The sequence below is a fragment of the Cervus elaphus genome, chromosome 11, assembly GCF_910594005.1.
Source record: "Cervus elaphus chromosome 11, mCerEla1.1, whole genome shotgun sequence".
In the NCBI taxonomy this organism is placed as follows: Eukaryota; Metazoa; Chordata; class Mammalia; order Artiodactyla; family Cervidae; genus Cervus; species Cervus elaphus.
In genome coordinates, this window is record NC_057825.1 from 27,431,829 (window position 1) to 27,503,917 (window position 72,089).

Genomic DNA, 72,089 nt, shown 5'->3' on the forward strand with positions numbered 1-72,089 from the left:
GACCCCCTACTCGATACCTGTGCTCCAGGGAGAGAGGGGGTCAAATGGGCTTTGAATCAGTGGGGAGGAGGGCTGTTATGCTCCTCTGTTACACGCCTGCTACTGTCCTTTCTAAATCAGCCCAGCCCAGCCCCTGTGTAGCCCAGTATGACCAGAGCTTTGGGGACAGTCTCATGTTCTTCATCTCATTTCCCTTGTGGCCAGTCTCAGCTCATCACTGGAGCCCCTTAAATGGCATATCCACCACCAAGACACTAGCCCCCAGAGTAAGTCTTACTCAGGATTTCAAAGTGAAGAGATGTTATCCCGCACTCAGAAATGTCTGCTATAAATCTATTCTTCCCTAAACTCTTCTCCCCAGAGCAGTTCCTCTTCCTTCTCTCTGCCTCCCAAATCTCCTTCTTTTGCCTCTCCGACCAATCAGCTCCAGCGAGCTCTCTCCCCAATTCCTCCCTCTTCTAAACTGGGGGCTGTCTGTGTACTTTACTTGGCCAATCCAAAGCCCAGCCAAACAGTCCATCTCTCATTTTGCCAAACATATTCCTGGGTCGGGGGTGGGGCACCAGCCCTTCTGGCTGTGTAGCTTCTGCAGGATTTGCAACACTAGGACTCACCTAGGGGACTCCTGTTCTTACCGGACTTCCTTGTGGGGCCACACTCTCCGCATCCGTTCTTGCGTTCAGTTCTTATTGCACATGAAGGGACTGAGGTGAGAGCTGAAGGCAGTTGCTGAGGGTTGCCCAGCAATAAGCAGTGGAGCCTGGATTTCAGCCAGCGCCCCCTGACCTGAGGCCAGGTGTTTCTTTTGCTTACGAATCTCAGCAAAGGACATTCCTGTGATGTGGGCTCGTGTTCCAACCATTGAAAATCCTGGGGGAAATTCCCTGGTAGTCCAGTGGTTAGAACTCCATACTTTCACTGTAGGAGGCATGGGTTCCACCCCTGGTCAGGGAACTGAAATCTCTCAAGCCTCCTGGCATGGCCAAAAATAGAAAGAAAGAAAGGAAAGAAAGAAAAAAGAAAGAAAGTAAAGTTCTACAGTGTTTCTGGTTCCCACTGGTCTTCAGGAAAGGCAAATGAAATGGTCTGGATGAATTTCTCAGCCTTGATCCTGAGCAAATTAAATCTGAGGCATGTTTTGTAACACACACTCAGTGAACATCTAGAAAATGTGGACTTCCCTGATCCAAGTGCTGATTGAGAGGATGGGGATCAGCAGGTAAGTCAGTGACTAACACAGTGTGATCTGTCCCTAGACACCATGGGGTCACAATCTATAATTGATTCTGCCAAGGAAGGGAGACCTCACAGAGAAAATGGCATTTGAGAATGGAGCCGGGTTTAGAACAGTTCAGTCGGATGGAAAGTGAGCAAACCCTCAGCTTCCAGTTTGCAGGAGCCCAAGGTTTAAAATCCCCTTGGTAGTTTACCCCAGCCTCTGCTGCATGTGATGCAAATTAAACCATCCATGCTATGCTGGTCATGTTTTTGAAGTGATGGCGATGATGATGATGGTCAAGGTGGTGTCATAACTACCCAGGGTCTTGGGATACATCTGATGGTCTTGTCTCCTGGAAAGATTATGATGATTTTGCCAAAACATCTAATGACTAGAAAGGTCTTAGAATTAGAGGGACAGTGACCACTGTGTGCAGACAGGCCCAAGCAGAAAGAGCAGCTTCCAAAACTTCTCAGATTATCAGACACCAGAGTTCCGGGGGAAAGGGAAATCTGAGAAATGCAATAGATAGCATCAACACTGCCCAACAGCTGAGACCCAGTCTTTAGCTCAGGGCTTTTCCTGAACCATTGTGGAGGCCCTGAGGTGTCCAGTGTGTTAGGAGAGCAGTGAGGCCTCTCTGAGGCAGCCTTCCTGGCTGGAATTCACAAAGGTTTAACAGAAAAGAATTAAAGGACTGGTCAGCGGTGTGAATGGAATCAAGGGAGCCAAAGGGATGTCAAGGCACCTAGAACCATACAAACTACTATATATAAAACAGATAAGCAACAGGACCTCCTGGATAGCACAGGGAACTCTACTCGATATTCTATAATAACCTAAATGGGAAAAGAATCTGAAAAAGAATAGATACTTGTATATGTATAACTGATTCACTTCATTGTACACCTGAAACTAACACAACATTGCAAATCAACCATACTCTAATGAAAAGAAAAATTTTTTAAGCCCATAGAACTAACATCAGAGGAAGTATGAGTAGTTCTAGGCTGAAGGGACCAGGGGAGGGAACTGTGTCACTTGCAAAAGAGGGTGTGTGTGGATGTGTGTGTAAAGATGGGGGTGAATACCTAGTCCTTTCTCTCCTCCTGCCTTGCTATCTTCTATGAGTGCCATCCCAAAGCAAGTAGAAGCCAGGAAGCAGGGACACATGAGTGGCGCAGTCAGTATCTGTCAGCCCCTGGGGCAGATCAGGGTAAAGAAGGGGTGGCAACTGAATATGTAAAAAAAATTAATAAATAGACATTTCAATTAATAGAGTTTGGAGACCAGAAGGGAGAGCTCTCTGGCCGTGCAACCATAGCAGAGCAGAATAGAAAGAAGAAAGACTGCTCTTCTTTCCTGGTGAGGACTCAGCCAATCCATGGACTCCTTGCTTACTAGAGCCCTCCCACCTTCCTTTTCCTTCTAGAAAAACACTCTCCCTCCCCTGATATGTGGGGGCTTGCACATGGCTGTTCTGGTTGCAGACCTCTAACTTTTTCTCTGACGGCAGTCTTTATTTCATGTCAACAAATAAAACCAGCACCCTCTAAGGCAAGAGAATAGGGGAGGGAGGAGCAGCTACTGCTGAGTGAGAGCCCCCAGATTTCAGGGGAAAGAAAGACTTTATGATCCCCAGCTGCCTTCCCAAAACAAACCTAGAAGGCTGTGGGAGCGACCTCGCCATCCTATGAGACACGAAACATGTCACTAGAAAGTCCCACCAGACACCTGAATGAGTCCAGGATGACACACTCCAGGGAGAGGGTTGGATGTGGGGGCTGTTTCAGCTGTGGTCAGGGGGACCCCCTCCAGCCCTCCAGCAGGGCTACAACCACACACAGCTGCCCTCAGAGCTATGGCCACCTGAAGGACCATACTGAGCACAGGTCCTCCGGGCCCTAACATGTGGCCACAGAAAGACAACTTGTTGCTAAAACGACCAAACAAAGAGAACTCAGAATATCTCTATGTCATGGCTCAAGTCCACTTAACAACAGATGTGAAAGTATGCTGCCCTGGACGCCAGCCTCAGAAGTGTCCTCAAAACACCCTTGGCTCCCTCAGAGGCCTGTATGAATCCAGAATTCTTTTTTTTTTTCTGGCTTTTTTTTCCCCCAGCATCTACCTTTGCTATATTAATATTACCATAACTTATAAACTGTTTTAACAATAAATTGATGCCATTGTAAATTGGATATGATTATTACAGTCTTAATAATAAGGGGAGTCTCTTTTGTTCTTACCAAGGGAATGGTCTGGCTGCTCAACTCTAGAGGCACTATCAAGATTGAGTGGTGGGTGGCCCCTCCAGCTTGAAGACACACTCAAACTTCACTTTCTCCAATGCCCGTAATTGTTGACTTTATTGAAGCACTTTCTCCATTTGCCGCAAGATCTGAGTTGATCCACAGCACAATTCAGCTTTTTAAATTTCGTAGAGGATAGATCCAATCTTCCCAATAAGCTACCATCTGCAGAATATCAATAGAAAGAAAAGCAAAACACCTTTCATCCATCCCAGAAACTTGCTCTGATGCATTAGTTTACGTTGTTCCTCTAGATCATGTCACCTGGGCAGCTTATCTGGGATCCGGATGGGGATGTGTCTCTGGCTGGTGACCAAGTGGCAGAGGGATGGACCCTCTCATCTTCAAGGTGTTTCTGATCCTCCCTGGTTTACACCACTTTGCCAGTGTCCTGGCCTGACCTGGCTTCATTGAATTCAGTGAGATGTGGGCATGGGGAGCCCTGGAGGTCTGAGGCCAGGGGGTTCTGGCCTTCTGTGGCCAGGTGTTGCTGACTGTGTTTATTTTGCCAAGCCCAGAAGGGGCCTGTGCTGGGTGGCCAGGGATGGAGCCCACACCCAGCCTGACGTCAAACCAGGAGTCAGCTGGCCCAGCAGTAGAACCAGGGGCTTCAGGAGCACCACGGTCACCTGGGAGGAGGGGTGTCTGAGCCTGTACCTCTGGGCTCCCTGAATGGGTGCTCCTTCACCTCTACCCTTTTTATAACCCAGCTTAAAACTCCTGGGCTTCTGGCCCGGGGCATCCTAGAACTGGTGAGTGGTCTGCGACCAGCCACGATCGGGAGGGTTCTGCCAAGTTGCGGCCCTGGAGGAGCAGTCCTGGCTCTCCGAGGGGCAGAAGGTGCCAGAGGGCGGCGGGCGGGCCTGACTGCTGACTGGCAGGAGGTGTTCTGCCCCTAATGCCCTGTCCCAGCTGCGTCTCCCAGCACTGGGTTGTGTAATACATAGATAAAGCTTACACTTAATGCATCAGCCAAGCTTGATCACACCCATACAAAAGATAGGCGCAGGGGATCCTGACAGCTGGAAAAGATCATCCAAAGGGTGGTGCTAACTCTCTCATTCTTCACCCTTAGGGTTCAGGACTGATAAAGGTCTGGATTTGGCCCCTCTCCCTCCCAGAGCTTAACTCAGGGAAAGAACACTCTTGCTGATTCTGCGATCTTTGAACGCAGCCCAACACCCGCCACTCCTTTGATGTTTCTGAGCCCTGCCCTCTGTGGGGCCCTGGGCAGATACAATTTCAGGCCTCGAGGATTCATGGTCTCACAGGGGGAGACAGGCATACACTATGAAACACTTACAAATAAATCCTATTTTTTAAATACCTTCAATGTGCCAAAATTTTTACATACATATTCTTCCCAGTGACTCTGGGGCTGAGAATATCTCCAAGTTACTGATGGGGAGATAAACTCAGAGCAGTTAAGGCTACCTAGCCAGGAGGTGGGCAGAGCTGAGATTCAAGTCTAGGGATTCAGGGATGCTCCACTGTCCGGAGCTGCCTCTAGCCATGATGCTTTGGGGATCAAAAGGGTCTCCTCCCAGACATCCAGGCCTGTGGGGGAGGCTGAGTCTGTTCAGCTGTCCTTCTCAGGCACAGGCTAAATGAGCCGGGCCCCATGCAAGTAACCTAGCACCTTGACTGACATGAGGCTCCCTTGGGGCCTCCAGGCATCATGTATTACCAGAAGCAGCAGCAGCAGCAGGAGGTAGTGTATGCTGACTGACCTAGGCTGGGGGCAAAGCCTCGCTGTCTGTAACCGGCAGGGCCTGCTGCTGCTGCAACGCCCAGAACCTCAGGAAAGCCAGTGGATATGTGTACGGGTCAGTCTGCGTGTGTGTACGCCTGCATGCTCTGTCTCTCCATCGTGTCCGACTCTTTGTGACCCCATGGACAGCAGCCCACCAGGCTCCTCTGTCCATGGGGCTCTCCAGGCAAGAATACTGAAGTGGGTTGCCGTTTCCTCATCCAGGGGATCTTCCTGACCGACAGATTGAATCCACTTCTCCTGTGTCTCCTGCATTGAAGGCAGATTCTTTACCCCTGTGCCAATGGCAGGAAATGGAAGATACCCATCAAAGGGTTTCCCTGCAAAGGTTTAATGGAAGGTCCAATACAGCCTGTGGGCAAGATTTAAGAGGATTCCATAGGGTTGCCAGATTTAGCACATAAAAATAAAGGATGTCTAGTTAAATTTGAATTTCATCTAAACAGTAAATGATTTTTTAAGGATAAATACTTATAGCTATAATATTGGAGCTTTCCATGTCTGGCAATGCAGGAGATGTGGGTTCGATCCCTCGGTGGGGAAGATCCCCTGGAGGAGGAAATGGCAACCCACTCCAGTATTCTAGCTTGGAGAATCCCGTGAACAGCAGAGCCTGGCAGGCTACAGTCCACGAGACTGAAAAGAGTCGGACACGACTGGGCAACTAAGCACACACACACAAAGCCTGTCCTTGAACACATCTCAGTAAGAAAACAAAGTGTTAGCCACTCATTCATGTCCACCTCCTTGTGACCCCATGGACTGTAGCCCACCAGGCTCTTCTGTCCATGGAATTCTCTAGGCAAGAATACCTAGTGGTATTTCCCACCTAGTGGAGTGGGTTGCCAGGCCCTTCTCCAAGAGGTCTTCTCCACCTAGGAACTGAACCTGGGTCTCCCACATTGCAGGCAGATTCTTTACCATCTGAGCCTCCAGGGGAAGAGAACAAAATGATAAATTTATTAGGTGAGAGAAGTAACAGTAGCAAAAATAACAAATCATTTGTAAGGACTTAGTTCTGTTTCAATGGTGAAAACTAGCCTAAAGGACTGTCTTGAGCTGTTTTGAAGAATTTCAATCCCCACTTGGTCACTCAACCACCAGATCAACAGCAACCTAAAGGACGATGATGTTGGCGTTTCTGACCCTCAGGCCCTCAGGACCTCAATCAAATAAGCTTGGACTCGGCCTACTGCCCAAACTCCTTCATGAATAAACATGTACCCTTAGCTTAAAACTTCCCCAATCTTACTGTTCAGGGAACCATTGCTTTGGGAAAGATATCCACGTTTTTCCTTGCTTGCTGCAAGTAATAATAAATCTTTCCTTCTCCTGATCTTTGACTTGGTTGTCTTTTGACTCGATGCCCACCAAGAGGCAAATGACAGTTTCCAGGTAATAGTTCTCTAAAGTTCAAATCTAATGGGGAATCATGTTTTGCCTTGTTTTCCTGGCAATAAAAGTTAAGGACATCCGAAGACTAGCTGCAGCAGGCAACTGGACCTGGAGGGCAATAGGAGAGACAGTAGGAGGGGAAACCTCGGGAACCTGGTGGAGCTGGAGGTCCCCAGGGTCAGATGAACATGACCAGCTCAGCACCAGAGCTCAGCAAGGCAGAAAGGAATGGGCAGAAGGAGCGGTGAGAGGAGGAGTAATTAAACGTATGACTATCCCCCTCCTCTAGGACCTACACTGGCTCCCACTGCCCAGAGCACCAAGTTCAGTTGCTTTAGCATTTCAGGAGTCTTTCCTCTAATCTCCTGAGACATACCCACTGCTCTGAGCTGGCAGGACTCCTGGGTAAGCCATCAGTTCATTGTGGATCAATCCAGTCTCAGGGCCTCTGCTTCCACTGCTCCTCTGGGCAGTCTTGGAATTTTTTAATTTTTATGGAAGTATAGGCTTCTCTGGTGGCTCAGACAGTAAAAAATCTGCTTGCCATGTAGGAGACCCAAGTTCGATCCTTGGGATGGGAAGACCCCCTGAAGATGGGAATGGCTACTCGCTCCAGTATTCTTGCCTGTTGAATTCCATGGACAGAGCAGCCTGGTGAGCTACAGTCCATGGGGTCGCAAAGAGACACAACTGAGCAACTAACACACACATAGTTGATTTACAATGCTCTGTTAGTTTCAGGTACACACCAAAGTGAATCAGTTATACACATAACCACTTATTTTTGCTTCTTTTCCCATATAGGCCATAACAGAGTACTGAGTAAAGTTCCCTGTGTTACACGTAGGCCCTTATTAGTTATCTATTTTATGTATAGTAGTGTGTATATGTCAATCCCAATCTCCCGGTTTATCCTTCCCCTGACTTAAGTTTACCCCAATCATAAGTTTGTTTTCTATACTTGTGATTATTTCTGTTTTGTAAATAAAAATTCTTTTGTACCATTTTTTTATTCTGCATATAAGTGATACCATATGATATTTATCTTTCTCTGACTTACTTCACTCAATATGATAATCTCTAGGTCCAACCATGTTGCTGCAAGTAGCATTATTTGGTCCATTTTCATAGTTGAGTAATATTCCATTGTACATATGTACCACATCTTCTTTATCCATTCTTCTGTTGATCAGTCTTAGAGTTTAGAGCTGGAATGGCCCTCAGAGGAATCCGTTCGCACCCCTTTATGTGTCAGACAGGAAGCCTCAGGCTTGGCAAAGAGAAAGGACACACTTAAGGCCACTTCTTTTCCAGCCGACAAACCCTCCTTGGCCTTTAAGCTCCTATCATGGGCTCTGCCAGGAAGCCACCAAGGGTTGCCAGGTCTGCACACTTGGACATGTAGCTACAGCTCTGTCCCTTTCATCACAGACGGCTCTGTCCTACTCGCTGCCTGTCTCTGTGCCCCTTTTCCACGACCAGAATATGGTTTTTTTTTTCCTCCTAAGCCTTCCCTTCAGCACAGTTCTGAGAATGTGAATGCAATGATTTTGTTTTTAAATTATACCCCTTGATTATAGTTCAACAATTTAATTATAGTTATTAAACAACTAAAAGATCTGCCTAATTTGGTACTTGTGGTAAACTGAAAAAAAAAAAATAAAAGCAGGCTTTGGGAATCAGATAACCTGGGTTTGTTTACTTTTTTTCCCCCATAACTCTTTGCTGATTTACTTTGGTAAAAAAAAATTCTGATTGTAGTTGGCAGTGTCACACAACACAGGATTGGGGATCCAGTCTCTTGTCCTGGTAGAATGAGAACCTTTCTTTTTTTTTAAATGTCATTTCTTTCTTTTTTAATATTCATTCATTTGGCTGCATTGGGTCTTAGTTGTGGCACATGGGCTCTAGAGATAGCAGGCGCTACAAAGTCGAGTAGGCCACGGCATATGGGATCTTAGCTTCCTGATCAGGGATCAAACTTGAGTCCCCTGCATTGGAAGGAGGAGTCTTAACCCTGGACCACCAGGGCAGTCCTGAGAACCTTTCTGATGGATGTTTAAACTCCTGTTTTCTTCACCACTTCTCCTAGGACATGATAGCATTTGAACAAGATTAACTTTTCAACATAACCAAGTTTAATTTTTTAATTAAAACCAAAATTACCAAACATCATTTTCATTTTTTTTTCTATTAAGGACTTGTTGATGTGAATGATTTATGATGCTGTTTTCCATGGAAGAAAGACTTCTCTCTAGCTTTTGTTTTTCTTAACATGGGGTCCCTGGATGAGTTTCAAGAAGCCTATGAATTCTTTTACATTTTTAAATAGTGTAGCAAACGTTGTGCTCTGGTGCTCAGAGCAGCCCCCTCAGCCTCTTCTGTTCACTCATCCTGCCTTCCCCGCCCCCAAGAGCCCTCTCCACATGGTATTGCCAGCTGTCACCACATACATGCAGAGCACCAGCCTGGGCAGGAGTCAAATGGACACAGTGTATTGACCATATCAACTTACACATATCAGCTATTCATTTATAATTAATTTATGCTCTCTGATAGAGCAGCTTGAATAATATTTGTGTTTTTCCAGAATCAGTCTTGTAGCTCAAAGCAAAGTTGTGCAATTATCTGTTAGCAAGGGTATGGTTTTGTATGTATATTGAATTTTCATCTTCCTGAAAAAAAAAAGCTTTTCTAAAAAAATAATCACAGAAGTTCTGGTGCAATATTTCCTGTTTCAGCAATCACGCTTTTCCTCAAGAACAAGCGACAATTAAGGTACAGTGTTGTCATCTATGCTACAAGCTTCCAGGCTTTTGTCTCCCCTTCTTTCTGGGCCCATTCCCCCTCTACACACACATCACCAGAACTTTGGTGATACAGTTCAGCGCATCCATACGTAGTCCTTTACTAGTTAATAACTTTACCGTTTTCCCCAAGAACAATAGCCATATTATATTTGTGGGATTCGAGGGCCCCTTCTGGCGATGAAGGAAAGAAAGAAAGGAGAGAAAAAGGAGGGAGGGAGGAAGGGAAGCAAGGAAGAAAGGGATGAGGGAGGAAGGAAGGACCCTTCTAAAGGTGAGTAGAAGCTGTCACCTCTGGTGTCAGGAGCTTCTTGCAGCCACTCCCCAACCATGGAACGGTTAACCTTCTTGGGGACCAGTCTCAGGTACAATCCCGTCCACAGGTGGGACGAGCAGCTGTGTGATCTTTGCGTGCAGGTGAGGCTGGCAGTCTTGAACCTCTGCTCAGGGCTCCCTCAGCCTGTCCCCAGAGTCCCTCTCCACTGCTCAGGCTGAAACATCCTCCTTCTGCCATTTCCACCTCTTGAGAACCTCACAGTCCTTCAAACCCTCCTCCTTGTGTGTTATTTTTCCTTCCTCTATTGTGATCACTTTCTGACATCAGCTAGGACCTTTAAGATAATGGCAGGGCCATTAAAAATGTCTTGAGCCCGTCTTCCTTATGGCAGAAAGTGAAGAAGAACCAAAGAGTCTCTTGATGAAAGTGAAAGAGGAGAGTGAAAAAGTTGGCTTAAAGCTCAACATTCAGAAAACTAAGATCATGGCATCTGGTCCTATCACTTCATGGCAAATAGACAAACAGTGAAAACAATGGCTGACTTTCTTTTTGGGGGGCTTCAAAATCACTGCAGATGGTGATTGCAGCCATGAAATTAAAAGACGCTTACTCTTTAGAAGAAAAGTTATGACCAACCTAGACAGCATATTAATAAGCAGAGACATTTCTTTGCCAATAAACGTCCATCTAGTCAAAGCTATGGTTTTTCCATTAGTCACGTATGGATGTGAGAGTTGGACTATAAAGAAAGCTGAGCACCGAAGAATTGATGCTTTTGAACTGTGGTGTTGGAGAAGACTCTTGAGAGTCCCTTGGCCTGCAAGGAGATTCAATCAGTCCATCCTAAAGGAAATCAGTCCTGGGTGTTCATTGGAAAGACTGACGTTGAAGCTGAAACTCCAATACTTTGGCCACCTGATGCAAAGAACTAACTCATTTGAAAAGACCTTGATGCTGGGAAAGACTGAAGGCTGGAGGAGAAGGGGTCGACAGAGGATGAGATGGTTGGATGGCATCATCGACTCAATGGACATGAGTTTGGGTAAACTCCGGGAGTTTGTGATAGACAGGGAGGCCAGGCATGCTGCGGTCCACGGGGGCGTAAAGTGTCGGACATGACTGAGTGATTGATCTGATCTGATCTGAGTCAGTCTTGAGCTCAAAGTCTTGAGCCAGTAAAAAGGATGTTGAAAAAGGTAGGCTACTGGGAAGGGGTATCATGGGACCTATATTGGGAACAACTGTCAGGGAGAAATAACATGTAGCCGCTCTCAGCGGAGCTGTAGAAGCAGCTCATGAGGATGCTGCCAAAGGCAGGCAGGTCTCTGAGCAGAGGGCTGATGGAGGGATTAGGGCAGCAGCCACATGGACAGAGGGGCAGAGACAAATGTCCACATCTACACACTGTGACTTTTCTTCCTCAGGGGTAAGAATGAAGCAGAGAAGATGTCCAAGAAATATTTCTTCTTTTTTCTTTTGAACTTTTTACTTTGTAATGCGATATAGCTGATTAACAAAGTTTCAGGTGAACAGTGGAGTGACTCAGCCATACATACACAAGTATATACAAGTATATACATTATCTTAAATGAGAATGAGTCGATGAATGGTTTTCCAGAGGCTCGGGGAGTTCAGGGGCTCTGAGTCACAAGAAAAAATGGAATTCCTGTGTCCAGGCTGCAGAGGAAGCAGTAATCTTGTTACTCATGGTAGGGGCCTTGCTGGTTAAGGGAGCAGCTGCATCCCATGTCCAGCAAAGGCCATGTTTGAAAGTGAGATCAACGTCATCATCCAAAGGAAGGATGTTAAAGGACCCTCTGAAGAAAGCGAAAGTGTTAGTCACTCAGTTGTGTCCAACTCTTGTGACCCCACAGACTCTAGCCTGTCAGGCTCCACTGTCCATGGAATTCCTCAGGCAAGAATACTGGAGTGGGTAGCCATTTCCTTCTCCAGGGGATCTTCCCAACCTAGGGATCAAGCCCAGGTCTCCTGCACTGCAGGCAGATTATTTACCATCTGAGCCACCAGGAAGCCCAAAGGACCCTTTGGACCTGACTTCTCTCTGCATCAAATTTTCTAAGGCTTCAACGTCAAATCCTGAGAATATGATCTCAATTTTCTTCTTCATACTTCCTTAGATTTTAAAAACACCTTGCTCTGATCAGGTTGCTTTGCCATGACAATTCCATTCTCTTCTCTGCACTTCTGGCTCTCCTACAGTGTTTCGCTCACGTCCAGGGTCATTGTTCAAAAGTACCTGGCCATGGAGCAAGGCTGAAGTTCAGCCTGGGTCCCATCTGTCAAGCCCTGCTCCAGAGCAGGGGAGGGATGCCTTTTCACGATTCATCTGCCCAGACAGGGCACCTATTTCTGATTCTCTCAAAGATACTGTGTGTGCTGGTCAAGGCCAGGCTGACATTCCCCAGGGAGCGAGTCTGGACAACGATACCCACCACTGTGTGCTGTCAGACCCCAGGGGACTCGGCCGCCTTTCCAGGTGCCCTCCTGCCATACCTGGAGGTATAGCCGTCAACCAGGACACCGCCATGATGGTAAGCGATACACCATCAGAAGATAATTCCTTTAGGAGATACACCATGGTACTCTGAGACCCTCACAACCACATCATGCAGGGAAAACTGCTACAACATTGTCACGTGGCTTCAAAGCCCGTCACACAGAGATGTATTGAAAGAAAGAAAAAGTGAAACAGTTAGTCACTTGGTCGTATCTGACTTTTGGGGACCCCATGGACTGTAGCCCACCAGGCTCCTCTGTCCATGGAATTCTATAGGCAAGAATACCGGAGTGGGTTGCCATGCCCTTCTCCAGGAGATCTTCCCAAACCAAGGGATCAAACCTGGGTCTCCCATGTTGCAGGCTGATTCTTTACCATCCAAGCTACCAGGGGAAGCTGTATTGAAGCCACGCGTTAACTTTACTATGTGATTAACTCCGCTGTTGGAGATGAGGATGTGTGGAAACTTCTGGGAGCTTCTGGCACTGTTGACTGCTAGGAGCCCTGCTCGCTCAGGCATTGAGCCTTCAGGTCAGCGGGGAGCTGTTCCCAGCGCAGGAGTATCTGGCAGGGCAGAAAGGCCCAGGCTCCAGAGTCCAGGAGGCTCAGGTGCCATGCGGCCGGCCTTGTTTTCACAGGCCTGGCTGGGATCTCCTTCAGCCTGGGGGAAGAACCTCTCTTCAGTCCTACTCTCCAAGGCGCCCCCTGCGGGACCCCAGCAAAGCTCTTCCTTGACCTTGAAAGTGAAAGTGTTAGTCACACAGCAGTGTTCAAGTATTTGTAAACCACCAGGTTCCTCTGTCCGTGGGATTCTCCAGGCAAGAATTTTGGAGTGGGTTGCCATTCCCTTCTGCAGGGGATCTTCCCAATCCAGGGATCAAACCCGGGTTTCCTGCATTGCAGGCGGATTTTTTACCATCCTTGACTTTGGACTTTCATTAAAGGCATTTCAGGCCTGCTTTGTAAAATTCCCTCAGGCTTATGATGGGAGGAGAAAACACTGAGAGAACATGTAGTAATAGCTCAATGAATCGTCCCCCACGTTTTCCTGGGAAATCTGCCTCCTCCTGTACCAACTTGCCTTAGAAGTTTACAGAAGTGGAGGGATGATTCAAGCTCACAAGCTCGAATGCAGCGATTGGCCAATGAGTAGGGGGCATCTTGCTGGGAGCTCATTGGCCAGTCCAGCAGGGGAAGGAGGGCCAGGAGGAAATCACAGCCAGCTAGCCTTGAAGGCCAAGTTTCTGGAGCTACTGGTGAAGGGGAATCTGAGTTCTTGTTCACAGCCAAAGAATGGAATCCATGAACACACAAACACTCAAGTGAATAGGATTTATTCAGTTCAGTTCAGCTCAATCACTCAGTCGTGTCCGACTCTTTGCGGCCCCATGAATCGCAGCACGCCAGGCCTAGGGAGTTTACTGAAACTCATGTCCATAGAGTTGGTGATGCCATCCAACCATCTCATCCTCTGTCATCCCCTTTTCCTCCTGCCCCCAATCCCTCCCAGCATCAGGGTCTTTTCCAATGAATCAACTCTTTGCATCAGGTGGCCAAAGTATTGGAGTTTCAGTTTCAGCATCAGTCCTTCCAATGAACACTCAGGACTGATCTCCTTTAGGATGGACTGGTTGGATCTCCTTGCAGTCCAAGGGACTCTCAAGAGTCTTCTGCAACACCACAGTTGAAAAGCATCAATTTTTCAGTGCTCAGCATTCTTCACAGTCCAACTCTCACATCCATACATGACCACTGGAAAAACTATAGCCTTGACCAGATGGACCTTTGTTGGCAAAGTAATGTCTCTGCTTTTTAATATGCTATCTAGGTTGGTCATCACTTTCCTTCTGAGAATTAAGCGTCTTTTAATTTCATGGCTGCAATCACCATCTGCAGTGATTTTGGAGCCCCCAAAAATAAAGTCTGACATTGTTTCCACTGTCTCCCCATCTATTTCCCATGAAGTGATGGGACCAGATGCCATGATCTTAGTTTTCTGAATGTTGAGCTTTAAGCCAACTTTTTCACTCTCCTCTTTCACTTTCATCAAGAGGCTTTTTAGTTCCTCTTCACTTTCTGCCATAAGGGTGGTGTCATCTGCATATCTGAGGTTATTGATATTTCTCCTGGCAATCTTGATTCCAGCTTGTGTTTCTTCCAGCCCAGCGTTTCTCATGATGTACTCTGCATATAAGTTAAATAAGCAGGGTGACAATATACAGCCTTGACGTACTCCTTTTCCTATTTGGAACCAGTCTGTCGTTCCATGTCCAGTTCTAACTGTTGCTTTCTGACCTGCATACAGGTTTCTCAAGAGGCAGGTCAGGTGGTCTGGTATTCCCATCTCTTTCAGAATTTTCCATATTTTATTGTGATCCACACAGTCGAAGGCTTTGGCGTAGTCAATAAAGCAGAAATAGATGTTTTTCTGGAACTCTCTTGCTTTTTCGATGATCCAGCGGATATTGGAAATTTGATCTCTGGTTCCTCTGCCTTTTCTAAAACTAGCTTGAATATCTGGAAGTCCTTGGTTCACATATTTCTGAAGCCTGGCTTGGAGAATTTTGAACGTTACTTTACTAGCATGTGAGATGAGTGCAATTGTGTGGTAGTTTGAGCATTCTTTGGGATTGCCTTTCTTAGGGATTAGAATGAAAACGGACCTTTTCCAGTCCTGTGGCCACTGCTGAGTTTTCCAAATTTGCTGGCATATTGCGTGCAGCATTTTCACAGCATCATCTTTCAGGATTTGAAATAGCTCAACTGGAATTCCATCACATCCACTAGCTTTGTTCATAGTGATTCTTTCTAAGGCCCACTTGACTTCACATTCCAGGATGTCTGGCTCTAGGTGAGTGATCACACCATTGTGATTATCTGGGTCGTGAAGATCTTTTTACCCTGCTATTTACCTGGGGCCAAACTATGGTAGAGGTAATGAAGACAATGGTGACCTTCCTCAAAAGATCCCATGCATGTACTGCTACAGTCCATGCCCCCAATCCTGCAACAGGCCACCACCGACCCATGCCTTTGCCAGAGACTCCCGGACACCCATAGGCAAGCCTCCTGTTCCTTCCTCCTGGGTCCTGGTGCACAAGGTCCTGTTGTGCCCTCCAAGAGTCTATTTCCCAGTCCTATGTAACTTCTGGCAGCTCTGTGGTGGGCTTAATGGCGACCTGATGTTCAAGATATTCTAGATGTTCAAGCTGGTTTTAGAAAAGGCAGAGGAACCAGAGATCAAATTGCCAACATCTGCTGGATCATCAGAAAAGCAAGAGAGTTCCAGAAAAAATCTGTTTCTGCTTTATTGACTATACCAAAGCCTTTGACTGTGTGAATCACAATAAAATGTGGAAAATTCTGAAAGAGATGGGAATACCAGACCACCTGACCTGCCTCTTGAGAAATCTGTATACAGGTCAGAAAGCAACAGTTAGAACTGGACATGGAACGACAGACTGGTTCCAAATCAGGAAAGGAGTACGTCAAGGCTGTATATTGTCACCCTGCTTATTTAACTTATATGCAGAGTACATCATGAGAAATGCTGGGCTGGAAGAAGCACAAGTGGGAATCAAGATTGCCGGGAGAAATATCAATAACCTTAGATATGCAGATGACACTACCTTATGGCAGAAAGTGAAGAGGAACTAAAAAGCCTCTTGATGAAAGTGAAAGAGGAGAGTGAAAAAGTTGGCTTAAAGCTCAACATTCAGAAAACTAAGATCATGGCATCTGGTCCCATCACTTCATGGGAAATAGATGGGGAGACAGTGGAAACAATGTCAGACTTTATTTTTGGGGGCTCCAAAATCACTGCAGATGGTGATTGCAGCCATGAAATTAAAAGACGCTTAATCCTCAGAAGGAAAGTGATGACCAACCTAGATAGCACATTAAAAAGCAGAGACATTACTTTGCCAACAAAGGTCTGTCTGGTCAAGGCTATAGTTTTTCCAGTGGTCATGTATGGATGTGAGAGTTGGACTGTGAAGAAAGCTGAGCGCTGAAAAATTGATGCTTTTCAACTGTGGTGTTGGAGAAGACTCTTGAGAGTCCCTTGGACTGCAAGGAGATTCAACCAGTCCATCCTGAAGGAGTTAAGTCCTGGGTGTTCATTGGAAGGACTGATGCTGAAGCTGAAACTCCAATACTTTGGCCACCTGATGAGAAGAGCTGACTCATTGGAAAAGACCCTGATGCTGGGAAAGATGTAAGGCAGGAGGAGGGGACGACAGAGGATGAGATGGTTGGATGGCATCACCGACTCAATGTACATGAGTTTGAGTAAACTCTGGGAGTTGGTGATGGACATGGAAGCCTGGTGTGCTACAGTCCATGAGGTTGCACAGAGACGGACACGACTGAACGACTGAACTGAACTGAAAAGACACATTTCAGGAATTCAGGACAATGGGGCAGGATGTTACTGAAAACAAGACCTAGGTCTCAGAGTTCTACACTGACTGCCTAGTAATTTCTACCTCACTGGGATCACCCCATGTATATGTGCGTCTGAAGACACAGGTTCGATCCCTGGATAGGGAAGATATCCTGGAGGAGGAAATGACAACCCACTCCAGTATTCTTGCCTGGAGAATCCCACGGACAGAGGAGCCTGGTGGGCTGCAGTCCATAGAGTTGCAGAGTTGGGCATGACTGAGTGACTGAGCACACACTGATGCAAAGAGCGGATATTCAACAAGTCCAGTGGGGACCAGACACCGTGTGTGGGCCCTGCAGGAGAGACTATAGGATCTGGATCTCTCAGGATCCCACAGCCTCGTGGGCAGGCAAACTTAAGCATCCACACACATTGTAGAGAGAGGCAGATCTCAGTGCATGTGACAAGTTGATTCCTGTCTGGGTGATGCGGGCAGGGTCTTAGAATGATGGATGAGGTTGGGTTTAAAGCGACTTCTGTTAAGTGGATGGGAGTCAGGCAGGATATGGAGGGAGAATGCCTTTTAAACAGAGGTGACAGCTTCCGGATGGAATATACAATCCAGACCGAAGAATCATAGGTATGTGGGGAGAGGGAGGCTGGTGGAAGTAAGCTTATGGCAGATCACAAAGAGAACTGAATGGGGAGGAGGGGGCCCTGTGGTATGGGGGAGTGTGTTTAACTCAGTTCAAATTTTTATTAGTTATACATGCTCATGGTCCAAATGCCCTTGTCCCTGGGCCCAGTTCTCACCTTTTCTTCCTCTCCAGGTGTTCACCTGGTTCTTTCAGTATTTACCACCATAGCTGTAAATAATAAACATGTATTTACTCATTCGATTTTCCAGTTTTAAATGTCATTCATTGTATCTTCACTAGAAAAGGTGATTTCACTCTTTCCCGTTATACAGAAACATATTTCCTATCTCTTCAAATTTAGTTACACTGTTTTATTTTAATTTGACTTGACTGTCTATTGTCTTTGAGAGGTGGGACTGTACTGGGTCTTAGTTGCAGGATCTTTAGTTGCAGCATGTGGGATCTAGATCCCTTTGGGCCCCAAGCATGGGGAGCTCAGTCTTAGCCCCAAGACCACCAGGGAAGTTCCCAGTTACATGATCATTTTAGTTAGATCAATATTTTGTGCTTACATTATTACTGTATCAGTGATATTCACACTGAATTATACAGTGTGATTTTTACGCAGTAATTTTTTCTTTCTTGCTTATTTTTGTGCTTTTCCTGAAATTCATCATTGTCCTTGTTTTGTGTAGGTTTCTAAGAACTCAGCCCTAATGAAGCTCTAGACTTTGTGTCAAGTGTATAAATCTCCATTCAAGATGTTCAGAAGCCTGTGGTGACCTACTAATTTCGTCTTTCTGGGAAGTCCCTGCTCCCAGCTGGACGATCCCCTGGAGGCCTTTGCACAGCCATCACTGCAAGATTCCTGACACGCGTCTCCTTGGTTAGTGTCCTGTTGTCTTCCTTTTTCTTGTTTCATCCTATGGTTTGGTGGAGCACAGCCCCTATGCCCCAGTAGCTTCCCGATAAAAGATGCTTTACAGGTAAATGTTCTAACACTTGAATACTTGGAAAACTCTTCATTCTATCCTTGCACTTTGTTGTTTGGCTGGGTGAGGAATTCTTAAGATTCATTACTGCTCTCAGGCTTTCTCCAATTGTGGTGAGCTGTAGCTACTCTCTAGTTGCGATGCATGGGCTTCTCATTGCAAAGCATGGGCTCTAGGCGTGTGGGCTCAGTAGTTGCAGCACATGGGCTTAGTTGCTCTGAGACACGTAGGATCTTCCCGGACCAGGGATCGAACCAGTGTCCCTTGTATTGCAAGGCAGATTCTTAACCACTGTATCACCAAGGAAACCCTGGATAAGAAACTCTAGGTTGAAAACTGTTTTCCTTCAGAATTTTGAAAATATTGCTCCATTGCCTTAAAAAAAAAAAAAAAAGTTGCTATTGAGAAACAGGAAACCATTCTGATCTCTATTTTCCTTGTCTGAAAACAGCATTTTCCCTTTAAATCTTTTCTTTCTGTCCCCAGTGTTCTGAAATTTCACAATGATCTGCCTTGATGTGGGTAATTTTTCATCCGCTTTGTTGAAATGGTCCTGTTCAATGTAGAAAGTTTCCCGTCAGATCTGGGAAAGTTTCTTGAAATATTTCATTGATGATTTCCTCTTGACAACAGTTTCTGGTTTTTTTTCTTTTCTAACACCCTCTGAATATAGGTGGAAACAACATTTCTCTCAGAATATAAAACCAGATCTTCTGGTCCTAGAATAAAATCAGGGAAGCAGTGCTGGGAAAAAAATGAACAAAGACATCCCATTAAGTCTGTCTGGAGTAGGAACGAAGGCATCTCTGACTTTGAAAAGGGAGCTCCGTGCTGCCCTTTTCAGTCCCTTCCGAGGTCCTTCATGTCAGCCCAGTGCCTGGAAGCTTAGGAATCTCACCCTGTCAGACTGTCTCTGGGCAATTCATCTAAGATAACATCTCTGACCCTGGCAGGAGGAGCCCTTTGAAAGGTGAAAACCTGTGACCCAGGGCCCTCAAGAAGGCATATCTGGAAGCCAGATCCTTGACCCCAGCCAGTCCTCTTCCTGGTGCTGCCTCCCTTGAAAGACTGGATCTAGTTAGATTCAATCGGTCTTAGGTATGGACAACCACAAGGATGGGTCAGAGACAAAACCCAAGAAAAATAGTCTGTGACATCACACATCACTCCAAAATCACTGCAGATGGTGACTGCAGCCATGAACTTAAAAGATGCTTGCTTCTTGGAAGAAAAGTTATGACCAACCTAGACAGCATATTAAAAAGCAGAGACATTACTTTGCCAACAAGGATCCGTCTAGTCAAAGCTATGGCTTTTCCAGTAGTCATGTATGGATTGAGAGTTGGACTATAAAGAAAGCTGAGCACAGAAGAACTGATGCTTTTGAACTGTGGTGTTGGAGAAGACTCTTGAGAGTCCCTTGGACTGCCAGAACACCCACCCATTCCATCCTAAAGGAAATCAGTCCTGAATATTCATTTGAAGGACTGATGCTGAAGCTGAAACTCCAATACTGTGGCCACCTGATGCGAAGAGCTGACTCATTTGAAAAGACCCTGATGCTGGGAAAGATTGAAGGCAGGAGGAAAAGGGGCCAACAGAGGATGAGATGGTTGGATGGCATCACCGACTCGATGGACATGAGTTTAAGTAAGCTCCAGGAGTTGGTGATGGACAGGGAGGCCTGGCGTGCTGCAGTCCGTGGGATCGCAAAGAATCAGACACGGCTGAGCGACTGAACTGAACTGAACTGACATCACAGAGCAAAAGTGTTGGATGTCACCCTGACTGGGGTGGCCCGCTCCGGCACTGGGGCTTCTAGGGGACTCCATGCAGTAGAAGTGTCCTTCCATCCTCACCAGGACTCACGGCGAGACTGGAGTTCCAGCAGCTAGTTCAGGAGGCACAGAGTCAGATGCCTGATGTTGTGCCTTCCCGACTAGTAATCCCAGTACCCAGCACAACATGAAATCTACTGACTGGTAAGGGCGCCCTCATGTGTTACTATGGGGTAATGTCAACTTGGTCTTCACAGCAGAGACAATTCCTCTGGGCCTTTCTCTCCTTCCTGCATTTCTCTTCTCCCTGCATCTGTCTGCTTCTCACTTACCTGTTAGACCACGTATGTGCTCAGAGAAGAAACACAGGCAGGGCTTCTGAGTATGACTTCTCTAGCCAGACTGACCATTTCTTCCCTTCACATTCTACACCTATTTACACACTTAAAAATGATTGAGGATCCCAGTATGTGTATGTGGGTTGTACTTATCGATTTATACTACATGACAAGCTGAAACTGAGAATTTTAAAATGTTTATCTATTAATTAATTTGGCCACCCGATGCAAAGAGCTGATTCGTTGAGAAAGATCTGGGTGCTGGGAAAGATTGGAGGAAAAAGGAGAAGGGGGAAGCAGAGGACCAACTCAATGGACATGAGTTTGAGCAAACTCCGGGAAATAGTGGAAGACAGAGGAGCCCGGCATGCTACAGTCCCTGGGGTTGCAGAGAGTCAGATACAACTTAGCAACTGAACAACAACAATTTATTAATTCACTTAGAATAGCCACAACAAACCCGTATTAACACAACACTTGAATGAAAACTAACCAGGCTTTTAAAAACAAACAAAAAAATAGTGAAAAGCATGGTATGGTTTTAAACTTTTGCAAATCTCTTTAATGTCTGGCTTAGTAGAAAACAGCTAGAAAACAGCTATATTTGCTTCTGCATTTGCTCTCTATCCATGTCCCATGTCAGGTAACCTCTGGAAAACTCCACTGTACTCTCATGAGAGAATGAGTGAAAAGGGCAATTAACATCTTAATATTACTATGAAAACACTTTTGACCTCAATATCCCCCTGACAGAGACTTGGGAACCGCTAAAAGATCTTAGACCATTTTGAGAACTGCCAAATAAGAATATAGTCACAGGGTTACATATTTATGTCATATCTTTAATATTACTCATAAATGTGTGTGCATGGTTAGTTGCTCAGTTGTATCCGATTCTTTGTGACCCCATGACTATAGCCCATCAGGCTCCTCTGTCTATGGAGTTCTCCAGGCAAGAATACTGGAGAGGGTAGCCATTCCCTTCTCCAGGGGATCCTCCTGATCCAGGGATCAAACCTGGGTCTCCTGCACTGCAGGCAGATTTTTTACCATCAGAGCTACCAGGAAAGCCCTTATAAATATGCATCAACTATTTAATAATTAGTGGTTTCTTTGCTTCCTAGTGGCTCAGATGGTAAAGAAACTGCTTGAAATGCAGGAGGCCTGGGTTCGATCCCTGGGTCAGGAAGATCCCCTGGAGAAGGGAATGTCAATACACTGCAATATTCTTGCCTGAAAAATCCCTTGAACAGAGGAACCTGGTGGGCTACAGTCCAAGGGGTCACAAAGAGTCAAACATGACTGAGTGACTTTCACTTTCACTTTTTTAGTCCTTAAGGAAATCATATTATTAACAAGTAACTTTGCTATGATATACATATGTTGTGTGTACATCTGAAAAAATAATCTGTACAGCTTGACCATTTGAATACTAATAAATTTCAACCTTGAGAACTGCCTAAAAATATACATATATAATCACATGGGACTTGCCTGGTGGTCCAGTGGTTAGGACTCCAAGCTTCCATTGCAGGGAATACAAGTTTGATCCCTGGTTGGGGAACAAAGGTCCCACATGCTGTGTAGCACAGCCAAAAATTAGAAAAGAAGAAGAAGAATATAGTCACATGAATCACAGGCCTGGCCATGGATCTAGAATCTAAACAAATTCTAATGGTAATTTTTGAGGTTAAGGTTCCTTTTGCTATTCTAGCCAAATAACCGAGATTGCAGTGAGAAGGGCAAGGTTCATGCTCCTGTGATGTTCTGGGCTCTCTGCTTTCTGCTTCCCTGAGCTGCCTATTCAAGTCCTCGAACCCATATCTTCACCACGATTTAATCACTGTTTGCACATAACAGTGTCCTGCGATGCCTTTCCCCTCAGAGAAATCCCTAGTGATGATGATTTAATATACATGGAAGAGCCACCAAAGGGGACTTTTAGGTCAAGAGATTTGGGGTGTGTTCACAGCAGTATTTGCCCCCTTGGGGCTGACCCCATGACACTGTCAACTGAGACTTCTGAGAAGGAAGGAGGTGGTCCCTGGTAATGCCCTGGACCTTGGTGAAGCAGGTTCTAGAATCTGGCTGGTGGGGTTCTGAGACGGACACTTACTAGCTGGGTGACCTTGGGATGTTCTCTTTGACCTTCTCAACTTCAGTTTCCTCATCTATAAAACCGGACTAATTGTACCCACCTCCCTAGGTGCAGTGACTTACAGATAATACATGCAAAGCAGCGAGGCGTTGACTGCAGACTCAGTAGCCGTGAAGCCCCAGCCATGTCACTGCCTGTGTGTGACCTGGGCAACTTTCCTTTAGGAGGCCTCGACCTTCCAAATATTTCTCGTCTCTGACCGCTTCTTGCATTTGTTCTGTTATCACCCTTGCCCAGCCGTCACCATGCATCAGTCCCTGACATTTCACTCTGCTTGATTTTACTCACCACGTGGTGGTAGGTGCTCAATGTTTGCTGAATTCGGTTGAATTGGACCATCTGAACTGTAACTTCTCCATCTTTATATTTATTTATTTATTTATTTTTGGCCATGCAACATAGCATGCATGCCTAGTTCCCCAACCAGGGATTGAACCTGTGCCCCCTACAGTGGATGCATGGAATCCTAACCACTGGACCTCCGGGGAATTCCCCACTTCTCCATCTACAACATGAGAAAATTGGACTCAACTTCTCAGGGTCCCACTAGCTCTAACATCCCATAACTTTCTTTATATATCTATGTTGGAAAGTGACTTGTGAATGTATCTGTAAATATGTTTTTCTGGTGACATTTAATGAATTATTTAACAGCCTTGTTACAGTCTCCTGATTCAGCAGCCATCACAGGAACAGGACCCCTACCCTTCTCGGTGCCAGGCAAGTTCCTTTGGGTGAAATGAGAAAAGGGAACCTGAACTCCGGGATAACCATCAAAATTTTGTTTTTTGGTTCCAGGTCTGTATCCAGGCCTGTAGCTCATATGATCCTATTCTTAATTCAGTAGTTCTCAAAGGGGTCTGGGCCCTCTTGGGGGTTCCCAAGACCTTTTCAGGGAGCCCCAAGGTCAAAACCGAGGACCAAGAAGCGGCCCAGTTCCTTTTCTGGAACCCTGGCTCCCCTCTTCCATTGGAGCAGCCAGAGTGACCTGTATCCAAAGTCACCTGACCTCCTCCCTTCCAGGTACTTCCCAGGGCTTTTCCAGCATTTCCACAGACATCGTGTCAAAGCAGGTGGACAGAAAGGTGTCCTCATACATGGGGACACACCCTGAAGCAGCCCACCATAGCTCAAATGCAATGGAAGTCTCCTGTTTTCTGCTTTAAATGCATGGGGATTTTCCATTATATGTTCCATAAGATTACCATTTTTTTTAAATTGATAAATTTAAAAAAATAGATAAATTTATCTATTTAATTATTTGCATGTGTGCATGCATGCTCAGTTGTGTCCGGCTCTTTGTGACTGCATAGACTGTAGCCTGCCAGGCTCCTCTATCCATGGAATTTTCCAGGCAAGAATACTGGAATAGGTTGTCATTTCCTCCTCTAGGACATCTTCCCAACACAAGGACTGAACCCATGCTTCTCCTGCATTGGCAGACAGATTCTTTACCACTGAGCCAGCTTGGAACTCTTAAGCAAACTCAAGAAAGGCAAGTAAGCCCCATTATCTTTTGTTTTTTAAAGATTTTTTGATGTGGACCATTTTTGAAATCTCTATTGAATTTGTTACAACATAGCTTCTGTTTTATGTTTTGGTTTTTTGGCCCCCAGGCTTGTAGGATCTTAGCTCCCTGACCAGGGATCGAACCCACACCCCCTGTCTTAACCTCTGGACAGCCAAGGAAGTCCCATGTTTATCTTGTGACTTCTGGATTTCCTTGTGTATCATCAAATGCCTCTGGAAGCAGGGGTGCCACCCCTCTTTTGTTTGAGAAACACTGAAGTAAAGTCACTCAGTCGTGTCCCACTCTTTGCGACCCCGTAGACTGTAGCCCACGAGGCTCCTCCGTCCATGGGATTCTCCAGGCAAGAATACTGGAGTGGGTTGCCATTTCCTTCTCCAGGGGGTCTTCCCGACCCAGGGATTGAACTCAGGTCTCCTGCATTGCAGGCAGATGCTTTAACCTCTGAGCCACCAGGGAATAACCTGGAAAATGCTCAGGGAGGCTCCTGAGGGCTGCCCTGCCCGGGCCCTGCTGGTGACCCTGCCCTGGAGCCCAGGTCCTCCTTCCTCCAATCTGCCCAATTCTGGCTTGTCTGTCCCCCATGGAAGTTCCCTGTCCCTTGGGATGGGTCCTCCTGGGTCTCCGGTGTCATCCCCCACGCCCCACTCCTTGCCCTCCCAACACACCTCTCTTGCCCCTGCCTCTATTTGGCATCGGTCACTCCACCGTCCGTTTTGTCCCTTAGCTCGGGGTTTTCGCGCCCTTCAGGAAGGGTGCATCGCGTATAATAAGCCAATTCATTGCCCCTGGTGATGCTCCGTGAAGATCAGGCCTGTGAAGCTCGGAGGTCTGCGGCTGGGGGCACGGCCAGGCCGGCGGGGCGGGTAAGGGACAAGTGGCCGGTCGCCCCTCTCCTGCAGTACCCGCTCCGGTCGCACGGTGGGGCGCGCTGGGCAGGAACGCGCGATCCGCGCCACCTCTGCGCCCCAGCGGCCCGGATGCTACGCTCTTTCCCCGCCTCCCTGTAGGCACTTCGTTCTAGAAGGGCCGGCAGGAGGCAGGGCCTTGGGGGTGGGGTCCTTTCTGGGCGGGACGTGCGGTTTGACGCGGGCCCTCACATCTGGTCGATGCCTCTGGAACCCAGAGGTCTCTGTACCTTTCCAAACAGTGACAATTGCCATCAGCATCCCCTGGAGGCCTCTACATGTCATCTTGGGCCTGGAAGCTTCGGTGAGTATGCTTGGCCACTTAGCATCGGTGTGACCCCGGAGTCGTGCACGGTCAGGGCCTGGGCGGCCTCACCTGAACTAATCTACCAAGAGGACATTAAGTCCTCTTGAGGGCAGAGGGTGTTCTGGGAGCAAGGTGGGCACACAGTCCCTCTTGCTGGACTCCTGGGGTCTCTGGAGCAACAGCCAGAACGCCATGTGGGCCCTGCCCTTGCCAGAACCCCCACTGGGACCACACCCCTTGCAAGTGCACTGTGTTTCCTCTTAGGCCCTCAGCACCCTGGGGTGAGGCCAGGCCTCCTGGGCATGGATGGTCCACTGATCATCTGAGTTCCAACAATGTCAGGGGAAGCACAACCTTCCCAGAGCCTTCCTTGGGACCTCAGGGTACCTAAGTCATCTCTGCCCCATAACCAGTGTGCTCTCTTGAGGGGACGGGGGTTCATGGAGGGAGGAAGAGGAGCCGCCTGCCGACTCCTCTGAGCAAGTGCAGGTATGCTTCCTACGGCCTCTAAATCTGTTTCATGTTTTGGTTTTTTGGCCATGAGGCATGTGGGATCTTAGCTTCCTGACGGAGTTTCGAACTGCCACCTCCTGAACTGGAAGGCAAAGTCTTAACCACTGGACTGCCAGGGAAGTCCCCAGCCCATAAATTTGAAAAGGAACTTCCTCTTGTTGCACAGTGAGGGACGGAGTGTTAATATTGTTCAAAACCAATTTCCAGGTGACTGAATGAGAGGCTTCCTGTTTACATTTCGCTTTGATAATTGCCTGTTACAACAGGCTGGAGTGACCCGGCACCCCTGCCGGAACCTGGGTGTCTTCAGGCTCCCCTGACTCTGAACTAAGTTCTGTCTGAGCTCAGCCTAGGATACTGGGCTCCTCGAGGGGCAGGTGACATTTCAGCTCCCCTCCTTGCCTCCGGTGCCCGCTTGGCACTAGGTCTCCCCAGCCTGGACTTTGACTTCTTGAGTCCCGCCCTGCCTCTGTTCCGATGCCTTCTGCTCGCATTTGTTTCCTGGTTCTCTCCCCACCCCATCCCAACCCCAGATCTCCTGGAGGGAGGCCCACATTCTCTCATTCTTGCAGGGAACCCTGCCCACACCGCAGACCTGCCAGCGTTCTTTGAAACCTGAGCACCCCTCGGGAAGGGCTGTCCCTCCAGCACGTGGCCCTGCAGGCCTCCCCAGCGCCTTCCTTGAAGCTCCCAGCAGCCTTCCCTCCTGACCGCCCCTTGCACTAACATACTGGCCACCAGGGGCCACAGCCAGCCGATCTCTACTGCTGGTCTTCCTGTGTGTTCCCTAACTGGTCCTGAGTCAACCTTGCCTCCCCAGCCAGAAAGGAGTGCTCCTGGAAGGCCGGGCCATGGCTCAGCCTGCTCCAGCCTCTCCACCGAGTGGCTGGCTGGGTGCCGGGCACAGAGGGGCACTTAGAAGACCTTTAGCAGGTGTAACCTAGGGAGGCTGGGTCAAGGTTGGGGAGGCATGGACTGAGGCTGTGGCCACTGTAGGCGGTGGCCCTGAAGTTTCTGTAAATGACAACAAGCACCAATTCCAGGAAAGAAAAGAAAGAGTCGGATGTTTTAAAATAATAATTAAGAACTAGATCAAAAAGGGTCCTTGACAGGTCACCAGCCACAGCAATACCTCCCCAACCTGGAGCTGTTGAAATTCACAAAAGCAGTGGGTCAAGGGTCTCTGAGCAGTCAAGACTGATGGCATAAACTCCCAGGTGCTAACGCTCATGCTGAGTTGAACCCCTTGGTACCCTGTACTTAGGTATCCCTGCTCTTACGAACATTTGTAACCAATGTGAGCATCTGGCTTGTAAGTTACATCAGATCAGGAGTGCAAATCAAAGTGTCGTCAACCGGCTTTGGGCTGACATTCTGATAGCACAGAGCAGGGACAGCTGACGGGCTTAGTAAGAGACGAGACTAATGACCTATCCAGGGCTGTCAGAGGACTCCAAAAGCCCAGCAGCCCGGGGCCATCCCGCAGGGGCCCGCAGTCGCACCCAGACGAGACTCGCCCTCTCAGCCCAGCGTCACTGTGCAGCCCAGTGTGCAAACAGGTGTTCGTAATGATTAACCTTGAGTCATGAAGACAGGCTAAATGATATTCCAATGACTCTGTTCAAGAAGCGAAGGAAGCACCTGATTCATTTTAAGTTAGTGGCCCTCCAAAACAGTTAAAACTTACTATAGGAAGCTTGAAAAAATATATCATTTACTAACTAGAAAACAGAGTGGTAGCTTCCCTCTTTGGTTTCCTGAGCATTTTGTACACACGCTCTCATTTGGGAGCTGCAATGTTTAGTAGCAGTTCAAATCCAAGTGCAGGTGACTCACTGAGGGTTCCATGGCCTAAGGAAGAGGGCCAGTCTCAGTGTCAAGTGTCCTTGGCGCATCTACCAGCTCCACTTCCTTACGTCTCTCCAGGATGATTTCACCCCCACCCCCGAGGGCTCCAGATGGGTGTCCTTGTCCTGATATTGAAAATATCCTCTTCCTCAGTTGTTCCCTTCCCTCCTGGTCTGTGACCTCACTACCCCCCCACCAAGGCCGCTGGGCTTGACCTTCATCCATACTGTGTCTCTCCTATAGCAACCTGAGTGCTGGACATCTCACCATTGCTTTTACTTTGGGTCAAGCCCTGAATCTCTTCACATTGGTTCTTCATGAAGAGGATGGGCTGGACACTTATGCCACCAGCACCTCTAATCCAGAGTTAACCATTTACTGAGAGGCAGTATGGTCTAGTCCATTCTAGGGTCAAATTTCCTGGGTTCAGATTCCAGCTCTGCTACCTACTGACTATGTGGCCTTGGGAAAATTACTTAATCTCTCTGTGTCTTGGTTTCCTCCATCTTTAAAATGCACTTAACTCACAGGACTGTTGTGACTATCAAGCTAAGTCTCTTCAGTCATGTCTGATTCTTTGCAACCCTATGGACTATAGCAGGCCAGGCTTTTCTGTCCATGGGATTCTCCAGGCAAGAATACTGGAGTGGGTTGCCATGCCCTCCTCCAGGGGGTCTTCCTGACCCAGGCATCAAACCTGTGTCTCTTACACCTCCTGCATTGGCAAGGGTGGGCGGTTCTTTACCACTAGCACCACCTGGGAGTTAGTACATGCAAAGTACTTAAAATTGTGCCTGGCACTTAGTAAGCATTTGACAAATACTTTTAATAGCTATCACAAGGCAGTTTGCATAGATCATTCCCATAATCTGCCTCAAATCCTTTTTTAGGATGAAAAGTGACAAAGTGAAAGTGAAGTCACTCAGTCGTGTCCAACTCTTTTTGACCCCATGGACTGTAGCTACCAGGCTTCTCAGTCCATGGGATTTTCTTAGCAAGAATACTGGAGTGAGCTGCCATTTCCTTCTCCAGATCTTCCCAACCCAGGGATTGAACCCAGGTCTCCCGCATTGTAGGCAGACGCTTTACTGTCTGAGCCAAGACTGGTTATAAAGAATCTGGAATTCTTTATGCCAATCCACTAAGGTAGGTGTGAACGAACGTTCCCATTTTGTCGCTGTGACTCTCCAAACACAAAGAAGTAAAGTGATTGACGCTAGGACAGAGCACCAGGAGGTGGCAGAATTGAGATTTGTACCTGGATGCTCTGATGGTTTATGTCCCCACAAGGTAGGGTGTTGCAGTCCATGGGGTCACAAAGAGTCGGGCACAACTGAGCGACTAATACTAACTAACTAAGGTAGGGTGTTAGGAAATGGAGTCTCAGGGACGTTATTAAAAGTCATGAGAAAAAAAAAAAACAGTCATGAGGGCAGAGCCTCGTGAAGGAGATAGTGGCCTTATGAAATATGTCCTTCTGCCATGTGAGATTACAACTTAAAGGCACTGCTCTGAACCAGAGGCAGGTCTGTGCCTTGATCTTGGACTTCCCAGCCTCCAGAACTGTGAGAAATAAATGTTTGTTGTTATAAGCCTTTCAGACTCTGGTGTTTTGTTATGTTCTCCTGAACAGACCAACACACTGGGTCTACCTGACGTCTGAGTCGTGATCTTTCCATGACCTCATAACTGCCTCTCTCAGTAGAAATGTTCAAGAGAAGAACTCCCTTGGGAATGTGAGGGAGCAGTTTTCCCACTTCTGTTTGTTTGTTTTTTGGCTGCCCTGAGTCTTCATTGCTCCACGTGGGCTTTCTCTGGTTGCAGTATTCAGGCTCCTCATTGCCATGGCGTCTCTTGAAGCGACGAGAGTGACCGTGCACTCTAGAGCCTAGGCGTCATTGTTGTGGTACATGGGCCCAGTTGCCCTGCAGCTTGTGGAATCTTCCCCAACCAGGGATCAAACCCATGTCTCCTGCATTGCCAGGCAGTTTCTTAACCACTGGACCACCAGGGAAGTCCTGTCTTCGCACTGCTGAAAACTGGAGTTTCTGCTTTCAAATCCTACTTCGAGACTGAATCACCCAGATATTACATGTTTAGAACCTGAGAAGGAATGTTTGGGAGGATGGAGTACTTCCAGTTTTCAACAACAGAGAAGCTCAAGAGGCAGAGGTTATCCATCATCACTGTTTGTGGTGTTCTGGTGATCCAGCACTATGTAACCATCCCCTCAAACCTTAGTGGCTTGAAACAATGATGACCATTTTATTATTATCTCTCACAGTTCTCAGGCTCAGCTGGGTGGTTTTCATTCAGGGTCCTTCATGAAGGTGCAGTCAGATGCTGGCTAGGTCTAGAGTCATGTGGCAAGTCTCCTCACTCACATGGTTGGTGGCTGATGCTGGTGGTCAGCTAGCACTTAGTAGGAGCTATGGACCAGAACACCTTATATGTGGCCTCTCCGTGTGGCCTGGACTTCCTCACAGCATGGTGGCTGGATTCCAATAGCAAGAGTCCCTGGAAGATAAAATGGAAGCACATGGCATCTTTGCAACATGACTGTGGAAATCATCTAAATGCCACTTCTGCAGTGACCTCTACATTAAGGCAGTCACAGAGTGAGTCCCAGAGTGTCAAGAGAAGTATGTCCCAATAGGATATAACATGGACGCCATCTTTGAAAATTACAGTCTGCTGCATAGCAGGGTTTCCTGGAAGAACTTTCCATTTGAAGGAAAAAGGTGACGAACGGCAAACTGAAGCTCTAACAAGAACCTCTCCCTGTAGTCACATCTGACGATAGCTCCTCCAGGGACCCGGCCACAAGAGACATGGTTGGCAGCAAGATTTACGGCTCTGCCAAGGCTGTCATTGAAATAAATAGGATTAGGGCTGCAGTGACTTCATCAGCCAGACTGTTCTAATAACATGTAATTTGCAGCCATTCTGTGACCAGCAAAGCTGCTGGGGCATGTGAGTGGGGATGCCTGGTCACCCCTGGGACGAGTCCATTTGCTGGAAATCTGGCAGATCCTTGACCGTGTCCCAGGAGACAGATCTTCAACCCTCCCCTGACTAGCTTTTCTTGTGTGCACAAATGCTGGAGGTGATTTAGCCTTTGAAGTTCCTGAGTCAGCCAGAGCCCCAGAAGATGTCCTCCGTGTTCCCCCAGCTGCTCTTTCTGAGGTCTCAGTCCCAAGACTGGCAGCTTTGGAAATCCAGTCAAACCAGCTGAGAGTTTTCCCATCAGAGAGCATGTGTTCTGGGGTTTGGCTCCCAGGGGACATATGTCCAGCCTCCAGGCAACCTCAGCATCCATCCTCCATCTAGTCCGCTGGCCCTGCCGAGGGGTGGCTCCTGAGATGTGGAGCACAAAATGGAAAGACCGCTACCCACACCAGTCCCATCCATTCCCCAGCCTCCCTGACCCAGCTGGCAGCCAGCTTCCTTCTGGTCTCTCCCCTCGAGCTCCCTGGTCCTGCTGCAGGAAGCGCAGCCTCCTCTTCACCCGGCATCCAAGGCCTTTTGTGCAGACCAACCTGATGTTGGTCTAGGCCCTTCCCCTTCCAGCCTGAACAGTGAGTGGCAGGGCTGGCCTTCCCAAAGGGTAGCAGAGCAGGGCGTGCCTTCATCACATCCTTGAGGCTCACACTCTTGTTAGTCGTTTCTGTTCACAGGGGCCGTGAATGATGCTGCAAGTGAACAGGGAGGCCGAGGAAGGGGGCGGGGCTCTGGTCTCCAGGGAGGGGGGAGGTGGGCTCTTGCTGCCAGCCTGGGATATGATGTCACTGCCCCTGGGTTGCCTCTCTGGCCCCTTGCAGAAGTTCATACCGCTGTGGGCCCCCATGATCCCACAGCTTGGGTGCATGTGTGCTCAGTTGCTAAGTCGTGTCCAACTCTTTGTGACCCTGTGGACTGTAGCCCACCAGACTCCTCTGTCCATGGAATTTCCCAGGAAGAATACTGGAGTGGGTGGCCATGCCCTCCTCCAGGGGATCTTCCCGACCCGGGGATCGAACCCACATCTCCTGCATTGGCAGGCGTGTTCTTTACCACTGAGCCACCAGGGAAGCCTGACCCCACAGGGGAGTTCCCTTATTGAATGAATTGCCCTCGATCTCAGCTCCTCACCTGGGAATGCTCAGTACAGAGCAGCAATAAAATCCTTAAGTTTCCTAAAATCCTGGTAAACGACACCACCTAGATTATAGGGATCTAGAGAAAGGGTAATAACAATCACCATTTTCTGAGCCTCTGCTATGTTCCAAGTACAACACCAATGCCCTATTCTCAGATTTTATCCTTATAATAACCCACTTTACAGATGAGACAACTGAGACTCGGCAAGTTAAACAGATTTCTCGTTGTGTCATGCCAGCAAATGTTGGACCTCACTGTATGAATCCAGAGCTGTGTGTTTGCACACTCTTCAGGAGAAGTTGTGATGTGGTTCTGACATTCTGTAGGCCTTGGCAAGTGGCCCCTGAGTCCATGGAATAACCCAATCAGGAGCTTCCCATTTCATCCTTGGTCTGCTTTGTTCAAGACAGAACCAGAACCAATGAGTCTGGGCACGAGGAGGACAGTAAGAGTGGCAGGCAGGCTGAGGCTGGTCTGGGGATTGGCTGCCCCATCATGGGGCCCAGCTGAGGCTGTTATGGAGGGAAGTCAGATCTTAGATGCTAAAGGTCCAAAGATAGCGGGGATTCCTGAAGATGACTCCACAAGGCTTGGAGTGCTGCTGGCTATTTTGCATCTTAACCATTACCCAGAAGAAGGCCCCTCCTCATGACTGCCCCTGATGTAGCTCCCTACCCTGCCCTTCCCCCATAAAGTACTTTCAATGGAAGGTGCATGGACTTTAGGTTCCAGTATCTGATCGGCCCACTTATGAGCTGTGTGACTTCAGGAAAGTCACTCAGCATCTCTGAGCCTCTGCTTCTTCCTCTGTGACTATGGATAATCACACCTCATCTGTCTGTTGTTGGGAGTATTTGAGGTCTCCGTTGTGAAGCACTCAGCACCCAGCACGTGGGAGGCATGACGATGCTGGCATTATGGTCCTGGATTCCTCAGAGGGCAGGACACTGTGGACAGGTTGGTCAAGTCCCAGTCAGAGTGTAGACGATCCTGCACAGTCAGCAAAATTTCCAATGGGACCTTGGATGGGGCTGGTGGCTCAGACGGTAGAGAATCCACCTGCCAATGCAGGAGACCCGAGTTCTATCTCTGCATCGGGAAGCTCCTCTCGAGAAAGGAATGGCCACCCACTCCATTATTTTTGCCTGGAGAATTCCATGGACAGAGGAGCCTGGTGGACTACAGTCCGTGGGGTCACAAAGAGTTGGACAGTATTGAACGACTAACACACACACACACAGACAGACAGACACACACACACGCGCGCGCACACACACGCACACATGCACACGCACACACGCACACACAGACACAGACACACACACACACACACAGTGATAGGGCCCCCAGGCTGATTGAACGACTAATACAGACACACACATGCACACACACGCACACGCATACACACACACACACACACAGAGACACGCACACACAGTGATAGGGCCCCCAGGCTGGTGCACAGGACGGGCCTTCCTCAGCCAGCAGGGAGAAGCCACCAGGGGGTGAGAGGCGATCCCTAGGGAGGTTTGGTTCAGCAGAGAGGAAATAAGAAGTGGCTTTGTCCTGGGCCTCCATCAGAATGGGCCAGGACAGGGATTCAAACCCAAAACTGTTTACCCCTTTCTCTTGCCCCAGCCAGAGAAGGAAAAAGTAAGTGGGCCCGATGGTGCCGGACCTCTGTTTGTTGGGAACCCAACCCAGCAGAGTTCTGTGTGAGAACTGAAGAGAGCGCCCTGCCCTCACCCAGGGAGCCTGACAGGGGCTGGGAGCCCCGGACAGGAAAGGCAGGTTTCCTGCTGGCCTGGGGCTCTAGAGAGGCCAGGCCAGACCAAGAATTTCCGGCAGAACAGACCCACTTCTTGCTGCCGCTGCCGCTGGCCAGGGCTGCCACCCTTAGACATGCGCGCCCGGGACCCTGGGACCCTGGGACCCTGGGACCCTGGCCCCACAGTCATAGTTGCTGATGCGTCAAAACGTGGGAAACAACCTTCTTCCAAAAATCTGGAGCGGGGAGAGGATGGGGCCTGCTGGATCCAGGGCTCTCTAAGCACACACCCTTTGCAGGTCTTACTCCACTTTGATGCCCAGTGCTTCTCCAAGTGGACCCAGGGGTGGGGAGGGGCAATGGAACAGCCCATGTCCACTCATGGGAACAAGGGAATTCTCGTGAGCTTTCTCCACCACCAAAAGACAGTCTTGAAACACCCGCTAGGGAGGGACAGATGACAGGGGAAGTGGCTGCTCTGGGCCCTTTGAGGCCTGCCTTGCCCAGAAGTGTCCCTCAAAGGCCACCCTGGGGTTCGGTCCCAGATCCCGCCCCAGACCCAGCTCCCCACCCTCAAGGCCCGGCAGAGGGTAAAGGCCGCGTTCCCACGCCGCGCCTCCTGGAGCCAGGCCAGGGCCCAGTCAGTGCCTTTCAGAGCCGCGCCAGCTCAGGGCCCCGAGCACCTCAGGGTTTGGTCTGAGGGGAATCAGTCAGCTTCAGTTACCTGCCAGCAGGACCCACAATCAATGCCTCTTTATTTCCTGAAAAGTTCCACACTCGCAGCCACGGGCCCAGGACAGACTTGCAGTCTCTTCCCATCCAGGCAAACCCCTGGGCTCCTGGTAGAAATGGAGAGTTATTCCACCCCCTACACACACAACACTGGCAGCAATGAACTGAATCTCAGGCCCTTGACCACGGTTGCTGGTTAGCAGGGGTCAGGGAGTGGGGGAGCGCTGGAATGACCTGAGGACCTGAATTCGTTTATTTGTTCAACAGTTAGGAGTGTGCTTGAAAGTCAGGGCACTGTAGTTGCCTCAGGGCACGGCAACCATCCACACAAACCCTGAGAGCCCCGGGAGCTGACAGGCGCCAGTGAGTTCTCTGCCAACGAGAGGACTGGATGAAGTGGTCCTGAGGGACCCTCCAGGCTGGCCGTGTGTAGTCCTTGGTCATTGAGTCCTGGTCTCTTCTTGTTGTTCAGTCGCTCAGTCATGTCCAACTCTTGGAGACTCCAGGAACTGCAGCACACCAGGCTTCCTTGCTCTTCACAGTCTCCTGGAGCTTGCTCAAACTCATGTCCATTGAATCAGTGATGCCATCCAGCCATCTAGTCCTCTGTCGCCCCCTTCTCCTTCTGCCTTCAATCTTTCCCAGCATCAGGGTCTTTCCTAATGAGTCAGTTCTTCACATCAGGTGGCTAAAGTATTGGAGCTTCAGCTTCAGCATCAGTCCTTCCAATGAATATTCAGGAATAACTCCCTTTATGATTGACTGGTTTGATCTCCTTGCAGTCCTGGGACTCTCAAGAGTCTTCTCCAGCACCACAGTTTGAAAACATCAGTTCTTCTGGGCTCAGCCTTCTTCATGGTCCAACTCTCACATCCATACATGATTACTGGAAAAACCATAGCTTTGACTAGATGGAATTTGTCAGCAAAGTAATATCTCTGCTTTTTAATACACTGTCTAGGTTTGTCATAGTTTTTCTTCCAAGGAGCAAGCATCTTTTAATTTCATGGCTATAGTCACCATCTGCAGTGATTGTGGAGTCCAAGAAAATAAAATCTGTCCATTGTTTCCCCATCTGTTGCCATGAAGTTGTGGGACCGGATGCCATGATCTTAGTTTTTTGAATGTTGAGTTTTAAGCCAACTTTTTCACTCTCCTGTTTCACCTTCATCAAGAGTCTCTTTAGTCCCTCTTTGCTTTCTGCCATAAGGGTGGTGTTATATGCGTATCTGAGGTTATCGATGTGTCTCTGCTAGGAAGAGCCTTACCACCGGGGCTGATTAGGAAGAGAGATTTTAGGTAGCCTTGGCCATTCTGGCTGTCACGGGGGCAGTGCCCATATGCCATTGGTCCATTCACAGGCAGGAGAGGTCATGACTGACAAGATTAGACCCAAAGTTGCCCCTGAGGACACGCTCTAGGGCTGCTGCTCCAGGCCCTCACGTAGTTGCTTGGCTGGAAGAACCTGACAGTCAAAGATGAGCAGCTCTCCAGGCCCCAGCCCTTCCCCCAGGGACCCCTTACCTACCATGACCAGGTCAAGGAAGGACTTGTTCTCTGGCCTCCCATCAGCCATGGCCCTGGAGGCAGACACAGGAGCACTGGAGCTCCTTGGAAGTGTCTGGATGAAATTTTCCAACAGAAAAACCCAGCAAGGCCTCAGCCAGTGGGGTTAAGGGCAGCTGGTCAAGGCTCTCCAATCAGAGCCAGTTCAAAGAAAAGCCTCCATGAGAAACTGGCTGGTGTCCTAGAGATTGGGCACTCTGGTCTCCTGGCATTTGTATATGTGACCCCTCACCTGCCACAGCCCCCAGCCCTTCACAGGAGGTTCCTGGGAAGCCAAGCTCCTCCACAGCCAAGTGGGGGAACCAGGATGGGGTCCCAGGGGCACCAGGTCGTCTGGCGCAGGAGGGACAAAGGCCCCTTGAGAACCAGAGAGCAGGACCAGAGGCTGTCAGGGTGTAGCCAAGGCTGTGTGTGCCCTTCCCAGAGGGACCCGCTGTGGGCCAGCTCAGGAGGTCTCCAAAAACCTGCGCAGGGTCTCTGAGGGAGCTGGGCCCAGCAGGGACCAAGCCCTGCCCTCTGGGTACAACACCTGTCAGACCCTGGCAAATCGCTGAACTTGTCAGAGCCTAAAAATCAAGTGAGTCAGGGAGATAAGACACACACTAGCCAGTAAACTCATGGGCTCATGAGTCACTCCACTTCCAGGCAGTAGATTGTCACCTCTGTTTCCGCCTACATCACACACAGGTAGAGGCCCCACAGCCGACTGCTGGGACTCTTCCAGAGGTGTGGTGTGAGATCCGGGGATATGACCTTACTGGCAAGGATGGGGCAGGGAACAAGGAGCACCCAGGACACCGAGGCAGCCTGGGTAGAGGTTCTAGTGCTGTCCTGTGCCTGCCCTGTGACCTGGACAATTTCAGCTCATCCAGAAAATGGGCCTGTCCTTCTCTGAGGAAATATCAGGTGAATCAAGGGAAGCACATCTGCTGAGTGACTAGCAGGCTGCTGTGTACACTTGCACGTGTGAGTACACACACACACACACACACACACAGGAGGAACTGTCCCTCCTGTGGTTGGTGTTTTATTGCCTGGTCCAGCAGTCCATTTCTCTATAAACATGCACAGTCACAATCAGGGCCGTAGTCACTGTTAGGCACCAAACTGTGTCTCCTAAAATCGGCGTGTTGAAGGCCTAACCCCCAGCTCCTCCAGGTGTGACTGTTTTGGGAGATAGAGTCTTTAAAGAAGTGACTAAGGAGACTTCCCTGGTGGCCCAGTGGTTAAGATTCTGCACTTTCAGGGCCGGGGACGAGGGTTCAATCCCTGGTCAAGGAACTCGGCTCCTGCATGCTGGGCCACACAGCCAAAATGAAAAACAACAACAACAAAATCAAGAAAGAAAAATAAAGAGGTTGTTAAGGTGACATGTGGTCGTGTGAGCCCTAGTACAATCTGACTGGCGCCCTTGTAAGAAGAGACACCAGGAAAGGCCATTCAAGGCTGCAGTGAGAAGGTGGCCATCTGTAGGCCAAGGAGAGCGGCCTCAGGAGCAACCAACCCTCCCGACACCTTGATCTTGAACTTTCAGCCTCCAGAACTGTGAGAAAATAATTTGTTTTAATTTATTTTTGGCTATGCTGGGTCTTCACTGCTGTGCATCAGCTTTCTCTAGTTGCAGTGAGCAGGGACTACTCTTCACTGTGGTGCCTGGGCTTCTTGCTGCGGTGGCTTCACTTGCCGCAGAGCATGGACTCCGGGGCGCAGGCTCCGGGAGTTGTGGTGTGTGGGCTCAGTAGTTGTGGAGCATGGGTTTGGCTGCCCTGAGGCATGTGGGATCTTAGTTCCCAGACCAGGGATTGAACCCATGTCTTCTGCACTGGCAGGCGGATTCTTAAGTGGACCGCCAGGGAAGTCCATTACATTTTTGTTATTTAAGTTCCCAGTCTGTGATGCTTCATTACGGTGGCCCCAGGACACGGATACTCTTACTCACCAGGCTCACCCACAGGCCGTCCTGGCTTGTCCTGGTTAGCCCCTCTCAAGGCCTCCTCGCCGGTGTTATTTCCTTGGACTTGTCCTGCCCACCCTCACATCTGGGGGCTGCTGGGGGGTCACCCTCACCATCTCCTGTAGGGTGGCTCGTTCCCGGCCAGACCAACAGCCCTCTCAAGCGTCCCTGGGGCTCGGGCTTCTCTGGCAGCAGGCTGACCGCGGGGCCTGCTCCTGCCCAGCAGGCTTGGTTAGCCCCTCAGCAGGGACCTGGAGCCAAGTGTGGGCACCCCTGATCTGTACCACTTCTAGCCCTCAGCCCACCTAGTCCTCTTCTTTCTCCCGGTTCCCGGCCAGACTGAGAACCCTTTCAGGAAGGCTCAGCGGGTATTCCCAGAGGTTGGCCTCTCAACATTCCTCCATTCTTCCAGCTAGCGTTTCCATCCCTCGTCTAGCTGACCCGGGCATTCAGAAGGACCCGACAAACAAAGGAGCATTGGGAACAGTTAGAGGATCAAGAGGACAGGTGTGCGAGCCCATCTGCCCACCGGCCTGGGCCCTGGGGTCGGGTCTCCATCAGCTGGCCCTTCAGCCCCAACAGGCTGGAAACAACAGTGCCTTCTCAGCGTGACCCCTGACTTGCTAACCTCTGACCCTGCAGCCACTGAGGTGGCCGCTCTGCTCAGAGGGCCCTAGCCTGAGGTCAGGAGGCTCACCACTGCTGGTGAGGAGCAGAGGTCAGAGCTCCAGGGGATACTCTGGCCACCAAGGGTCATGCCCAGAGGTCATGAGAGAAGGCGGACAAGCTTCTCTTGTCCAGAACCACGGTGTCCAGAACTAAATTAACCTCAGGCTCTTTTGTATCCAACTCTAGGATAGAAAGGGTCTGCTTTCTCTCCTCAGCTCCCGAGGATGCTGTCGGCCCTCCCCTCTCAGGAGGAACTTCCCTTGAAACTGGAGACCTTCTGACTCTGCCTGAGCTGGTCTTGGTCATCCCAGCTGCCCTCAGGGAAGCGATGGGCAAGGGGCTGGTCATTCTGGCCAGGTTTGAGTGAAGGCTTCCCATTCCTTGGACGGACAATTGCCCTGATATGTCCACTCGTTCATTGTTTATATGTCCGTTCGTTTATATGTCCATTCATTTATTCATAAGAAACTACAGAGCATCTCTGTCTGAGCCAGCCTCTGTGCTAGGCTCTGCCCCAAGGTGGGTGGGAAAGCCCTGGAAAGGCCCCTTGTTTGTGTAGGGACTCATGACTAACATGAGTGATGAAGGAGCCCTTTCTCTGGAGGCAAGTGGGTAACTGACAGTGAAGGAGACACACATGCACCCCAATAAAACTCCTCTGAGAAGCTCTTTGTGACCAGGCTGTTTGTCTTCTGAGCAGGTCTGGGGCCAGGACCCAGCAGCACACCTTGTTATCTTTGTGTTCCCAGGTCCACCACTTGGGAGTGCTTATTCTAGGCTGAGCTGGAGCAGGGTGTGAAGAGGGGTGAGCATTCAACACAATGACCTCATGCCTCTTGCCCACCGCCAGGTGGTCCCCCTCGCCATCGAAATTGCTGGTGTCTCTTGAGTGCGGAACACGCCAAGGTCTGGCGGTGGAGGGACAGGCCTCTCTGCAGGTGAGGCCAAGATCATCAGGGGCATCGGGCCATCTCATCCTCTTGCCCTGACCCAAGCCCTGGTGCCCAAGGGCCGTGTATCCTAATTCTCAGCCTCTGTGCCTGCACCCGCGTGGCTGAAAATGGCTGTGAGGCTCACACACTGCTGACTGATCTCACTCAATGGCAGAATTCTCCACTGGGCTCCCAACAAGGGTTCTCTCTCTAGCCCCTGACCTTTCCACTCCACCTTCTTCTCTGTCTTCTAAGGCCACATGTTCTTCAGCTCATCATGTCATTTCCTATTACACAGAGAAAATAGAAAATATTGGAAGGAACCCATTTTCCCTCCACCAAAACATTTAGGCCCCTGGCATCTGTACCCAGGGACTGGCCCACCATCCCAACATCTATCTAAACCCAACTCTGTCTTGAGCTCTGGATCCCATTCCTCTTGCCTTCTCAGGGTCTCTCTTCATGAAATGTCTTATTATCTTCCCTTTTTTATCATAATATCCCCCCTCTCCATGGGATCTTTCCCACAGCATACATAAATTCTCTAGGAGCTCACATCTCTTTAAAAAAAGTGCTATGAATGAACTTACATACAAAACAGAAATAGACCCACAGACATAGAAAGCAAACTTAATTTTCACCAAAGGAGAAAGTGGGGCAGGCAGGGAGGGATAAATAAAGGATTAGGGATTAATGTATACACACTACTATAAAATAGAAGGCTTCTCCCATGGCTCAGTGGATAAAGAATCTACCTGCAATGCAGGAGACACAGGAGACATGGGTTCAATCCCTGTGGCAGGAAGATCCCCTGAAGGAGGAAATGGGAACCCACTCCAGTATTCTTGCCTGAAAAAATCCCATGGACAGAGGAGCCTGGCTGGCTACAGTCCATGGGGTCGCAAAGAGTCAGACACAACTGAGTGACTGAGCTCACACACATCTAAAATAGAAAAAGGACAAGGACCTACTGTGTAGCACAGAGTATCATACTCAATACTCTGTAACTACCTATAAGGGAAAAGAATCTGAAAAATAATATATATATGTATAACTGAATCATTTGCTATACACCTGAAACTAACACAACATTGTAAATCAACTATGCTTCCATAGAAAAGAAAAGAAAAGCAAATCAAACAAAAAATTTCCACCTTGATGCCCCTCTCCCTCCAGCAGCTGTTGCTCCCATAGGCCTTCATGGTAGAATTTCCTTAAGAAGCTCTCTCTATCTGATGCTCTCACCTCTTCACTCCCATTTTCTCCAAACCCAACCCCATTGGCGTCCCATTACTACTGCTCCATTAAAACCACTCTTGTCAAGGTCTCTCCAGCGACCTCCACGTTGTTGAAGCCAGTGGTCACTCCTCTGCCTGGTTCCTGGATCTACCAGCAGCAGTGGGATGACTGGCTGCATCTCCTCATTGAAATGTTCTCTTCTCTTGGCTTCAGCGAAAATCACCTCCCCGCTTTTCTCCTTTCTCTCTCTCTCTCTGCCCATCACAGGCTCCTCTGTTGGTTTCAATCAACCTCTACATGTTGTCATGTGTCAGGATTGGTTCTAGACTTTCTCCTTTCCTCCAGACACTCTCTAGATGATCTCCTCGAGGCTTTAAAACCATCCATCTGCTGATGCCTCCTACACCTGCATCTCCTACTCCTACCTCTCCACTGCGCTACAGGCTCACATCTGCTTGTCATCTCCGTTTGGATATCTACCAGGCATTTCAAAATTAACATAGGCAAGCCAAAACTTTTGCTTTCTGTCCCCACCCCAATCTGGTTTCCCCCATCTTTGTAACTGGCACCAGTGTGGACTTGTGTGTGTGAGGACGTGGGGCAGGCGTGGGTGTGCGCCCGTGACCAGAGCGGAGGTGATGTGTGTGCCTGTGTGTGTGCTAAGCAAGTGCGTGCATGAGGGAGCAGAAAGGCAGGCTCTCCAGGCAGAAGGACCAGTCCGAGGGCAAGTCCTTGCAGGGCTGGAAGGAGTGTCCCTACTTTCTCCTTGACGCCCAGGCACATGGGTGGAAGGAGGACCCAGCTGTACCCTCTGCACATGGTGGCTGGGGTCTCATGGTGTCATCTTGAGCAGGATGTCTGCATGGCTCAGTGCTATTTCTTCAGCCACAGAGGCCTAAGCCCTTTCATTTTTGCCTCCCCAGTGCCTAATCCAGGGCCTGGCACATTGTCAGAACCCGGTGGTCATTAAAGGAATAAGTGAAGAAATGGATGATCTGGATCCAGGTGATGGCCTCCAAGTCGCCCAGGGAGGAAGTGAAGACAGCCCTTCTCCAGGTGGGCAGGTCAGAGGCTCTGCAGGTGCTGTTTTCAGAACCCCCTTCACTGTGCTCTCAAGCCCTCTGGCTCTTTGTAGGTTCAGGTGTCCCCACCTGAGACAAGCTTTCTACGTCTCCTGAACCTGCTCACAACTGTTAGGTCTCAGCTTGGACCTGGCTTCCCCAGGAAGCCTGCCCAGCACTTTCTGCCGTGCACTCTGGGCGGGTGCCTCTTCGAGGTGAGCCCCGGGAGCCGTCTTGGCATTTATGGACGTGCTTATCACATTGCAATTTAAATGCCTATTTCTCTCCATCATGCCTCCATGTTTGGGCCTCCGGGGTTGGGACCATATCAGATTCGGTTTTGGTTTTATCCCCACTGCCTGACCTCTATTTGTGCATTTATTCAACAGTAATATATTGAGCATCCTCTAATGTGTCAGGCACTGTTTCAGATGCAGGAACTATGGCAGTGAACGTAAGAGAGAAGTTCCCTCCCCTCCTGGAGCTTCCATCTTAGTCAGGGGAAAGAAAACAAAACGAGTAAACAGATACTCAAAACAGATCATTTCAGTGATGATGAGTGCTGTAAATAGAACATATCAGAGTGATGCAGCGAGAGGGCCTGGAAGGGTCAGAGAATGCTGCCTTGAGGAGGTGATGCTTGTGCTGAGGCAGGCAGTGATCTCAGGGAGAAAATTCCAGGCAGGGAAACAGCTAAGGAGCTCCCCCTAAGGTGGCCCTATGTGCTGCTCCCCAAGCTTGAATGGTAGGATGAAAGCTGATGTAGAGGTAGAGTGGTGGGAGAGGCAGGTTGGGGCCCTGTTGTGTACAGAACTGCAGGTGAGGAAGCCAGGTTTTATTACAATAACAAGAGGGAAGTGACACGATCTAAAGATGACTGTGGCTGTGATGGCAATCTGAATTGTAGGGGACAAGAGGATTGGGAGGCTCTAATAGCCCTGTGGGTGGGACTGTGGCAGGGATGGAGAAGAAGAGGATCAGGATATACTGAACGGAGTTCACAGAACCTGGTGATGACTCTCACGTGGCGAGGAAGAGAAAGTGGGAATCCTGGATGCCTTCTAGTCTTGAGAGATGGAGTCCATGTGCCCCTAGGTCCTCACTCACCCACTCCATCCCAGCGTGCACATACGGCTCACACACCACATTCCCGCCCTGCAGAGGGAAGAAGCTCCCTCGCTTGGGAGGACTCAACACATTTTTAATACAGACAAGCCAGCATGAGGTAATATAATCTGAATGATAACATATCACGTAATGGGATGATTCAGGCAGGCTTCTTGGAAGAGGAGAATTTGAGCCAAGTCTTGAACAAGGTCATGCACTGGTAAAAATGAGGAGGCAAGGAGTTTGTTTCCAGATTTAAACTTTTTATTTTTTATTTAAACTTTTATTTTGTATAGCCTATTAACAATGTTCTGAAAGTTTCAGGTGAATAATAAGGAACTCAGCCATATATATATACGTGTATCCATTCGCCCCCAAAATCCCCTCCCACTCAGGCTACCCCCTAACTTTGAGCAGAGTTCCCTGTGCTATCCCGTAGGACCTTGTTGGTTATCCATTCTAAATATAGCAGTGAGTACATGTCCATCCCAAACTCTCATAACTTTCCCTTCCCTTCATCCTTCCCTCGGCAACTGTAAGTTCATTCTTTAAGTCTGTGAGTGAGGCTTTGTTGTTTTAAAGACACAGTCAGGCTCTTCAAGCTACAAAAAAAGATGATGTATTGACCTATGGAACTGATACATCAGGGTGGGTGTGACGTCATACCGTCTTAGATCCAGAGGCTAGAATGATTCCAACAGAACCCTGTCCCTCTCTTGTTTTCTCTTTTTTTTGGCCAAGCCACATGGCTTGGGGGATCTTGGTTCCCCAACCAGGGACTAAACCTGGGCTCTAGGTGGTGAGAATGCAGAGTCCCAACTATTGGACCGCCAGGGAATTTCCTCTGTCTCTGTGTTTCCTAACTGGGTTCTCACCACCTGAGAGGCCATACTGACTTTAGCAATTCAAATGGACAAAAATTGTCTCTCCCAAGAGCTCCAGCAGAAAAAGACTTGGAGGAGTCAGCTAGAGCTGACTTCTTCCAAGGTCACAGGGCTATTTCTGAACCAACCCTTGTAGTCAAGATATGGAGTTCTCTGATTGGCTAAGCCTGAGGCATGTTCCTACTTCTCAAGCAGGCCAAATCCCACCCAGACCACATGAAATGAGTTTCCTAAGGTAGAAAAGGGCTCTGTAATCAGAAGTGGAGGGTGGTTACTAGACAGGTTAATTACCAGAGGTCAAATACCCCTTCCTTAAATACCAGCCCCTCCCTTGGCTATAGCACTCCATATTTTTAACCATTTCCACATGATTTATCCAGTTTGCTTATCAGGAGATAATCTTGAACCAAGTATGGGTATCAGCCTTGTTTTACTCTAGACCAAGAGCACTTTCAGATATGGAAGTTGATTTTTCTGTTCTACTACCATAGAGGCTAGAGAATCACCTTGGAGTCCTTTGAGCCCTCTTCTCTAGAAGGACAAATGACCTTGGAGCTCTGGAGTAAACCTTTCTCAGAAGAAGGAAGTAGGAGTGGAAGTGAGGGATCAATTCTTGACACACTAAGGCTGAGGTGTCTTTGGGACACCCAAGTGGAACAGCCCAAGATCCAGTGGGGTATATGAAAGTGGAGCCTCCCCTTATCGTGGCCAGACACCCACTGCTCGGGTCTGAGCTTCTTTCCCCGCATGATAAAGTGATCAGTCCAGGGGGACCCATTCCATTCATAGTGGGGCTGAGGCCCTGAACACAGGTAAGACATGAGGATGGGGTGGGGGAAAATCCTGTAAAGAGATCCACCTGGGTTGGTCCCCTCTGTGCCAGGGAGAGTCCAGCCAAGAGGACCTCTAGGCCTGAATCCATCCCCCATCACTGCCCACTTCTCTCCTTGGTGCCTCGGCTGTCACTGCTGACACTGCAGGCCTACGTAAGCTGGCCTCCAAAGACAGTCCCAGTGATGCACACTTCCCAGCGTCTGTGCCCTGATGCAGTCCCCTCCCCACTGACTGTAGGCAGGCTGGTGATGTAACAGGAGGGAAAGGGGCAGGGCACCACTGTGGAAAGAATGACGCAGCATAAACCGACTAGAACCAAATGGGACCAAGATGGCAGACAAGACTAGACCTCGATCCTCAATCAGCAAGTGAAATGGCACACCCAGAGGTGCCATGACAGTTCCAAGGCACTGTTAAAAGACCAAGGAGTGGGTGGTGGTCCAAATCCTGGAAACCTCCACCCCTTCCCCAAAATAGTTGGAATAATCCTCCCACTCATTAGCTTATGAAATTACCCAGCCTATAAAAACTAACCACGCCACATTTCACGGCCGTACTTACCCTCTGCGACGGCTCACACTCTGTCTGTGGAGTATGCTTTTCTCTGAATCTGAACACGTAAGAAATCAGGCTCTGACACCAGGTACCATGGGTTTTGGCTGGGTTCAAGTCCCAGGCAGGGTTTTGGCTGGGTTCAAGTCCCATTATGAAGTAAATGGTTTCAGTGACATACACTACTCAACAGAATGTGGCAGAAGCGATTCCATGCCAATCTCAGCCTTAGCCTTTAGGAGGAACGGCAGGTTCCACAAGGAACAGCAGGTTCTACTTCCTCTTTCTTGGAAGTTTCACTTTTGAGATCCCTGAGTCACTGTGTAAGATGTCTGGCTACCCTGCCAAAGGGCCCATGTGGAGAGACCACATGGAGAAGAAGAGAGGACTGGCTGACTCAGCATCTTCGTCAGCCTCTAGACGATTCCAGCCCCTACCTCTGCCTAAATGCCCTGCATGAGAGATCGCCAAGCAAGACCAGCAGCTGAACCCAGTCAACTACAGAACCACAAGAAATAACAAAGCAGTGGTTGTTTTCAAGCCCCTGTTTTGGGGGCGGTTTGTTATGCAGTGATAGACAACAAAAAACAATCTCCCTGCTGGAGAGATTGGCTGGTATTCCTGTCTTCATGCTGCCTTCCTCCCAGCCCCCGAGACCTAACATGGATAAGTCAGACCTAACATGGATAAGTCAGGACCACGTGAATCATCATGTTACTGACCATTCTGAGCAGGTTGGCCAGTTTTTGGAACAAGTATAGGAAGGGGTTGCACATGCTGTCAGATTCCAGCACCGAGCTTCCAAACAACTCACAAAACCAAGTTCCCATGGGGTTGGAGACCAAAGCAGGGGGACCGCCTGGATCCTCAGCCCCACCTCCATTGCTGGCCCAGAGAAGCAGATGGCGAGTTCAGGTGCCATTCAGATGCCCTTGCACAGCTCTGAGATTGAAGGCTGTGGTATAGCGGGATAGGATGGGGGAGCCACCTCCTACCCTTGCTCACAGGGAAGCGGGCCAGCTGATTGTAGCTCTGCCACCTTGGTCCCGCCTAGGTCTGCACTATATTCCCCACCACACCAGACCTGATCCCTCTGCTGCAACCTCCATGCTTCGTCCTGGACTGTCTCCTTCCTGACTCCCATCTTTTCCAGGCCCAAACATCACCCTGCAACTGTAAGCACTTCTCAACTCTGAGGAATCTTTCACTCTCTTTCCCCCAGATCTCCAGGATCATGGGGTCATAGTCATAAGCAGCCTGTAGTCACTGACATGTGTCATGTGTGACTCTTGCCCCACTGTCAGAGCATGAGCTTCTATGATAGAAGCTTCTATGATAGAGAGCAGGGACTATGGCCTCACTTTCCTTCTAATACATTCATTAGTGAATTCATTCGCTCATTCATTCACTCAACAATCCACCACGTGCCAGAATCTCTGTTTGGTGCCAGGACATAAAGTGAAAATGTATTTTTCCCTGCCTTGGAGTCATATTTGGTACATTGTCCAGTTAGACAGTCATATGTGGAAAGAGAGAGTTATTGCCATAATGTATGTTATATGTAGAGGCTTTCCTAGTGGCTCAAGACGGTAAAGAATCATGGGCAGAGGAACAGGCAGGATGCAGTCCAAGGGGTCACAAAGAGTCAGACATGATTGAGCAACTAACAGTTTTTGTATCATATTAATAAGATGGTGGAATGGAGGTGTGTACACAATGCAGCAGGAACACTGGCAAGTCCCCAAGGCAGCCTTGCAAGAGATGAATTCACCAGGGACTGTTGTATACCAGGCTCTATTCTAAGCACTTCATTTATTTTTGTTTCCTTTTTCATTATTTTGAAGTGCTTATAAGTGTGAATTATTATTATTCTAGAATGGGTAAATACAGACAAAGTACAGAATTCAGAAGGTGTTCATGCCCCTTTGAGCCTTTCCAGAGAGCACATCTTTGTCCAGATTTTGTGCCTTCCAGATATACTGTTTTACACATAAGTCCATGTGCACACCCCCAGGACTACACACACACAGTTTTTACATAAATGATCATACAATATTCTGCATCTCTGCTTTTTTTCCAAGTGAAAATCTTGAAACTCATTTCATATCACTGTAGATACACCTCATTCTTGGCTAATAACTGCACAGTGTCAGTATTCCATTATCTGAAGATACTGTAATTTCAGGTCAGTTCAGTCACTTTGTCATGTCCGTCTCTTTGCGACCCCACGGACTGCAGCATACCAGGCTTCCCTGTCCATCACCAACCCCCAGAGCTTACTCAAGCTCACGTCCATCGAATCAGTGATGCCATCCAACCGTCTCATCCTCTTTCGTCTCCTTCTCCTCCTAGCTTCAATCTTTCCCAGCATCAGGGTCTTTTCAAATGAGTCAGTTCTTTGCATCAGGTGGCCAAAGTATTGGAGTTTCAGCTTTACTATAATTTAACCAATACCTACTAATGGCTATTCATGCTTATTCTAATTGTTCACAATTACAAATAATGCTACAATGAATAACCTTGTGCACATATTATTTTGAATAAGTGTCACATATTTACAGAATAAATTCATAGAAGTGCAACTACTGGGATAAGGGTAGCTACATTTAAAATGTTAATGACCTCCATCTAACATTTAGTCCTTAAAAACCCATCACTAAGCTCTATAAAGCTTTTCTTCTAATCTCCTAATAGAACTCCCTTCCGCCACAACCCAAAGAGCCAGGTGGGCAGAGGAGAAGAGTGAAAAGACAGCCCTCCTTTTTAAAATGCTCCTCTTTTACCTTTAAGTATAAATTTCATGTACAAATACGTACTATATATAAAGTATAAGTAAAACAATAATACAATAGCATTTAGTAATACAGATAGGAAATTTACAGATAAATAAATAACAAATTTAAATATAAAATTCGACAGGAGGACACACAGTTCAAGAACCACGTGCAGCTGCCTTGGGATGGCAGGGCAGAGTCTGCTCCAGAAGGAAGGGCAGGAAAGCTGGCCAGGTTCCCCAGTCAGAGTCCTGGGTGGTGCCTCGCCTGCTGCAAGTTCAGGTTCATAAACCCATCAGCAGCCTTTTTGTCACTGCCTCCAGAAGAGCCTGACGATGGGAGACCGGATTCAGCCCTTGGGGGAGGGGCTTCCCAGGGGACTGTGACACCCGGAGGATTAGAAGCGGCTAACCAGGCAGACCGGGAATGAGGAGGCGCCCAGACAGAGGAAGAGACGGGCAGAGGTGGGAATCGGGAGGCATTCTGAGAGCTGGTATGGTTCAGAGCGGCTGCAGTTTGTGAGGTTGGGTGGACAGGGGCGAAGGGAGGGCACACCTGAGGCTCGGCCCTTTCTGATACATTTCATTCATCTTCATCTTTCGCACGAAGTGACCAGAGTCTCACCTGTGGCCAGGCAATCACAGGTGAGACCGAAACATCGGTTTCCTGCACTCTCCTTGCAGCCCCACCCAGGGTTCAGACGTCCGAGACCCAGCCCCCTGCTCCTCAGCCTGGTGACCCCAAAGGGCAGTCACCCTTGGAGACCTGGCATCAGACAGTCCCCATGGGGCATTGCTGGGGCATCCGTGCCGAGCCCGTGACGGGAGAAGGCTGACCAACAGAAAAGCTCTGGGTGTGCCAGACCCCGCCCCACCGTGTGTGGGTGTGTGGGTGTGAATTACCCTTTCTCCACCGAGCCCTCAGAAACTTTCTCCAGGATTTACCATTCCTCCTTATCTCAGGTGGCCTTTCGGTGCCTTTGACCTTACAGTTGGGTGAGGCAGGAACAGAAAGGACGGGGGCTGGGGAAGAGGAATTTGCCCTCCACTGTGTCTTGAGCCTCCAGGCCTCCAGGGGAGAGGCTCTGCCTCCCTGAATTGCCACCAGCTGGGCCCAGACCCCATCATCACCCTGGTACCCACAGCTGGCCTCCTGGTCACTGCCTCCGAACACATCCACAAGTGAAATGTGGCTCCCTTCTGTGTCGCTCTGCTAGGCTGCTTTCACACAAAGGCACATTCTTTTCAATGACTGAAAAGGCTCTTCATCATCACAGCCGACCTGTCTGCCCTCATCTGTCCCCCTTCCCACCACCCTCTGGGCTCCAGGCACCATGTCCCACAGCCATTCCTTGGAAGCACGGAGGCTCGTGCCTTAGTCCCTGTGGCTGCTGTAACCAATGACCACAGACTAGTGGCTCTAGACAACTCAGGTTGATCATCTTCCGGCTCTGGAAGTCCGAAGTCCAAAGATGGGTCTTAAGGGGCTGAAATCAAGGTGCCAGCAGACCGATGTCCCTCCAGAGGCTCTAGGAAGGAACCCATTTCTTTACCTTTTCTGGCTTCAAAATGCCACCCGATTCCTTGATTCGTGGCTCCTTCCTCTATCTTCAACACCAGCAGGGTAGCACCTTCAACTCTGTCTGGTCTATTTCTGTGTTGCACCTCTCCGACACTCCTGCCTCTGTCTTATAAAGGTCCTGGTGATTCCATTTAGGGCCAACCCAGATAATCCAGGATAATCTCCCATCTCAAGAGTCTTAATTTAATTACATCTGCAAAGTCTCTTTTATTTACCATGTCAAGTAGCTCATTCACACGTTTGGGGAATTAGGACATGAACATCTTAGGAAACCATGATTCTGAGCTTAGGCATGTGCCTGCCCCTCTGCACTGGGATAGGCAGGATAATGGCTGATGGAGAGGCCGTGCTAGGGCTCTGATCCAGGCCAGGCTCTGCTCGTCAAGCTGTGTGCATGGGCCGGGGTTTGCATATTCCTAGAGGGGGACCTTGGTTTAATTCTCACAAAGGTACCATGTGGGCCAGCAAAGGCCCTGCCTGCAACACCCGCCCCTGCCACCCATCCCTCCATGTGGCCACGAGCTACTCGGGCCTGAGGACTCAGCTCAGTTGGGATATTTCCCTGACTCTCCCCTGTTCTCCACCCACACTCCCAGCTAAGTTAGCCACATCCTCTCTGGGTTCCCAATTCATCCTGAGCTTTCCAACTCCCAGCACCAACCTCAGGACACTGGGAGTGTCTGTCTGTGAGTCTGCCTGCGTGAGATCTGAGCCAGGGCCAGAGCCGTCCTCCTCCCCAGGCCCTATCATCTCTATTCCAGGGCAGAAGCCTCTCTGGGCTCTTCCAGCTCCTTCTTCCTTGGCTGCTTTCTGTGTGCAGCCTCAGGTAGGCCCCGTGAGGGAGGCAGGACGGAAGCCGAGTTGGTCCTCACCTGAGAAGGGTTCCTGGCCCTGGGGAACCCCAGAGCAGACAGTAAGCAGGCTGAGGACCTGTGGCCAGAGGTTGGGAAAGCAGAAAGTATTCAGAGAAGAAAGTCCTTTGCTTTATAAAAACCCAGGATTGTTGTCTACTGTCACAAACATCCCCAAGTCTGAAGAGCTTCATGCAGTCTCTTGATCCAACTGGGGGAGGGAAAACCTGCAGGGGACTGCCAGTCAGAGGCAGGAGACCAGACAGGGGGCTGGGGCTGCCATTCACAAGAGAGACAAGGTGCCCCCAGACAAGGAGGTGAGGCTAGTGGAAAGGGAATTGACGGAACTTGGGGATAGGAGGAATATGGGATGAATATGGGAGGAGGGTGAAGATGTCTGTGACCCCCGATACGGGTTTGGGAGGTAGGGAAAGGGTCCTTGTGAGAACACTAATAGAAAAGGCTACCCACCACATCTCCTGGCCAGGTGTTGAGGTTGGGAAAACCCAAAGCCTAAGACAAGGACTTGGGTTCAACTAGTTTATTTGGACCATCATTCAGGAAAGGACTGGTTACTGGCCTGGGGACCCACCAGGAAATGTGTGGAGCGTGTCTTAGGCTTGTCCTACTGGAGGATGAGAGTCAGGCATCTCTCCATGGACACCCTGACCCCCAATGTTGACAGTGGTGCGTGAGACCATTAACCACCTTTCACTTCAGGGTGACACTGAGTTTTCTGTAGCTTCCGAGAAAACCTTGGAGCAAAAAAGCAGAGACCAGCTGTGGCAGAATAGAAGGAACATGAGTAACATGCCTGGAAGTATGCAGCATCAGTTTAGTTGCTCAGTCGTGTCCGACTCTGTGCAGCCCCATGGATTGCACCAGGTCAGGCCTCCCTGTCCATCACCAACTCCTGGAGTTTACCCAAATTCACGTCCATTGAGTCGGTGATGCCATCCAACCACCTCATCCTCTGTTGTCCCCTTCATCTCCTGCCTTCAATCTTTCCCAACATCAGGGTCTTTTCCAAGGAGTCAGTTCTTTGCATCAGGTGGCCAAAGTATTGGAGTTTCAGCTTCAGCATCAGTCCTTCCAATGAATATTTAGGTGGAGAAGGCAATGGCACCCCACTCCAGTACTCTTGCCTGGAAAATCCCACGGACAGAGGAGCCTGGTGGGCTGCAGTCCATGATGTCGCTTAGAGTCAGACATGACTGAGCAACTTCACTTTCACTTTCATGAATTGGAGAAGGAAATGGCAACCCACTCCAGTGTTCTTGCCTGGAGAATCCCAGGGATGGCAGAGCCTGGTGGGCTGTCGTCTATGGGGTCGCACAGAGTCGGACACGACTGAGATGACTTAGCAGCAGCAGCAGCAGCAGTTAGATCTGCTTGCAGTCCAAGGGACTCTCAAGAGTCTTCTCCAACACCACAGTTCAAAAGCATCAATTCTTCGGTGCTCAGCTTTCTTTATAGTCCAACTCTCACATCCATACATCACTACTGGAAAAAGAGCATAGCTGTGCTGAAGCCAGGTGGGTGAGGTGGGTGGCCTGGCCCCACAGAGCATCTGCTCCATCCACCCACCTCCATCCCCTGTATCCCGCCCCCCACGCACACCTGCTGCTCCTCTGAAGGGGCAGCATGGCCAGGGGCTCCTTGCCTCCTTACACTGCAGGCCCAGCTGCTGTCAGGGAGAAACCTGTCACTGGTCTCTGGTCCAGCACCTTGACGGCCTCTCTGAGTAGGCAAGAGGGGCCCAGGACACAGTGTGGATGGAGAGGGAGGACAGTGGGAAGGCCGGATGGCTCAGACCAGGACCTGAGAAGACTCTGGGATGTTGCCTGGACCCCAAGGTGACCGGAGGGCTTGGAGAGGGGAGGGGGTGATGAAGCATCAAGCAGAAGGCACCCAAGCGGCAAGGTAGGAGGCTGGGTGTGAGAAGAGAGGGCTGCCAAGAATTCCCACCCCCAAGCAGATGTGCCTGGGAGAGGGGGGACTTGAAGAAAAGAACAGCTAAGGGTTTTGGGTTAAATGACAGCTTTAACACACATCCAGTTTCACTTTTCCCCCACAGTCTTACAGTAGAGAGGAGAGTTGGCCTGCTGGCTCAGTGGTAAGGCATCCACCTGCCTATGCAGGAGATGTGAGTTCAGTCCCTGATCCAGAAGATCCGTATGCTGGGAAGCCTGTGAGTCACAACTGTTGAGCTTATGCTTGAGAGCCCAGGAGCTGCAACCCCTGAGTCCGTTTGCCACTCCTGAAGCCCATGCGCCCGAGCGTCCACACTCCGCAAGAGAAGCCAAACTAGAGAAAAGCCTACACAGCAATGAAGACCCAGCACAGCCAAAGTTGCTCGCTAAGTCGCTTCAGTCATGTTCGACTCTCTGCAACGCTATGGACTATAGCCCTCCAGGCTCCTCTGTTCACCGGATTCTCCAGGCGAGAATATTGGAGTGGATTGCCATGCCCTTCTCCAGGGGATCTTCCTGACCCAGGGATAGAACCCGTATCTCTTTATGTCTCCTACATTGGCAGGCGGGTTCTTTACCATTAGTGCCACCTGGGAAACCCAAATAAATAAATAAAAATTATTAAGATAATAGGAAGAATAAGGAAAACAGAAGAAGAGATAACAGCAATTAAAACTTGGGGAGATGACATAGTTTCCAGAAGTGGAAGTAGGAGAGAAAAGATTTTAATTGTTAGAGCATTAGTCCAGGAGATTCAATATTGACCTAACAGAAATAACGGTGAAAGGGCACCGCTTTGATGGGATGCACACAGAGCTTCCAGGGAGGTGGGCCCTGCTCCCCTCACCTCCACCAGGTCTATCTGTCCTGTGACATCACCTTCTACTGGGATGGGGGCTTTGGTGCAACAATGTGGAGTCAAGACCCAGAGAGAAAAGGGAGACTAGGTAGGGAGAGAAGAGGGGAAGGGAAGGCCGTCTTCTAGGATGCAGAAGTGTGGAAGGGCTTCCAGGAACATCCAGGAAGCCAGGAGAGCTAGGAGTCTTCCGTGACCAGTTTACAGTTAAGCCCAGTCTGTGAAGGAGAAAGGCTTGCATGTCTCCAGCTCTGAGACAGTCCTGGGGGAGATGGAAGGCCAGCCCTGCCCTCCCGAGAGCCTCTGCCTCAGCAGGCCTTCCCAGCCCACCCCAGACAAGCTCAGGGTGCTGGCAGCTGCTCCCCTGTAACCACACCAGAGGGGCTGAGGATGGAGGAGGCATGCACCTTCTGGGATGTGGTACCCAGGGCCAGCCTGGCAGGGGCCACGTGGAGGCCCAGAGGAGAGGCAGGAGCAGCGGGGATGAACTCATACTTTCCTGGGCTCAGGATCATAAACCTGAGACGCTGAGCAATGGCCCCAGGTGTGTGCTCTCCCAGTTTCGCTGGGATAATAGCCGGGAACGGCAGGAGGCTGACCTGGTTTCGATGGCGCGGTGCGGCTCTGGTGTCTCCTCCCCTGCCTTCCTCACCCACTTTCTGGAGAAGCCAGGCCTGCACCAAGGCACCAGGGAGCCTGGGCCAGAGTGCAAAGGGGATGGGTGTCTCTGAAGGGGTAAAAGTCCTTCCCTAGAGAGGCTCCATCAGGACAAGCCCAGGTGTCCAGAGTGGGGACAGCCCTCTGCACCCTTCTCGGGGGCCCTCCTGCTCTCGGGCCCTACGAGTCACTCTTCACAAAGATCTAGAACTGGCTGGGTTCTTAGGGTCCTCTGGTCTCCAAAACCTGTCCCTTCACAGATGGGGAAATAGACCCAGAACGGGGAAGAGAGCAGTCACAAAGGCAGGCAGTGGCAGGGCCGAGACTCTGCTCAAATTTCTGAGTTTCTAGAGTATCCTTGTCCTTCTGCCTCAATGGAAGAGCAGGGAAAGGAATCACAGGCCCGGCAGAGAACCTGAGAAGCTCCCCCACTCCCCCCAGGAAACGTGCCCAGGCTGTGGAAGTGAACAGAAGAAATTCTCTTGGGTGATGCTGAGGGTCTTGGACCCACTGGAAACTGCCTAACTCCCAAGACGTCAAGGGGCAGGGCATCCCCTGGGAAAGGCAGTAACCTGGCCGCGGAGTGCAAGGGAGTCAAAGGGCCAGCTCCCATCTCCCCAGTCCTGGGACAACCCTTGGGCTTGGGACAACAGTCCTGGGCTTCCCTTGTCTGTTCCTCCAATTCAGAGCTCAACTCAGACACCCCAGGGTTGTTGGGAGAGCACCCCCTCACCCTGGGGAGACAGGAGAGCCTCCCACCCTGCTCCCACTCTCCTCTGCAGGCCCTGGAGGCAGACAGCCTTCCCAGCTCCTGGGTTACCACCCGTGCCCCCACCCCTACCCCGAGTCTGCAAACAAAAGTCCCTTTGCTCTACACTTGGTCCAGGTGAGGGACCTGGACCCTCCGTCAGGGGAGGGAAGGGGTCAGGGTCAAAGTCAGGGGTGGGTCAAGGCTGGGAAGGCGCTGCAGGGAGGATGGTCCTTTGGAGCTATTAATTCTTGCCCTCGACTCTGTGCTCATGAGGCCCTGAAGCGGAAACAAACTCGCAACACCCTCTGTCCCCCTCCAAGCCCCCTCCACACCCCCATCGGCATCTTTCATGGAGGCAGGGGCTGGGGGCTGGGACGGAGACCTGGTCAGCATCAGCCTGGCTGATGCCAATTAAGACCCAGGAATTCCCTGCCCCTGACGCTGGGCTCAGATCAAAAGACCCTGGCCCTGGGATGAGGGGTTCCAGACCGTAAATCAGAAGGGGCCGGGCTTCCGGCTAACGAGCCGCCCTGGCTCAGACCAGAGCGGGCTCGGATCCTGTTTCACTCCAGGGAGCACCCGGCCCAGAGTGAGGGCCCAGGGAGCCCCTGGACCCCAGAGCACCCGTGTCCCCTCAGCACCCAGCTTTGCTCAAGTGAATCCTGGGGCCAGTGTCGGCGGTTGGTCCAGGGGGGCGGGGTTGGGGGGTGGTTGGAATGCGAGGAGCCACACGGGCCCCTGGCCGCTCCCACCCCTCGGGCTCCAAGAACTGCTCTCTGCTCTCCATGCCCACCGTCTGGCCCCAGAAGAATGTTAACCGCTAACATCTGGGTTCAGGAGCCTCCGGAAGAGCAGATGTCTTCACCTCCTTTGATTCCCCTCACACAGCGGGGGCTTTTTACATTTTAATTTGAGGTGACCTCTGACCTGAGTTTCCATTCCCATAGATTCCAGATATTTCCTGTGCCCTCAGATAACCTCCCAAGCCGGCCCCTGCCTGACCAGAAGCCCCCTGCGGAGGGATCACTGCATCTCCCAAATGTGGCCTGAGCAAGTCTGGGAGCCCCTCTGCGCCCCCCTCCCCACTGGCCTCGGGTTCCTTCCCATTACCCCCCCTCTCCTCTCTCAAGGGTCAAAGACGGCCTGCACGCTCCCTCCCCCAACTGCTCCCCAGAACTTTGGGCCTGGCTCCCCCCTTCCCCCGCCCACCCCAGGAAGGCAGGGCCACAGGCACCCTTGGTCCCTGCTCTTGGGATCTCCAATAACAACAGCAAAGAAGCATTGGTGGAGCGTCTATCTGCGGCACAAGGATAACTGCTGCTAACTCTCCGATGAGGAGGCCAGCATTGGAGAAGGAAAGGGGCACCCAGAGTGCACAGCTGGCCATGCCAGAGCCGATGAGAAATGAGGTGCCCTCTCCCGGCAAAAGACAGAAAGCCTCGGGCAAGGCTGCTTGGTCTTGGAGAGGCTGGAGCAGGGGTAAGTCCACCTGGTGTGTGAGTTTGGGAGGCTGAGGTCCTTCCACGTGGGTGTGGCCCACCCATACTGGCGAAGCACCAGGGGTCTCAGCAAAACTGCAGGGGGGCAGAGAGGGGACAAGTTGGGGGGGGTGGGTCAGACCCTCAGCCTTCACCTCCCACTCTTTCCAAGTAGCCTTTGGACTAAACAGAGGAGTTGCCTGTCTGTGGGTCCCCACTGTGTGCCCAGCACTGTGCTAAACGATCCTGGGCGGGGGGAGTTGCAAAAGAGGGGACATCCTCAGCCCTGCCTTCAAGGCACTGAGAGCAGCGGAGGAGTGTGTGAAGCGGCCCCAGGACTGGAGCTGGAACTCTGAGGGTCAGGGTGGGGCAAGACCGGGAGGGCTCCCTGCATGTGGGAACTTTGCAGCAGGGCCTCCCTAAGTCACCCACACGGTCTGGGTCAGGGCCCAGAGCCATCACTGAAGTGCGGCCACTCCCATCAGTCTGAGGTTCTCCAGAGCCCAGGATCCAATCAGAGCCCTGGGGTGGCCCACCACCCCCCTCCCCCAGGCCAGAGGCTAAATGACACCATCGAGCAGCCTCATTGGTCCCAAACCCCAGCCCCACTGCCAGCCCCAGCCTTCTCAGCAATGGTTCACCCACACAACTCCCCATGAAAGCCTTCCCCTGCTCCCAGCGCATCCCCAGTGTGCCCAGTGACTCATGCTGCCGTCCCAGGCCTGGCTTACCACAGCTGATGTCACCATCTCCTACCCTGCCCAGCAAACCCTACTGAACCTTCTCTTTCCTCTGATCCATCTTCTCCCTCTGAGTCAGGATGGCTGGAGCTGGAAAGGATCTGAGGGAGATAGGGCAGCCTCACTACAAGCTGGGGACACAGAGACCCTCAGAGGGCCCAAGAAGTTGGTTCCAGTTCGAAGCCTGAGGGCTTTAGAACTTGGCTCTTTGACTGAAAGGGGTTGACTTAGGGCTCCATCGGGGATGTCAGGGGAAAAACCACTGCTCTGCCAGTCCCCCCTCACATCTGCCTGGGTAGGGGGCTGAAAACCAGGGCCTAGGATCCCCAAGGACCTTGGCTGCCATCTGGAAACTGAGGGTCGGCCAACCCCTTCCCACCACCCACGTGGGGAGTGGCCAGTTCTTCCTCACAAAGATCAGTCCTTTCAGAGAAAGTCAAGAATAGAAGGGTAACACACGTACCTGAGTGTTCCTGGCAGCACTGTTTACAATAACTAGGACATGGTAGCAACCTAGATGTCCATCAACAGATGAATGGATAAAGAAGTTAAGGTACATATACACAATGGAATCAATGGCATTTTACTTAGCTTGTAAAAAGGAATGCATTTGAGTCAGTCCTAATGAGGTGGGCGAACCTAGAGCCTATCATAGAGTGAAGTAAGTTAGAAAGAGAAAGACAAATATCGTATATTAACGCATGAATATGGAATTTAGAAAGATGGTACTAATGAACCTATTTGCAAGGCAGCAAAGGAGACACAGTCATAAAGGACAGACTTTTGGACACAGTGGAGGAGGGAGTGGGTGGGATAATTTGCAAGAGTAGCATTGAAACATACACATACCATATGTAAAATAGTTAGCCAGCAGGAATTTTCTATATGATGCGGGAACCCAAAGCTGGTGCTCTGTGACAACCTAGAGGGGTGGGATGGGGAGGAAGGTGGGAGGAAGGTTCAAGAGGGAGGGGACATATGTATACCTTTGGCTGATTCATGTTGATGTATGGCAGAAACCATCACAATATTGTAAAGTAATTATCCTCCAGTTAAAAATAAAATACAATTAAAAAAAAAAGAATAGAAGGGTAGAAGCAGGTAAAATCCTGCCAGACACAGGGGTCACAGGTGAGGGGACTCTCCAACCACCTGGAGGTGACAAGGAGAGGTAGACAGGAGGCAAGTGTCTGCCAGTCCTCAGGGAGCGCCTTCTGCTTCAGGAGGTAAGAACATCTGTGGAGCAGTGGTATTCAAAGAGTGATTGCTGGTCCAGCAGCATCGGCAATGCCTGGAAACTTACTAGAAATACAAATTACAAATCCTCTGTCTCTACCCCAGACCCACGGAATCAGACACTTTGAAGGGCAGGTTGGTGAGAATACACACTCAAGTTTGGAAACGTCATAAAGAATAGCTAAGTGATAAGCAGGTCTGGTACCTGGTCAGCACCTGCCAGTCCTAGACCCAGTGGGACTCACCAATGGCCCCAAGAGACCATTCTGCCTGTCCTGACTGTGATCCCCTCCCGCCAAATCCAGCAGGACTTCTGTAAACAGGACAATCCAGATGGGTCTTAAACGAGCCTCGTGACCAGAGATGTATCCTGTCAGGATGGATAGCCCCAAAGGCACATCCCTCATCCTTTGCCTCTGTCCATTTGCCATGTTGCCTCTGTGCCTACAGATAGAATTCGACCTCAGTTTCCCTGCCTCACATTATGTGTGTGTGAGTGTGTGTGTGTGTGAAGTCACTTCAGTCATGTCTGACTCTTTGTGACCCCATGGACTATAGCTCTCCAGGCTCTTCTATCCATGGGATTCTCCAGGCAAGAATACTGGAGTGGGTTGCCATGCCCTTCTCCAGGGGATCTAACCCACCTAGGGATCGAACCCGCATCTCTTACATCTCCTGCAATGGCAGGCAGGAGCCTACACCCAGCTTGCCATTAACCTTAGAACTCTGCCCTGGACCTCAGCGGGCTCCAATGGACCCTGTACCACGCCATGCACAGGGCTGGCCTCCTCAGTGGAGCACCACATCTTGAGCCCGTACCCCCCAGGGCTGGCCAAGGTCACTTGTGGACTGTCATCCGTGTCTGTCCTGCAGCCACCCTTCCATGGGCCTCCATATACAAATGCATAGGCTATTAACTGAACAGCTGGATAAAGAAGCCAGTGGAAGGATAAAATCCAGCTCCCATCCCCTCACCCTTGTCCCGAGTGGATGGGGCCGTCCATCCACTCGGGACACCCTTTTCTAATTTGCATACGTGCATGTTATGGGCAGCACCTGTGGCCTAATTGTCTTCTTTCTCTGGAGCCTTTTGGCTGGATCAATTGTTCTCATATTTTCTCTCTTTACTGCTCATCCTCACTCCTCTCGTGTCATGTTTAAGATGACATAATAACCAGCAGACAAAACTTCTTTGTCCATTGAAGTTTGAGGTCATTTCATTACAACATCTCCTGAGACATTCCATTCATAGATGTGCTGGGAAGGCCTTCCTTATATGGCCTGCCTGAGGTTTCAGCCCTTATGCCTCCTGCTCTTTAGGAGCCCTAGGCTCCCTCTGCCCCAGAGCAGCCCTCAGAGACTTGGAAAACGTGCTCCACACCTGGCCCCATCTGGACCTTCTCTTCTCCTTTCCACTTTTGGCTTGGTTTCTCCTATCACTGCAAATCAAACTCTGCTATGTGGATTCTGCTAATTGATTCTTTCCAGACAATTGAACATACACCAGTAGGCCCCTAACTTTTCTATTTTAATCATGTGGGATTAAGAGAACTCTTAAAACATGAAATATCCTTCTCCACCTCCTGGAACAGATGAAAACAGACATCATGCAGCCTTTTTTGGAGCCTCTAGATAATAATTACTTTTTGAGCCACTGTAAAGCATTTACAATAACTCAAATAATTACACAATCACTACAGGAAAAAAAAGAAAAGAAAACAGAAAATACAGATGAATGAAAAGGAAAAAGAACGGTATCACCTGATATCTTACCGACCAGAGGCAATGAATAATGACTTTTCGTTGTATAACTTTCTGGACTTTATCCTAAGTAAACACACTTTACCAGTCTGGGGCATAAATTCAGTCACTCTTATTTATTCAATAATTGCTTGGGCTCCATATGCCCATATGAACAGGAAGCCTCATTCCACACCCACTATTCCACACCCAACCCCCAAGGAAATCAGAGGCATACTTAATCCTGCGAGTAATTCTAATTACAAATGGCAATCAGAGAGAAAGTGGGAAATCAAAAGGTCCTGACTTCCGTGGCTTCTGGTGCAGCACTGAGGGGTCTCTATGGAAAATGATCTTGCCAAGTTTGCTAGGATCGTGCCTCCCCAGGTCTGCCCCTCTCCTGGTCTGTCTGCATGTGTGCTCAGTTGCTCTGTCATGTCCAACTCTTCATGACCCCATGGACTACAGCCTGCCAGGCTCCTCTGTCCATGGGATTTCCCAGGCAAGAACACTGGAGTGGGTTGCCATTTCCTTCTCCAGGGGATCTTCCTGACCCAGGGATCGAACCGGTGTCTCCTGCGTTGCCGGCAGATTCCTTACTGCTGAGCCACGAGGGAAGCCACTCCAGCTGGGCCAACACTTTCTGCTTCGGGGGTCAGGGGGCACAGAGGGCAGGGGCCTGCCCTGGTGCTGCCTGTCCAGGCGCCAGCCTGGGGAAAAGACACACCCACGCACAGTGGCGACCTGAACTCTCACAATCATCGCCAAACACACCCAGTTTTGGGGCCTCAAACTGGGTGGGACAAGTGCACCTCTCACCTGACAAGCTCCGCCTGGCGAGACAAAGGGAGAGAAGGGGTCTGGACAACAGCACCTCCCGCTGATCTGGAATCTGGTGGCCCAGGGTCTTCCTGAGAGGTAGAAACTCACCAGGGAGTGGCTTGGATATTGCAGGTTGGGCCAGGCAGCAAGGCAGTGGAGTCTCATGGTTCACAAATGAGCAGCAGAAAGTTTGCAAACAGCACTCAGGGGACCTGCTTATGCCAGGCTGCTTAGGGTGGAGGGGAGGCCCCTGCAGCCCCCACTTCTAACCCATCGCTGTTTCAGAATTTTCAAGTAGGAGGAGGAGGAGGCAAAGAATTTGCCTTGAACCAGCCCCTGTCCAGCAAGCGCACCATTTCTGAGGAGGTGGGCGGTTGTAGCAGGGCATGCGGAATCTTAGTTCCTGGATCAGGGATCGAACCTGTGCCCTCTGTAAGAGTAGCGCAGAGTCTTAACCACTGGACCTCTAGGGAAGTCCCAAGTGAGCCATTTTTATTTGGAGGGGTCACGGGGTGTGTCTCATACTACACCTTACCTGCCTTCTCATTTTCCTGTTCAGTCCTCCCCAGATTCCTCCCCCTCCCAATCTTTCCCAGCTGGCTGCTTCCTTAATCTTCTTAAAACATCAGTTCTATTGGGTGTCAGGGTTCTGCTCCAAAACCTTCAATGGCTCCCACTTGTAATGAGGTGACATTCAAATACCGTAATCTGCATTCAGGGTCCTCTGGGGTTAGGGTGACCACACAGTCCAGCTTGTCTGAAGCAGGCTAGGTTATACCCGCTGTCCTGGCATAATGATTCATAGCACCTCCTTTTCTTGCAGAAGATGTCCCAGTTTGGACAATGAATGATGTGGTCAGTTTGCCTACGGTTCATTCCCCAGCTAATACTCCAGGCTCACATCCAACTCTTTCTCCTTGAGTCTTTGAGTTAGTGGTTTTTAACTCTCTCTGGCAGCTCATTAGAATCACTTGGGAAGCTTTTAATAAATACTGCTGCCTGTGCTCACCTGAAAGCAATTTAATTAAAACAGACTCTCCAGGGGTGGGGCCCAGGCTTTGGTTTTTTTTTTCTTTTTAAGCCCTCGAGTAACTCTGAGGTGCAGTCAGAGTTGAGAACAATTGACTGGAGTAAAACAGGTGTCCCGGAACTCTGTCCCCAAGTCTATCTCTGTCCCTGACTTTCCTGGTAACTCGTTCCCATTGTCTATCATCCATGCAAGCTCCACCCAAGCTGCCAAGCCCAGCTGCATTGCTGCCTCCTCTTTCATCTTTTCAAACCCCTGAGCCCAAAGGGCTTCTCTCTCTACCCTGCCCTGTCCACTCCCTCCACAGCTGCCCTCTATTATTATCCTGTAATCTGGGTCTATGTCTTGCCTCTTTCATAGCCTATGAGCTCTGTGAGCTGGAGCATGTCTGATGCTTCTCTGGGACTCCAGGGCCCAGACCCAACTTGCAGCAAAGGCCCCCACACCTGGCCAGGTGACTGTCACTGCTGGTCCTGAACCTGGGCAGCACCTTCACAACCCAGCTGGGCCCCGTGTTGCCTCTCCAAGTTAATTTCTTTTCCTGAGTGTGGCCTCTCCATTCATTCATTCATTCATTCATCCTACTTTGTGCTAGGTGCTATGGTCCCCATCCCCTCTTTTTGATTCCCTGGACTACTAGAGAACTCACCCCCAACCCCTGGGCAGCCCAGCAGACTATTTTGCCCATAAACAGGACTTGGCAAATATTGATTAACAATCAGTTGATTCATGGATAAACAAAATATTCCATGTAGTGGAATATTACTCAGCAACAAAAAGGAACAAAGTGCTAACACATGCTACAACATGAATAAACCTTGAAAACATTATGCTACGTTAAAGAGGCCAGACACAAAAGGTCATAAATCATATGATATCATTTATATGAAATGTCCAGAATAGGCAAATTCGTAGAAACAGAAAATAGATTCGTGGTTGCCAGAGGCTGAGGGAGGAGGAAACTGGGACTAACTGCTAATAGGAATGGGGTTTCTCTGAGGGAGGTTAGAAATACTCTGAAATTGGATAGCGGCAATGGTTGCACAACCTTGAGACTATACTAAAAACCGCTGAATTGTTCTCTTCCAAACGGCGAAGTTTATGGCATTTGAATTATATCACAATTAAAAAGAAATGCTGCTGACGGGCTTCTCCTCCTTTACCCTGAGCTCAAATGTTCACTGACACAAGAATCACCCAGAATATCTGCTAGAAGTGCAGGTCCATGAGCCTCCCCTTAAAGCTTCAGGTTCAGTAGATGAGGGCAGAGCCCCAGAATCTGCATTGTATGGTGGCGTCTTAAGTGCCCCAGAGGACTTGGGTCAGAGCATTTCTGGGCCAACCTCAGAAGACAAATAAAAATTTTAACCTATTATTTCAGACGGGGTGGGAGGGGGGGTGAAGCTGAAGATTTCAAACACAACCGAAACTTTGTTTTTAGTCTGCTTCTTATTAAAAACAGACTGGGACCCAAAGAAACCCCATCAGGGGTAGGTAATGAAGTAATCACGATCATAATAAAAGAACAGAATGGAAAAACTGCCTGGCCTCGAGCAAACCACAAAAAAGTTGTCTTCTGCCTCCAGTGCTCAACTGAGCCATTCAGTTGAAAATATCCCACTAGCCACATGGAGAGCTTAATTTGGGGGAGAATTAAACACTAGAAAACCACTGCTCACTGCCCCTCTACAAATACACGCTTAGGGACATCCACGCCTACACAGCCAAAATTCTAATTTTTGGTATGTGTTCCATGATTAGGGCTTTCTTTGGAGTTACAAGGAAGCAGAGTTGTAAATCGGTATTAGAATGTGATCAAAAGGAATGTCTGCATGCAATTATTTTGTTTTGAGACCAGTGTTCAGAGGCAGGGGCTTTAAAGTGCTGGCTCGGCCACGTGACATGTTCCCACATACATACATGCACATGACTTTGGTCCCCATGAAAGAGGGAAGACAAAGGCCTGGGTTTTATCATTGCTGCTTCTTTGTTACAGGACGGAGTTTCACCCTAATAACTCAAAAAGGACCCTTTTCATCTTCCCTGGCTGGTCCCGAACTATTGCAAGAGGAAGTCTTGTTAATAACCTCTTGCCCCGGAAAGTAGCAGTTACTGTAATTTGAGAACAGACATCCCTTGCTTAACGAAAATTCACTTAACAAAACTCCCAATTAAATAAGGGATAAATGAGAGGAAATAACATTTGTGATGCCCATCTGCTGAGCTGGGTACTGTGCTGGGCAATGTTACATGGATTTTCGAAATTCATTCAGTGAGTCATCCCAACAACCTCACAGTGGAGGTATTATCCCCTGGAAGACAGTGAAGAATGTGAGGCTCAGAGAGGTTGTGTAACTTTCTCATGGTCACAGGTTAGTGAATAGGATTGTTAAATCAAGAAAAAGATCTCAAAGGAACGACACAGAAAAAACACCTGAAGTCGGCAGCACCTTGCCAAGCCCAGCAAGCCACCATTACCAATGGGCATAAAAGCAATGGGTTGGGGACTTCTCTGGTGGTCCAGTGGTTAAGAATCCGCCTTGCAATGCAGGGGACGTGGGTTCAATCCATGGGAACTAAGATCCCACATGCAGCCCAGCCACTAAGCCCACATGCTGCAACTACTGAGCCCAAGCACAAAGCAGAAGACCCCAAATTATGCAATGAAGATCCCATGTGCCGAACTAAGACCCGATGCAGCCAAATAAATTAATTAACTAATTAAATAAAAATTTAAAAAAATTTTTAAAGCAACAAGCTGTACCATATGACCTTGTAATCCTACTCCTGGGTATATATCTGGAGAAAAACAGATCGAAAGAATACATGCTCCCCAATGTTCATTGCAGCACTGTTTATAGCAGCCAAGACCTGGAAGCAACTTAAATGTCCATTGACAGATGAATGGATAAAGAAGATGGGGTAAGATGGAATACTACATATGACAGAATACTACTCAGCCATTAAAAAAGAATAAAACAATGCTGTTTGCAGCATCATGGATGGACCTAGAGAGTGTCGTACTGAGTAAAATAAGTCAGATAGAGAAGGAGAAATATTGTATAACATCCCTTATATGTGGAATCTAAGAAGAAATGATAGAAATGAACTCACAAAAGAGAAACAGACTCACAAAACTTGAGAAGGAGCTGATGGCTGCTAGAGGGAAGGATGAGGAGAAGGGATAGATAGACAGTCTGTGACAGGCATGTACACACTGCTCTATTTAAAGTGGATAACCAACAAGGACCTACTGTATAGCACACGGAACTCTGCTCAGTGTTATGTGGCAGCCTGGATGGGAGTGGGGTATGGGGGGAAATGGATGCATGTATATGTGTGGCTGAGTCCCTTCGCTGTTCACCTAAAACTATCGCAGCATTGTTTGTTAATTGGCTCTGCTGCTGCTGCTGCTGCTAAGTCGCTTCAGTCATGTCCGACTCTGTGAGACCCCATAGATGGCAGCCCACCAAGCTCCCCCATCCCTGGGATTCTCCAGGCAAGAACACTGGAGTGGGTTGCCATTTCCTTCTCCAATGCATGAAAGTGAAAAGAAAGTGAAGTCGCTCAGTCGTCTGACTCTTAGCGACCCCATGGACTGCAGCCTACAAGGCTCCTCCATCCGTGGGATTTTCCAGGCAAGAGTACTGGAGTGGGGTGCCTTTGCCTTCTCCTAATTGGCTATACCTGAATACAAAATAAAAAGATTTAAAAAAAAAAAAAAGCATCAGGCTGTGTTTGGGAAGGAAATTGTTAACGTGAAAGTGTTCTGATGATTGCATTACTGGCATCCTAAGTCATAGGCTCTAGTCTAGGACCCTGTCTACCAGTCCAGCCTCATCTGTAACTGCCCTTCTCTTCCTCCCGGGGCTCCAGCCAGACAGGCCATGGTTGTCCCTGAGGGTTCCATGTTCCTTTCTGTCTCAGGCCCTTGGCTCCTGCTTTCCCTCTGATAGCCTTTCTCATGACCCCAACATCACTCAGTAACTGTGACTAGAGGGAAGCTCACGAGGGCAGGGACTTTGGATGGCTGGTTCACCACTGTATCCCCAAAACCTAGAACAGTGCCTGGAACATAATCAACAGTCAATAAATATCTGTCAAGACCATGAAATTTTTGCACCTTGTTTTGTATCTCTGGATATGTTCCAATGTCTCCTAGGTTACAGTCTATGGAAACTTGAATAGAATTTGTATCCTACTATTGTATGAAAACTGTATGAATCTTAATTATGTTGAATTGGTTCATAGTTTTTTCAGGTCCTTTGCTTTTCAGGTCTACTGTAACCTTGTACTTTTCTGTATATTCATTCTGCTAATTTTTGAGAGTTTGATATTAAAACCCCAACTAAAAATCTTAATTTATCTACTTAAAAAATAATTGTAATATATACTGGAACTATATGTAGCTTTGTTCTGTATTTTTCAAGTCTCCTATAAATGTTGTCATACTTTTATAACTTAAAAAATAAAAAGGAGAACAAAATCTGTCAAGAGAATGAATGAATAAATTAATGAATCATTATTTCAGACCTCAGCTCACACTTTACTTCCTCAGTTCAGCCTTCTCTGGGTTACACTGCCCTTGCTAAATGGTCCAATTCCTAACCTACTTTTTATTGTATATATATATATATTATTTGTCTAACATCCACCTTTACCACAGACTATAATGTCCATGAAGGCAACGACTATACTGGGTCTGCTCACCATAACACGCTTAGTGACAGTTATATTATAGGTGTTCAATAAGTGTGTGATGGATGAGCAAATGGTCAGGCAAGTCTTAGAGAGATCAAGCCTTTCTGAGCTGCTATTTTCATCATAAAACACTCAGGCGAACTGACAGAAAAAGAGTCAGGAATCAACAAAAGAAATCTTATTTTAAAAGCAGTCATCTGAAAAAAAAAATAAATAAAAGCAGTCATCTGATTCTAAAATAGGCCAAGGACCTGAGTAGACACATTTTCAAAGAAAACACACAAATGGCTAATCATCAAGGAAATGCAAATACAATGAGATATCACTTCAAACATGTCAAGATGGCTGTGACCAAAAGGACAAGTGATAGCTGTTAGGGAGGGTATGGAAGAAAGGGAACCTCTGTAAACAATTGGCGGGAATATACATTGGTGCAGCCTACTATGGTTTCCAGTATGGCAGTTCAAAAAATTAATGGCAGGACTTCTGAGTATATATCCAAGGAAATAAAATCAGTATCAGAAAGATATCTGCACTCCTATTTCATTGCAACCTTATTTACAACAGCCAAGAAATGGAACAACCTTAGTGGTGACAGATGAATGGATAAAGATAATGTTATACACACACAAAGGAGTATTATTCAACTGTAAAAAAGAGGAGATCCTGCCATTTGTGAAAGCATGAATGAACCTGGAAGGTATTATGCTAAGTGACAAGAAGCCATACAGAGACAAAATTTATGCTGTCACTTACATGTAGAATCAAAAGAAAAAAAGAAGATGGAACTCATAGAACAAGAGAATAGACTGGTGGTGACCAGGGGCTGGGGGTGTGAGGGAGGGTGGGGAGTAGGGAGGGAGATATAAGTCAAAGGTTATAAACTTCCAGTTATAAAATGAGAAATTCTAAGGATCTAATGTACAGCATAGTGACTGGTTAATAATACACTACTGTATGCATGAAATTTGCTAAGATAATAGATCTTAAGCATTCTCACTACTAAAAAAATTTAACTGTGAGATGATGGATGTGTTAATTAACTTGACTGTGGTAATCACCTCACAATGTGTATTTATATCAAGTCACCATGCTGTACACTTTAAAAATATACAATTTTATTTGTTAATTATACCTTAATAAAGCTGGGGGTAGGGGTTGAAATCATGTCTAAATGGCCAATTATTTTTTTTCTCCAGAAGAACACATTGCTGATTTTAGAATGAAAATCGGTGGGGAAATGAGGTTCACTTAAAAGTCTCTCGCCTTGTAGCCATTTTTGATGAAGTACATGTGCTCCATTAAGTGAGGGGAACTTCATGAGATTAATTTGATTTACTGCTCTTGCATTTCCTAAAGCATATGTTGGCGGGCACAAGATGTGGGCTGTGAAAGTCTGGGGGGGATGTGTAAAATCTTCTCAGGAGCCAAAGGCCATTTAATTTTCATGACTTAGTTTGCAGATGCTGCCTGGCAGATCATCATGCAAACCTCAGCTGCATGGGGCAGGCTAAAAACCTGAACATGTGGAGGCCAGAGACTGGTCTGGGACAAGCCGTCAACTGTCAGATCTCCCATAGACTGCCCTGCCATGACTTATTTGCTGGCAGAAGTTTGGTCATCTGTGCCCACGCAGGGACCGTCTTGGCTGTTGCTGTGCCAATGGACTCGGAAGGCCTGGGTCCTCTGTGGCTCCCTCCAAATCCTGCGGAACTCCTGGAAATGGGCAGAAATCACTCGGTAGCTAGTGTGCCGAGTCCACACTGTAGGGGCTGGCTGCTGAAGCCCTCTGAGGACCCGATTCTTCAACACAGCGACCTGCTCTTAGGACCAGATGTCTTATTTCTGACCTCTGTTTTAGAGCTGACTAGGGGAAGAAATGTCTTTGAAAAGAAGGTAGATTTTTGTTTTTTTAAACCTGTACTGGTAGGCTGTGTGGGCTTCCCTAGTTGCTCAGCTGGTAAAGAATCTGCCTGCAATGCAGGAGACTCAGGTTCGATTCCTGGGTTGGGAAGATCCCCCGGAGAAGGGTTAGGCTACCCACTCTAGTATTCTTGGGCTTCCCTGTTGGCTGACAGTAAAGAATCTGCTTGCAATGTGGGAGTTACCTGGGTTTGATCCCTGGGTTGGGAAAGTCCCCTGGAGGAGGACAGGGCAACCCACTCCAGTATTGTTCCCTGGAGAATCCCCATGGTCAGAGGAGCCTGATGGGTTACAGTCCATGCGGTAGCAAAGAGCTGGACATGACTGGGCGACTAGGCACAGCACAGTGGGGTGTGTGGGTCTTGCTGGAAGAAAGACCAATAGTCAAGCTCCTCCCTCTTTCTGTGTGCACGCGGGGGTAGGACGTACATTACATTTATCACTTTAACCCTTTTTACTTTGACATCTGAGTGACATTAAACCCATTCACACTGTTGTGCAACCATCACTGCTATCCATTTCCAGAACCTTTCATCATCCCAAACCCAAACTCTGTGCCCATTAAATACTAACTTCTCAGGAATTCCCTGGCGGTCCAGTGGTTAGGACTCTGAACTTTCTCTGCAAAGTGGGGGGTGGGGGGAGAAACTCAGATCCCACAAGCCTCATGATATGGCCAAAAATAATAAATAAATAAAAGAAAAAATGTTAAACTCCCTAATCCTCCCTCCTTGGTAACCTCTATTTCTACCATCTGTCTGTATAAATTTCACCCATTCTAGATACTTCATATAAATGGAATCATGCAGCATCTGTTCTTCTGGCTTATTTGACTTGGCGATATTTTCAAAGTTCATTCATGTGGTAGCATGTATCAGAATTTCCTTTCTTTTTAAGGCTAAATAATATTTCATTATATAGATAAACCACATTTTGTTTATCCATTCTTGTGTTAATGGATATTTGTTTCTACTCTTTGGCTATTGTAAATAATGCTTCTGTGAACATGGGTGTGGAAATATGCCTTTGAGACCCCACTTTTAATTCTTTTGGGTATACAAATTGAAGTGGAATTGCTAGATCCTCTGGTAATTCTGGGATTCTCAGGTGCCTTAGTGGGTAAAGAATCTGCCTGCAATGCAGGAGACTCAGGAAGCATGGGTTCAATCCCTAGGTCGGGCTGATCCCCTGGAGGAGAGCATGGCAAACCACTCCAGTATTCTTGCCTGGAGGATCCCATGGACAGAGGAGCCTTGTGGGGCTACAGTCCATGGGGTCCCAAAGAGTCGGACATGACTGAAGTGACTGAGCACGCAGTCATGATAATTCTATTTTCAATTGTTTTTCTTTGTTGAAGTATTAAACAAGGTCATCAGCTAGCTGTGAAGTGGGGAGGGACTGTGAGAAATGCAAGGAGAGAGAAGATACAAAATAGTAATTTTAGAAAAAGAAAATAAACTTACAAGAGAAACATTTTAGGATTACCAGGTTGTGTTGCATTATCATTTGAGGTTTGTGGTCATGAATGTAAAATGAAAATTACCTCCAGAATCTGTGTGTATGTTTACACGAACCGTATCTATCATTCTCTCTGTATTATTTAGCAACTTGCTTTTACTAGTTCCAGTCTGCTCTACACACAGTATTCCAAAGAATCCAGGCACCAGAGTTTACATAACCATCCCCTCTGGGGCAAACAGCTAGGTCATTTCCAATTCTTGACTGTGATAAGGAAAGTTGCAAGAAGGGCCCTTTACCTGCTGCCTCAGGCACTCAGGACTGTCTCCAGGGATGAATCAAGAAGCAGATTTACTGGGTTAAAAGGTAAGTGCATTTAACTTTAACAGATTTTTCAGGTGCCCTCCAAAGGGATTCTACAAAATTATACTCCCACCAACAAAATATGAGAAGACTCCTCATCTTCACCAGTCCTAGATTCATCAAACTTTCTCTTTTGTTTGTCTGATAGAATAAAAGATTTTGTTTTAACTTATGTTTTTATTTTAATTTACTTTGACTTAATTATTGGAAATATTGCATAGCATAGGTCTCTTGACCATTTGAATTTCTCCTTTGGTGAACTGTCCTTTCACATAATTTAGCCTACTTCCTTCTGCCTTATGTACTTTTTCATATCAATTTAAAACACTCTTTTGAATATTAATTATGTGTACACTGTAACTTGCTGCAAACATTTTTCTTAATTGGTTGGTCGTTTTCCATTTTGTTTATGGTGTCTTTTCAAGTGGTTGAATTTATTGATATCTTCTTTAACAGCTTCTATGTCGAATGTCTTATTTCATAAGCTTTCCCTGTCATAAATCCATGAAAATAATATACTATATTTTCTTCTAATTCTTTTGTAGTTGTTTTCATGGAACTTTTTATCATGAGACAATTATAGATTCACATGCAGTTCAAAGAAATAACACAGAGAGAGCTCGTGAACTCTCTTTTTAAAAAAACCTGGTTTCCTCCAAGGGTAACATCTCTAAAATTATAATACAATATAAAAACCAGGAGTCAAGTATTAGAATAATTCGCTAACCACAAAAAGCCCCCACATTGCCCCTTTATAGCTACATCCACTTCCTACCCCCTCTCCACAGTCCACTGCCACCCTATCCTTAACTTTGGCAACAGCTAATCTGATCTTCATTTCTATAATTTTCTCATTTCAAGAATGCTCAGTGAACGGAATTATACATTATGTAACCTTTTGAGATCCACTTTCTTCACTCAGCATACTTCCCTGGAGATTCATTCAAGCTGTGTGTGGATCAAGAATTTGTTCCTTTTTATTGCTGAGGAGTATTCCCTGCTGTGGATGTTACCCAGCTTTGAAGGACAACTGGGTTGTTTCTAGTTTGGAGTTGTTACAAAGAAGGTGGTTGTGAACATTTGCGTGCAGACTGTTCTAAAGTGCAACTGTTATTTTGAATGATAGTTGCATGTTTAATACTGTAAGAAACTGTCAAACTGTATTCTAATGGCTCTCCCATTTTACATTCCCACCTGCAAAGTTTAAGTGATCCACTTTCTTTACATCCTGTTCAGCGACTGGTATCACTATTTTTCATGGTGGCTATTTCATAGTGTGTAGTGATATCTTGTGTGATATAAGAGGCATTTCCCTAATGGCTAAGTATGTTGAACATCTTTTCATGTGCTTACATTATCTTCAGTGGAATATCTGTTTATGTCTTTTGTCCATTTTTGAATTTCATTGTTTTTTTACTGCTCAGTTTTCAGAGGTCTTTATGTACTCTATATACTAGTCCTTTGTGACATAAGTGTTTTAAAGATATTTCCTCCCAGTTTTTAACTTATCCTTTCATCCCCCTTTACTGGGTCTTTCACAAAAGGCAAGAATTCTTAATTTTGATGAAGTCTAATTTATCAATTCTTCCTTTTTTGGATAGTACTTTTGGTGTCAAGACAAAGAACTTTGTGTAGCCCAAGATTCCAAAGACTCTTCTCCCATTTTTTCCCCTAAACGTTTTATAGTTTGCTGTCTCACATATAAATTTGTGAGCCATTTGGAGTTAATTTTTGCATAAAGAGTAGGGACTAGGTTACAGTTCATTTCTGTGTCTCTGGATGTCCAGTTCCTATGGCACAATTTGTTGCAAAGGCTATCCTTCTATTACTGGGTTGCACCTTTGTTAAAATCAGTTGTGTGTGTTTGTGTGGGTCTGTGTCTACATTCTCTGTTCTGTTTCATTGATCCATGTGTCTGTCCCTTTGCTGCTGCCACACAGCCTCAATGACTATTGCTCTATAATGTCTTGAAAATTAGGTAGACTAATTCTCACTTAATTTTTTAAAATAAAATTATTGTAGCTAT

General features: G+C 48.5%; 1 long non-coding RNA gene across 2 annotated transcripts; it reads left to right on the forward strand.

The window, feature by feature from the left end:
- The first annotated feature begins 25,196 nt into the window (after positions 1–25,196).
- LOC122702794 lies at positions 25,197–52,740 on the forward strand. Of its 2 annotated transcripts, none has more exons than XR_006343331.1 (3): positions 25,197–25,330; positions 41,618–41,750; positions 52,416–52,740. It is a non-coding gene; the product is annotated as an uncharacterized LOC122702794 (long non-coding RNA). The 2 variants fall into 2 exon arrangements; XR_006343330.1 differs by lacking the exon at positions 25,197–25,330 and adding an exon at positions 39,296–39,461.
- Positions 52,741–72,089: the final 19,349 nt, after the last annotated feature.